The 72,089-nt window shown below is 45.6% G+C and overlaps 1 pseudogene; it reads left to right on the top strand.

Annotated features, from left to right (window-relative positions):
• The first annotated feature begins 18,379 nt into the window (after positions 1-18,379).
• Positions 18,380-45,157, top strand: LOC143786282 (formimidoyltransferase-cyclodeaminase-like; annotated as a pseudogene).
• The last annotated feature ends 26,932 nt before the right edge of the window (positions 45,158-72,089 follow it).

Raw genomic sequence — 72,089 nt, 5'->3', positions numbered from 1 at the left:
ACACAAATCAATTCGTGGAATGAATACCACATTTCCTGCTGCTGACCCACTAATTACTTTAGCCAGTATGATATTGGCATGTAAGGCAGTGACAATGAGCCGCGTACCATTGCAGAGACCTTTGTTCGTGTTCAGATTACGTAATAACATGACAATGGTGCCAATTTTAAGTTTCAGCCGATGTGAAGGCATTCCAGTTGGTGTTAGTGAATTCAAAAACTCAAGTGGGTATTGATCGAGGTCATCAGCTTCATCAGGATCGATGGAATCATCACTGATATATTCAGTATAGTCACCTATCAATAAATCCATGACTTGGGAATTGACTTTCTCAACGTCCTCATTTTTTGGACATAAAATTGCATGAGATGCAGCTGTATTTATGCTTTCGGTGTCATTCACATCAATACAAAGATTATCTCCAAAAATTTCAATTATTAAAGAGCCAGTGCATACCATGTCTGGAGGAATTTCAATTACATCATCTCCAAGGTTATGTTCATTAGATAGTTCACCATTTCCCAGTTGAAGCAACCAACTGCTGTAGTGAGGATCAATGGAGCGCATGTTGTTAATAAGTGGCAGGCGAGTAAAATGTTGCCAGTGTTGTGAATATTTTATACAGCTCTCTACAACATCAGTTCTTGTCCCATGAGGGATGACAGGAAGACATTGTCTAAAGTCGCCTCCAAAAACAATCACTTTACCTCCAAACGGTGTTTTTTCTTTGTGAGCTACATTTGTTGTCATGACATCACGTAAAACTCTATTAATGACATGCAATGCATATTTGGATAGCATTGTGCACTCATCAATAATAAAAAGTTTAGTGCTGTGCAAATCTTTTGCTGCATCGGTATCATTCTTAATCCTGGAAACAGATGTTTCATTCACAGGAATTGGAATCCCATAAAGAGAATGAATGGTTCGTCCACCTTGTAGCAAGTTGGCGGCAATTCCAGTAGTGGCAGCAGGTGACACAATGTCTCCTTGTCCTCTTAGCTGATGTAGGAGTAGATGATATAGGTACGTTTTTCCGCTGCCACCAGGACCATCAAGGAAAAAACACTTTGCTGTAGAATTAGTGTCTTCTAAAGCTTGAGTGATAGCATCAAAAGCAAAAAGTTGGTCCTCATTTAGAGTAGCTTTCATTTCAGCAGCTGCTGATAACTCATAATCTTTATCATACTGTGGGAGGAGATGTTGTTTCTTGACTGGACGTGGCAAATTAAAATCAGTATAAGTTTTGCCATGAGCTTTAAGAACATGTTGGACATCTGTCATAGCATAGCCTTCACAATTGACACACTCCAGAGTGTCGGAGTGGTATGCATGGCAGTAGTCTTCTACAAAGTGTTCCTTAAATTCATCCCATAAGTCCCGAGGTTTAGCTGGAGGACCAAAAATACAAATGTAGGCAAACATGTCATGTAGCTGTGCTGGCATGTTGAGAATACTGGCATCAAGTAATGTATTTCTCCACAGACTATCATCAAATAGTAAGCCAAGAGCTAATGCCGCATCTTTGAAGGTTTCATGTGTGACTCCGTGTACAGTTTTTATGCTGTCAAAACTGGTTGCACCTTTGACATGTAACAATAACAATCTTAAATAGTAGCGTTCTTGGTCTTTCACACTGACAGTATACATTCGTCCAATCACAGAACCACCTGCTCGCTTTCTAACTTCCCAAGAACCTTCTTTCCAAACATAGTTTTCAGGAATTTCACGGTATAAATAAATATGAGCATGATGGTCATTCTGATTAAGCTTGAAGTAGGCCATAAGTGTAGAATTTTGATGGAGCTTTTGTTTGATGTTTCCAATAGAGTCATCCTCATGAAAATAGAGTGGCTGAGAATGCGGTAGATGTACAGCAAGGCGAATGATGCTATGAGATTGTTTATGCATTGGATATGACAATATTCGCCAAGCTGCCTCTGGTGCACTGACATATCTTGAATCCATGAATTGGTGTGTTTCATCATGTTGGATGTTAGTCTGGCAGATTTCAAGATTGGCTTTATCATGTCCTTTGTAGACGTATTTAAATAAATATTTCACAGCCTGAATGGAACCACAAACTTCGACATTTATATGGCACTTGTATTTTAATAGCAGGAACGGATTATATGGAACCACCCACGAATTGTCAATCATGTTAGAATGGTGTTGAAAAGATGGGCCAAAGTGTCTGCGATAAGTAGGATAGGCGTCCTTAGCTATGATGGTTCTTGGTTGCAAATCTTTAGGGAAACCTTTTGTACACTTCCCCAGATCCATACAGGGAGAATTTGGGTTGTGTTCTCCACACGGACCATGAATCATATGTTGGAGAACAATTTTATGTAGCTGAGGGTAGTGGGTAGGATTGGGAATTTCAGCCCACACTATATTGTCTATGTCCTCCTCAGTCCTTAATTTGGAGTTGCTGTCCAGAATAATCAAAATGTGAGCGTGTGGAAGGCCACGTTTTTGAAATTCAATTACATGAACCATAGCGCAAACTTTCCCAAATAACACAAAAGAAAAAAAGCACCACTCTATATGAATCGCACACCACTGATAAATAATGTAAAAGGGAAAACTTATTGATACAAATGTTAAAAACAATTAAAATGGCATAATGCCGTGAATCCCCCACTGGCCCGCCACAGAGATACAATCGGTAAGCAGACACATATGACACACAATTAACCTGGTAAAGCAGGTAAAAAATACAATATAATGCTAGGTGTCCGCACTCTCGTTGATACATAAGATGGCGCAAGCAATGTATAAAGATCCCCTCAGAGAGACAAGAGATAAACAATAGCACCTGGTAGGGAAATACATATGCCCCTAGTGCCCAAAAAGGTATAGGGTCCAAAGTGTTCTATGCCCCCGATCCAGCGGCAGATATGCTACAGGGATATAAATAACCAAAATATAGTGATAGTAAAGCATAAATAGACCCTGAAACAAATGGTATAGTTACCACAACAGAAGGCACTACCAGAACATGTGTCCAGCCAGATAAAAAGTGCTACAGGCAGAGTACCCAAAGGTGCCAGGAAATCAATGAGAGGGACCAAGCGCCACAGGCAGGGCACAGCATGGGGAGCAAACCCAACGCGTGTCGCCGTCACTAAGGACGGCTTCGTCAGGGGAAGGTGCAAAAAAGAACGATCAATTAGAGTTTAAATACCTTATCGTGTGGCCAGGCCGTGAGCGGAAATGACGCGGGCAGGAAGAGAGACGCCCGTACTGGCAGACGTCTCTGCCAGTACTGCACAATGCGCATGCGTCGGAGACATCCAACGCTGCGCATCGTGTAAAGGAAAAGCCCCAGTTGCTGTTTAACAGGGACATGAGAAAAAGGTGTCTGGCGCTGCACATGAAAACAGGGGAAGTGACCCAATGTACTCATATAGCACAATGCGTAATTTGAAAAATAAAAAAGATAAGGACAAAACAAAGAAAAAGAAAAAGTGACACTGACTAACTAGCTAAATAAGTGCATGGGTAAATAAAAAGACTTAAACAGGTATAATGAAAAAGGATAAAACAAAGACAAACAAACCAAAAATGACACATGAAAGAAAACATATCGGGGAACCAAAAAAAAAAAAAAGGAGAGAAAATACAAAAGGAGGAGTGTATATAATGATTTGATGGTTATGACCCCTCATGAAAAGAACTAATGAGAGCGAGATAACCAAGGTGAATAAATGTACATGACTTACAACCACCAAGGAGCCCCTTGATGAAGCCTATAGATGGAATACCGAAGCAGTATATGCACCGTTGCAAGAAAAAAGTGTCTAGAAAGTACAGTAGTAAGCAGGCTGCTCAGCCGAGCAACTGAAACAAAAAAAAAAAAAGGCCGTGAACATGAATCCAGCAGTTATAATACAAGACTCTGATGGAAAGACATATAGGACTTGATCAGAAAACAAAAAAGGTAAGTATACGTGCACAAGATTTAGTACAAACAAACAGTTTGCTTTGATCCGTAATCGGCCGGTTCATGACGTATTTCTGATTCTTCAAAGATTCACTTAGTTCACAAGCGTAGACGTGACATATGACAGAAACGAAGAGCATCTCCAATGAGGTACGAGCCATAGATGTATACACCAATCCATAAGTATCAAGAAGGATAGAGGCTCGGTCCAATAACATCTAGTAAAGGAATCTGAAACAAAAGGATCATTAGTTAGCTTTAGCCCAAAAAGCCTGTATAAAGAAGATCCTCATTAATGCCAGAAGGGACCGTGGATCGCAATGAAAAAATCCAACGTGCCTCTTCTTGCAGGAGCCTATTTTCAAGAGACCCCCCTCTGCCCGAACCACAGACCCTCTCTAAGCCCACAACTCTAGCACCTGAATATTTACCCGCATGGCACAATAGGAAGTGAGCTGCCACTGTGGTGAGTATTTTGCCCTTGCAGGAGTCAGCTGCTGCAGTACTAATTGTAGAAAAATGTTTTTGCATACGCCGGCGCAGCTCCTGGGATGTTTGCCCCGCATACACAAGTGGACAGGGGCAGATCAGGGCATAGATCACATTTGATGTCTTACAATTGACATAGTTCTTCAAAATGTGTTTACTCTGGTCCAAGGGATTACAAAAGCTATCCTTCACAGGATGCATATGTTGGCAAACGTTACAGTCACCGCAAGGAAAGGATCCTTTCAGCGAGATACCCCTGTTAAGTTTGACCGTTGGCCTCGTATAGTGGGTGGTGCTCGCTCGGGCCCATGGACTGGGAGACACGCGAGGCAGCATGGAGAGCTACTTCCTCCAGTGTATTCTTGGAGGCCAATCAGGTCTCAGGGGATGCAGACTTCTCCAATCTCACTACGGAGCTGATTGCTTCGCAGAAACATGGGATTAGGTTACTTTGGAATATTAAATGTTTAGAGGAGTATTTAAAGCTAAACATAGTCCCCAGGGGACTGAGAGTGTCTATCTTTCCCGCATGGGAACCCTCTTCCACTTTCCGTGCAGTGTGGGAACAGGGTTTGATCCATTGTTCAAATATTCTGATCAATTTGCTGATTACTCATGACAGGGAACTTCTGACTACTGTTAAAACTGACATCAAGAACTTGGAGGCTAAACTGAGTAACTTTGATGAGGCGTCTCAGGTCCAGCCCTTTAAAGCCAGATTGAAAGATATACTTGATAAATATGATAAAGAAATATTACTAAAAAATGTTCCAAATTCGTGAGAGATAAGACTGACTTTGACGAGAAGGTTGCATTTTCCTGGACACATCAAGGTAACAGACGTCGAGGCACCAATCGTAGACAAAGGGGCCAAAACACAGGCAGACAGTCTCCACCTACTGATGGGCACACTTCAAGTGATTTTTTGTCATCGGCCGAAAGCGAAGTCGACCCAGGACCAGGCGAGGACGCAATAGGCGACGCCATACGGACAACCAGGGAGTTCAATTACAAGCCACCGCGTCGCAACCCACGGAGATACCAGCGGAAATGACTCCCTCTAACATGGCGACCATAGGTGAGTGTGACCAAGGAGATGCCTTACAAATTATTAATTTATCTAACCATATTTTGTCAGCACACGAGAGTTCGGTCCTTTCCAAAGGCCTAACATTTTCACCGGTTCCACAGGTGGATAAATTTACCTTAATTAAAGATCTTTTTTTGTTTTGTAGGAAAATTGTGTTACAGGTTCTTCATAATAAATCTTACACTACTCCATTTTCTGATCAGACCGAACAGAGGGTCTTTCAGGACCTTATGGATCTGCTGCACGAAGGAGAGGAGGATACGGGTAGGTCTAAATTTCCTTATAGGAATAAGTCCCGTATTTCTCCACCTTTCTCGATCGTACCAGCTGTAAGAATTTTTTTCGAAATGGCCAAAAAAGATATTATGGAGCTGCCTAGTAAGATACCCTATGTTGACAATCTAACTGCACAGGAAAAGCGTGCATTATTCCATCTAAAGGCCAATAAGGATTTTATCATACGTGAAGCCGATAAAGGCGGTAATATTGTGCTCTGGCCTCATGATTCATATATCAAAGAAGCACATAGGCAACTGGATAATCCAAGGTCATACCGCAGACTTCCATCTGACCCCACAGGTGTTTTTTCGGCTAAGCTCAGAACTCTCATTGATAAGGCTCTTGATCTAGGCATCATTAATACAGGTGAACGGGACTTTATTTGGGTTAAACATCCTATTACATCTACGTTCTAACTGCTACCCAAAGTGCACGAGAACATACACTGCCCCCCCGGACGTCCCATTGTTTCCAGCATTGGGAGTCTATGTGAGAAAGCCTGTACTTATGTTGACTTTTTTTTGCAGCCACTTGTACTGGAACTTCCGTCATTTATCAAAGATTCATCTCATTTTATTTCATCTTTACAAGACATCACCCTGGCCCAAGGTGAGATCATGGTGACCTGTGATGTCGAATCTCTGTATTCGAACATCGACCATGAACATGGCTTGCAGGCAGTGTTGTTCTTTCTTGATTTACAACAGAACTCCAACAGGCTACATGACTCCTTTATTATTGATCTTCTTGATTTTATTCTTAGACACAACTTTTTTCTTTTTGACAGGAATTTTTATTTACAAGTCTCCGGCGTCGCGATGGGGGCACGCTGTGCCCCAGCCCTGGCAAACTTATTCTTGGGGTGGTGGGAATCCACTGTCGTCTATAAGTCCACATGGTTTCATTCCAAGGTACAATGTTGGCTAAGATACATCGACGACGTGTTCTTCATTTGGATGGGCTCCTTGATGAATTGGACAGTTTTATTAACTCTCTTAATGATAATTCACTTAACATCTTCCTTACCTCCTCATGCTCTTCCTCCTCAGTGAGCTTTCTGGACCTCAATGTGATGTACCAGGAAGGTGCTCTGTCCACTTGTCTGTACCGGAAGCCCACAGCTACAAACAGCCTCCTGGAATTTCAGAGTTTTCATCCATCTCATTTGAAAAGGGGTATTCCTGTTGGGCAATTCCTTAGGACAAGGAGGAACTGCACACACGATGAGGATTTCTACCGTGAAGCACAAGATCTAACTAGGAGGTTTAAGAAACGGACGTACCCCAACAAATACATTTCCCAAGCATATCAAAGAGCGAAGAGGCAGTCCCAGGTCTCCCTTTTGGATTCAAGAAAGAGGCTACCGGACAAATCTGTCCGTTTCATCACCGAGTACACGACGCATTGGTCCAAGGTAAGGCAGATATTACAGGCGCATTGGGGTATCCTCACGACTGATTTGGCCACAGCACAGGTAGTTAGAGAGCGTCCCTTGATAACCGCGAGGAGAGCCCCTAGTCTACGTGACATCCTCACAAGAAGTCACTATACGAGGCCAACGGTCAAACTTAACAGGGGTATCTCGCTGAAAGGATCCTTTCCTTGCGGTGACTGTAACGTTTGCCAACATATGCATCCTGTGAAGGATAGCTTTTGTAATCCCTTGGACCAGAGTAAACACATTTTGAAGAACTATGTCAATTGTAAGACATCAAATGTGATCTATGCCCTGATCTGCCCCTGTCCACTTGTGTATGTGGGGCAAACATCCCAGGAGCTGCGCCGGCGTATGCAAAAACATTTTTCTACAATTAGTACTGCAGCAGCTGACTCCTGCAAGGGCAAAATACTCACCACAGTGGCAGCTCACTTCCTATTGTGCCATGCGGGTAAATATTCAGGTGCTAGAGTTGTGGGCTTAGAGAGGGTCTGTGGTTCGGGCAGAGGGGGGTCTCTTGAAAATAGGCTCCTGCAAGCAGAGGCACGTTGGATTTTTTCATTGCGATCCACGGTCCCTTCTGGCATTAATGAGGATCTTCTTTATACAGGCTTTTTGGGCTAAAGCTAACTAATGATCCTTTTGTTTCAGATTCCTTTACTAGATGTTATTGGACCGAGCCTCTATCCTTCTTGATACTTATGGATTGGTGTATACATCTATGGCTCGTACCTCATTGGAGATGCTCTTCGTTTCTGTCATATGTCACGTCTACGCTTGTGAACTAAGTGAATCTTTGAAGAATCAGAAATACGTCATGAACCGGCCGATTACAGATCAAAGCAAACTGTTTGTTTGTACTAAATCTTGTGCACGTATACTTACCTTTTTTGTTTTCTGATCAAGTCCTATATGTCTTTCCATCAGAGTCTTGTATTATAACTGCTGGATTCATGTTCGCTTTCTTTATTTTTATTTTTATTTTTTTTTTGTTTCAGTTGCTCGGCTGAGCAGCCTGCTTACTACTGTACTTTCTAGACACTTTTTTCTTGCAACGGTGCATATACTGCTTCGGTATTCCATCTATAGGCTTCATCAAGGGGCTCCTTGGTGGTTGTAAGTCATGTACATTTATTCACCTTGGTTATCTCGCTCTCATTAGTTCTTTTCATGAGGGGTCATAACCATCAAATCATTATATACACTCCTCCTTTTGTATTTTCTCTCCTTTTTTTTTTTTGGTTCCCCGATATGTTTTCTTTCATGTGTCATTTTTGGTTTGTTTGTCTTTGTTTTATCCTTTTTCATTATACCTGTTTAAGTCTTTTTATTTACCCATGCACTTATTTAGCTAGTCAGTGTCACTTTTTCTTTTTCTTTGTTTTGTCCTTATCTTTTTTATTTTTCAAATTACGCATTGTGCTATATGAGTACATTGGGTCACTTCCCCTGTTTTCATGCGCAGCGCCAGACACCTTTTTCTCATGTCCCTGTTAAACAGCAACTGGGGCTTTTCCTTTACACGATGCGCAGCGTTGGATGTCTCCGACGCATGCGCATTGTGCAGTACTGGCAGACGTCTGCCAGTACGGGCGTCTCTCTTCCTGCCCGCGTCATTTCCGCTCACGGCCTGGCCACACGATAAGGTATTTAAACTCTAATTGATCGTTCTTTTTTGCACCTTCCCCTGACGAAGCCGTCCTTAGTGACGGCGACACGCGTTGGGTTTGCTCCCCATGCTGTGCCCTGCCTGCGGCGCTTGGTCCCTCTCATTGATTTCCTGGCACCTTTGGGTACTCTGCCTGTAGCACTTTTTATCTGGCTGGACACATGTTCTGGTAGTGCCTTCTGTTGTGGTAACTATACCATTTGTTTCAGGGTCTATTTATGCTTTACTATCACTATATTTTGGTTATTTATATCCCCGTAGCATATCTGCCGCTGGATCGGGGGCATAGAACACTTTGGACCCTATACCTTTTTGGGCACTAGGGGCATATGTATTTCCCTACCAGGTGCTATTGTTTATCTCTTGTCTCTCTGAGGGGATCTTTATACATTGCTTGCGCCATCTTATGTATCAACGAGAGTGCGGACACCTAGCATTATATTGTATTTTTTACCTGCTTTACCAGGTTAATTGTGTGTCATATGTGTCTGCTTACCGATTGTATCTCTGTGGCGGGCCAGTGGGGGATTCACGGCATTATGCCATTTTAATTGTTTTTAACATTTGTATCAATAAAAGTTTTCCCTTTTACATTATTTATCAGTGGTGTGCGATTCATATAGAGTGGTGCTTTTTTTCTTTTGTGTTGTTATGGTCATACACCATCTCTTTCGCACCCCGTTCATTATTGACATTATTGGTAGTGCGCTGGTTTTTCCCTTTTTCTCTTAACTTTCCCAAATAATCCGTTGTTAATGTCTTTTAACAGTGCTTCCAGTTTTATTTTGAAAACACGTGCCACCAAATCAGGTCTATGTTCCACACGCTGCCAAGGTTCCAAATTCTCAGTAATCTCATTCCATTTCGGATTACAGGTCATGGTGATGAATAGATCAGGACAACCATATTTAGTCACAATAGCCATGGCATCCTGGTACCGCTGCTGCATATTCCTGGGACTGCCTTCAAACGAAGATGGTAAAATGACCGTTTTTCCAATGGGGATGCCCTTCTCAATGGATTTTTTCTGGAGATGTTCCTGGAGTACACAATAATCCTCTACTTTCAAATCCTTTTGGTGTTGACGGATATAATTTAGACGATTTGCCTCGATTTTCACATAAGCATCCACTAAGTACTGCTGAGTGAGTTTGCCACCATTCAGGAGTGGATTAAACTGATTACGGACAGACAGCACATAGCAGTAATATTGCAGTTGTGTAACTCTGCGTGGACTTTGCCCTTGTTGCTTGAGGCCATCATGCCAGCCCTGGTCTCCGTAAGGGAAAAATAAAGGATAGAGTAAAGCATCTAAATTACTGTGTAGAATGCTGACCTGTTGTGTTCTTGGCGCCAAAGGATTTTTGGGGTCCGGTTGTAAATGTATTAAAATATCACGATTAAATGGTGGCTCTCCATTGTCATTTTCAAATACGACAGCAACTTCATTGACAGTTGGATTATTATATCGGCGAGGGTCTTGATTCCGATCTTGTTTAAGGGCCATGATGATATTTGGCATGAGAGTGCCATTAGCTTCAGCTTTAAGATGTTCGTCATGTTCCACATCTCGTAACATTTTGTAGGCAGCAACAAAGGGATTCACATTGTCTAACTGAAGAGCAATTATACTCATCAAAGTGGGATGACATTTTTGATTTTGTTCACAGTTTAAACGTTGTTCATTCGCGGTAGCGGTATCCAAAATATACAGTTGGGCATAAGCTGGAACTTGATCATCACTGGGATGTAGGGTTCCAGTACGATGATATATTTGTCCATGTATACGGAAACAGTAAGGGCCATGTCCAGGTGGAGGGGATATATTGGCACCCATGGAGGCGAAAGCAAATGAGCTGTTAATACTACGAATATTTTCCATGAGATTCTTACTGAACTCACTCTCCCCTGTCAGCAATCGTTTAAAGACCTCGGGATATTGGGGTATAGGTATATGCACTTTACTCTTGTGACAACACAGAGTAAAATTTTTATCTGCTGGTATCTCAGCATTAAAATGTAATGCTTGACAATGTTCACATAAATAGTTCATAGGACCACAGGAGTGTTCTACTATGGTACTGTCATCATTAGTAAAACCTGTAGGATGTTGAGGTACAGGTTGTGGTAACGGAGCATTGGAATGTTTCTTTAAGCCAACATATATAAAGCGTGGACCTGGTAGAGGATCTTCACTGTCCACAGATTCAATCACTGAGGAGTTGGAAGGTGTATCGTGGTCAGGGTTTATTAATATGGAGGTGCAAGCGGTTTTTTTGTGCCGTTCACGGCGTGCACCAGCTGCATTTGGTAATGGTTTGTTTGTTGCCTTAGAAGAGTCAGGTGTGAAGCATGTCTTATAAGCAGACTTAACGGTGTACAGGCGACGGCATTTATCATTTGGAGTGTAAGTAGGACAGTGTTTGCGCTTACGTGCAGATTTACCAACGGTTAAAGGAGCTTCAGGCTGCACACATTCTATGAATGGAGACAAAGAAGCTGTATTGTGGGCAGAATCTATGACTGAGGACGTGGAAATATTATGTTTGCAACGTTGAGAGCGTGCAGCAGCAGCTTTATTACTTAATCGATTAGTTTTGTCCTCAAAAGACTCATTAGTAATGCGTTTATTGCAAGCAGCATTAACAGTGTCCAGGCGCTTCTGTCTGTCCTCTGTAGTCTCGTTAGCACGCTGTTTGCGCTTACGTGCGGCATCGGCGGCTTTTCGCTCTGCGTCATTGGTATACTTATTGTCAGACCTGATGTTACGTGCGCCATCAGCAGCTTTGGGCTCTGTGTCATTAGTATACTTAACAGTGTCCAGGCGCTTGCATCTATCCTCTGTACTCTTGTTAGCACGCTGTTTGCGCTTACGTGCAGCATCGGTGTCTTTTCGCTGTGCGTCATTGGTATACTTATTATCAGACCTGATGTTACGTGCGCCATCAGCAGCTTTGGGCTCTGTGTCATTAGTATACTTAACAGTGTCCAGGCGCTTGCATCTATCCTCTGTACTCTTGTTAGCACGCTGTTTACGCTTACGTGCAGCATCGGCGGCTTTTCGCTCTGCGTCATTGGTATACTTATTATCAGACCTGATGTTACATGCGCCATCAGCAGCTTTGGACTCTGTGTCATTAGTATACTTAACAGTATCCAGGCGCTTGCATCTATCCTCTGTACTCTTGTTAACACGCTGTTTGCGCTTACGTGTGGCATCGGCGGCTTTTCGCTCTGCATCATTATCATACTTTATATCAGACCTGATCTTACGTGCGCCATCAGCAGCTTTACACTCTGTGTCATTAGTATACTTAACAGTATCCAGGCGCTTGCATCTATCCTCTGTACTCTTGTTAACACGCTGTTTGCGCTTACGTGCGGCATCGGCGGCTTTTCGCTCTGCATCATTACCATACTTTATATCAGACCTGATCTTACGTGCGCCATCAGCAGCTTTGGACTCTGTGTCATTACTATACTTAACAGTGTCCAGGCGCTTGCATCTATCCTCTGTACTCTTGTTAGCACGCTGTTTACGCTTACGTGCGGCATCGGCGTCTTTTTGCTCTGCATTATTAGTATACTTTATATCAGACCTAATCTTACGTGCGCCATCAGCAGCTTTGGGCTCTGTGTCATTAGTATCCTTACTATTAGAGCTCATGTTGGCTAAGCTAAACAGCTTTAAGCGTGGTGGTGGCAAACAACAGGTTAATAAGAGGCAGTGTCAGGTAGTAGGAAAATAGCCAGTTAATAATAGGCAATAGTTCTTTGCAGGAATACAGATATTAATAAATAGGCAGTTTATATTGCAGAGAAATTGCTGGGCAATAATGGACAATGTCCTTATGTGGCAAATAATAGAACAATATACCCAGTGTGGCAAAGAAGAGGTTAATAAACGGCAGTCTCTCAGTATAACAGTCAGTGAATAATAGGCAGTATATGGAGAAAACACCAAACAAAAGTTCAAAATTGGTGTGAAAATGTCACTGAACCACTTCACAACTAAATATATATAGTTTTGGTAAATGGTATTATCATTTTTTTGACGAAATTCGGCAGGAGCTTGAAGAGCGACGTCACTGGGACCGCCTCCACGCAGTAGAAACTTGCTGTGAGGTAAAAATTCAAAAATCACACCAAAATGGCGGGCGGAGTGTGTCACAGTACGGCACATTTCTGATTGGTCGCTCGCGGCAGGCGGCAACCAATCAGAAAAGTGCCGCGCACCACGAAGGCATATATCTTTGTCCACCCTGAGCGGGTGTAGGACGCTGGTGACGTCACTTATCTCCGGACATTATCTCCGGACAAAGCCACGGAAGTTGGCACAAATTGCCGGAAGTAGTATTCTAGGCAATTATATATTAGATTTTAATGTTATCAGTGTTTACCTTTGAACGTTTATATTGTATTGTCCTGTCACCAGTCATGTGTACGATTATCGGCCGAAAGCCTCTCTGGAACCAATAATCACCCCATGTAAAGGTATCTTTATAAGTTAAAGATTCAGAATACTATGACTTTTATCATATCCTGAACAGTCAAGTTTTTTATGAACCGTTAAGGTTTTGTGGTTGAAGTAAAAAACACTCTGAGTGTTTACAGTTTGAAACCATAAAATGTTGAAAAATTATGTCATTCTTGAGTATATCACTCAATGGTGCTCATAAACATGTCAAATTTGATCTATAATATACTTTAATAAACGTTACTTTAATCTTTAATATACTTAAGAACAGGGCCCCAGACATCACACAGGGGGTCTGAAACACCGCACAGTGGTCCAAAATATCGCTGTGCTCTGCCTGGGGCCCCATATGCTGCCTGGGGCCCCTGTGCTCTGCCTGGGGCCCCATATGCTGCCTGGGGCCCCTGTGCTCTGCCTGGAGCCCCTGTGCTCTGCCTGGGGCCCCATGTTCTGCCTGGGGCCCCTGTGCTCTGCCTGGGGCCACTGTGCTCTGCCTGGGGCCCCATATGCTGCCTGGGGCCCCTGTGCTCTGCCTGGGGCCCCATATGCTGCCTGGGGCCCTTGTGCTCTGCCTGGGGCCCCATAGGCTGCCTGGGGCCCCTGTGCTCTACCTGGGACCACTGTGCTCTGCCTGGGGCCCCATATGCTGCCTGGGGCCCCTGTGCTCTGCCTGGGGCCCCTGTGCTCTGCCTGGGGCCCCATGTTCTGCCTGGGGCCACTGTGCTCTGCCTGGGGCCCCATAGGCTGCCTGGGGCCCCTGTGCTCTGCCTGGGACCACTGTGCTCTGCCTGGGGCCCCATATGCTGCCTGGGGCCCCTGTGCTCTGCCTGGGGCCACTGTGCTCTGCCTGGGGCCCCATATGCTGCCTGGGGCCCCTGTGCTCTGCCTGGGGCCCCATATGCTGCCTGGGGCCCCTGTGCTCTGCCTGGGGCCCCTGTGCTCTGCCTGGGGCCACTGTGCTCTGCCTGGGGCCCCATATGCTGCCTGGGGCTTCTGTGCTCTGCCTGGGGCCCCATATGCTGCCTGGTGCTCCTGTGCTCTGCCTGGGGCCCCTCTGCTCTGCCTGGGGCCCCATGTTCTGCCTGGGGCCACTGTGCTCTGCCTGGGGCCCCATAGGCTGCCTGGGGCCCCTGTGCTCTGCCTGGGGCCCCATATGCTGCCTGGGGCCCCTGTGCTCTGCCTGGGGCCACTGTGCTCTGCCTGGGGCCCCATTTGCTGCCTGGGGCCCCATATGCTGCCTGGGGCCCCTGTGCTCTGCCTGGGGCCACTGTGCTCTGCCTGGGGCCCCATATGCTGCCTGGGGCCCCTGTGCTCTGCCTGGGACCACTGTGCTCTGCCTGGGGCCCCATATGCTGCCTGGGGCCCCTGTGCTCTGCCTGGGGCCACTGTGCTCTGCCTGGGGCCCCATATGCTGCCTGGGGCCCCTGTGCTCTGCCTGGGGCCCCATATGCTGCCTGGGGCCCCTGTGCTCTGCCTGGGGCCCCTGTGCTCTGCCTGGGGCCCCTGTGCTCTGCCTGGGGCCCCATGTTCTGCCTGGGGCCACTGTGCTCTGCCTGGGGCCCCATAGGCTGCCTGGGGCCCCTGTGCTCTGCCTGGGACCACTGTGCTCTGCCTGGGGCCCCATAGGCTGCCTGGGGCCCCTGTGCTCTGCCTGGGGCCACTGTGCTCTGCCTGGGGCCCCATGTGCTGCCTGGGGCCCATGTGCTCTGCCTGGGGCCCCATATGCTGCCTGGGGCCCCTGTGCTCTGCCTGGGGCCCCTGTGCTCTGCCTGGGGCCCCATGTTCTGCCTGGGGCCCCTGTGCTCTGCCTGGGGCCACGTGCTCTGCCTGGGGCCCCATATGCTGCCTGGGGCCCCTGTGCTCTGCCTGGGGCCCCATATGCTGCCTGGGGCTCCTGTGCTCTGCCTGGGGCCCCTGTGCTCTGCCTGGGGCCCCATGTTCTGCCTGGGGCCACTGTGCTCTGCCTGGGGCCCCATAAGCTGCCTGGGGCCCCTGTGCTCTGCCTGGGACCACTGTGCTCTGCCTGGGGCCCTATATGCTGCCTGGGGCCCCTGTGCTCTGCCTGGGGCCACTGTGCTCTGCCTGGGGCCCCATATGCTGCCTGGGGCCCCTGTGCTCTGCCTGGGGCCCCATATGCTGCCTGGGGCCCCTGTGCTCTGCCTGGGGCCCCATGTTCTGCCTGGGGCCACTGTGCTCTGCCTGGGGCCCCATAAGCTGCCTGGGGCCCCTGTGCTCTGCCTGGGACCACTGTGCTCTGCCTGGGGCCCCATATGCTGCCTGGGGCCCCTGTGCTCTGCCTGGGCCACTGTGCTCTGCCTGGGGCCCCATATGCTGCCTGGGGCCCCTGTGCTCTGCCTGGGGCCCCATATGCTGCCTGGGGCCCCTGTGCTCTGCCTGGGGCCCCTGTGCTCTGCCTGGGGCCCCATGTTCTGCCTGGGGCCCCTGTGCTCTGCCTGGGGCCACTGTGCTCTGCCTGGGGCCCCATAGGCTGCCTGGGGCCCCTGTGCTCTGCCTGGGGCCCCATATGCTGCCTGGGGCCCCTGTGCTCTGCCTGGGGCCCCTGTGCTCTGCCTGGGGCCCCATGTTCTGCCTGGGGCCACTGTGCTCTGCCTGGGGCCCCATAGGCTGCCTGGGGCCCCTGTGCTCTGCCTGGGACCACTGTGCTCTGCCTGGGGCCCCATATGCTGCCTGGGGCCCCTGTGCTCTGCCTGGGGCCACTGTGCTCTGCCTGGGGCCCCATATGCTGCCTGGGGCCCCTGTGCTCTGCCTGGGACCCCATATGCTGCCTGCGGCCCCTGTGCTCTGCCTGGGGCCCCTGTGCTCTGCCTGGGGCCCCATTTTCTGCCTGGGGCCCCTGTGCTCTGCCTGGGGCCACTGTGCTCTGCCTGGGGCCCCATATGCTGCCTGGGGCCCCTGTGCTCTGCCTGGGGCCCCATATGCTGCCTGGGGCCCCTGTGCTCTGCCTGGGGCCCCATAGGCTGCCTGGGGCCCCTGTGCTCTACCTGGGACCACTGTGCTCTGCCTGGGGCCCCATATGCTGCCTGGGGCCCCTGTGCTCTGCCTGGGGCCACTGTGCTCTGCCTGGGGCCCCATATGCTGCCTGGGGCCCCTGTGCTCTGCCCGGGGCCCCATATGCTGCCTGGGGCCCCTGTGCTCTGCCTGGGGCCCCTGTGCTCTGCCTGGGGCCCCATGTTCTGCCTGGGGCCCCTGTGCTCTGCCTGGGGCCACTGTGCTCTGCCTGGGGCCCCATATACTGCCTGGGGCCCCTGTGCTCTGCCTGGGGCCCCATATGCTGCCTGGGGCCCCTGTGCTCTGCCTGGGGCCCCTGTGCTCTGCCTGGGGCCCCATGTTCTGCCTGGGGCCACTGTGCTCTTCCTGGGGCTCCATAGGCTGCCTGGGGCCCCTGTGCTCTGCCTGGGACCACTGTGCTCTGCCTGGGGCCCCATATGCTGCCTGGGGCCACTGTGCTCTGCCTGGGGCCACTGTGCTCTGCCTGGGGCCTCATATGCTGCCTGGGGCCCCTGTTCTCTGCCTGGGGCCCCATATGCTGCCTGGGGCCCCTGTGCTCTGCCTGGGACCACTGTGCTCTGCCTGGGGCCCCATATGCCTCCTGGGGCCCCTGTGCTCTGCCTGGGGCCACTGTGCTCTGCCTGGGGCCCCATATGCTGCCTGGGGCCCCTGTGCTCTGCCTGTGGCCCCATATGCTGCCTGGGGCCCCTGTGCTCTGCCTGGGGCCCCTGTGCTCTGCCTGGGGCCCCATGTTCTGCCTGGGGCCCCTGTGCTCTGCCTGGGGCCACTGTGCTCTGCCTGGGGCCCCATATGCTGCCTGGGGCCCCTGTGCTCTGCCTGGGGCATTATATGCTGCCTGGGGCCCCTGTGCTCTGCCTGGGGCCCCTGTGCTCTGCCTGGGGCCCCATATTCTGCCTGGGGCCACTGTGCTCTGCCTGGGGCCCCATAGGCTGCCTGGGGCCCCTGTGCTCTGCCTGGGACCACTGTGCTCTGCCTGGGGCCCCATATGCTGCCTGGGGCCCCTGTGCTCTGCCTGGGGCCACTGTGCTCTGCCTGGGGCCCCATATGCTGCCTGGGGCCCCTGTGCTCTGCCTGGGGCCCCATATGCTGCCTGGGGCCCCTGTGCTCTGCCTGGGGCCCCATAGGCTGCCTGGGGCCCCTGTGCTCTACCTGGGACCACTGTGCTCTGCCTGGGGCCCCATATGCTGCCTGGGGCCCCTGTGCTCTGCCTGGGGCCACTGTGCTCTGCCTGGGGCCCCTGTGCTCTGCCTGGGGCCCCATATGCTGCCTGGGGCCCCTGTGCTCTGCCTGGGTGTAGGACACTGGTGACGTCACTTATCTCCGGACATTAGCTCCGGACATTAGCTCCGGACATTAGCTCCGGACATTAGCTCCGGACATTAGCTCCGGACAAAGCCACGGAAGTTGGCACAAATTGCAGGAAGTAGTATTCTAGGCAATTATATATTAGATTTTTACAGACTGAATGATACATGTGAAATTGTGGAGACTTGTTCAATGTTGATTTGTTAGACTTCCATTGATGATTTTGATCTATGGAAAAAAAAAAAAAAAAAAAGGACTACACTTGGATGCCATCCAAGTGCAGACTGTTTTTTCATGGGTTGCTAGTTACCTTGTGTGGTGTTTTTTTTTTTCTTCTTTTTTTCTATCTAAGAAAGGCACCCCTATCTGAGACCAGTTTTCTCGTGTGTGTTGGGGGAAAAAAAACTGATGTGCGAATAAGCCTTAGCTTTCGTTCCATGGGGAAAGGGTATCCAGATTATTAAGCTTGTTCCTGCTGACTGTTATACGTACAAAAACTTCAAAGGAAATCCTGACTGATTTTGAATAAATCAAATCCAAATTTGTTGGTATCTGTTTGCACCTGTATCCAAGATAAGTTTTCTAATCCGCCCTTACAATCTTCCTGTTATCCAGACCGTTGATGCGCTGGCAGCAGCTATTTTTGCGACTGAAGGATGCCGGTTGTTGGATGTGGACCCCGGAGCATCCACCAACAGAACGGTGTACACCTTCGTGGGTTCCCAGTTGTTGAAGGGGAGCTGAATGCAGCACGCATTGCTTTTAAGATGATCGATATGAGCAAACACAAAGGTAAGTGTCTGCTCCTCTCATATTAACCTGTCATCTCTGGAAATGCTGCACAGTCTGAAATATAGCAGGAGAGCATTATAGACTTCTTCTGTTTTTGAGGCTTGACCACTGATTCTCAATTGAATTGAGATCTGGGGAGTTTCCTGCCCATAGACTTTTTTTTTTTTTTTTATAAAGATAGATATATCTATCTTTGCTCACTGAGCCACTCTGTCATCTTTGCCTTGTAACATGATGCTTCATCATGCTGGAAGAAAACATTGCTCTTCACCAAGTTGCTCCTGGATTATTGAGAGAAGTTTCTCTTGGAGGATGTTTAGACACATTTTCCATCCCTGATTCATTATGGTATTTGTTAGTGATGTGCTAATAAACCGGTAATCCTTGCATGTGCTGTGTCTGTCGAACAGCCGTGAGACGTGCAGCCACGGGGACAAGAACCCCCTTTTTTTTTTTTTAGACCACGGAAAACCAAATTATCCTCTGGGTGAAGAAATGTAACTTCCCAAAGCACTATAAAAGATTTTTAGACCACACCGAAGTCGTTCTGTTGGCCCACGAGCATGCTCAGATAACGCCTTATCTCAGCATGTTCGCTCAACTACCATCCTACAAATCTGCTAATTAATGTATACATAACTGCATATTCCACACTTATGTCATTGCTCTCCAGGGGAGCATCCTCGTATGGGCGCTCTGGATGTGTGTCCATTTATTCCTGTCCGAAATGTGACCATGGCTGAATGTGTTTCCTGCGCAACCACTTTGCTGAAAGACTAGCGAATGAGCTGCATGTCCCAGGTAAGAAATGTGCGTTTATAGCCCTTATTTCGGTGCAAACTTTTGATTCCTATAAATAAATCATACAAAGTTTAGTGAAGTGGATGGAGTGGGGCAAATTCTTCCACGATGTGGAGTTTTATAAACAAAATCTCTAATAGATTCAGGTGACCTTTTAAGGCGCCATCCTCATTTGCTTCTCGTCAGTCTTTCAACCAATACCAATACCTTCTCCTCCAACTTAACATCGCAAAATTGGTCAACCAAAATTTTGATCTTTTTAAAAAGGAGAAAAATTACTCTCGGACCCATGTATTACCATGATTATTTGCCAGGTATAACCCAGATTTTACCAGCAGAAATATGTTCTCAACAAAGAAAATGTGTGGTGCCCCTGAAGGTCCAGTCACCACAGAGGTACTGCACCTCAGCCAGAGGTGTGGTACTCTGCTCTCGGGTAAGGAGGGGGCACTACCCGAGACCCACACTAGCATCCAACACCACTCCCGGCCAGGGGATAGGTGTGGACCCTATTGAGGGAGGGCCCCATCTCAGGCTGGAGGGTGAACTAGGTAGAGGGTGTGGGTGGAGAGAGAGTTAGAAGGTGGAGTGTGTCAGTAATGAGTGGAGGAGAGCAGACGTGGAGCGAGAAGCTACTGAGAGAAGGAAGGAAGGGGTCCTAGTGGACAGGGAAGTGAGGAATCTACCCTGGGTGCCCGAATCCATGCTGACCGTAGTCGGGTGGAAGGACCAGATCGCAGTGGGGGGACCAGCCCCCAGACTAGTGGAGGAACTACAAGACTCGGCTAGCAAGCCAGAGGCTGTGGTATCTGTATGTGCCAGCCACATCCACACACATTCACTGAAAAGGCAGCCATATAGGATCAAGGGGACCAGGAGAATGTCGCCGACAAGATCCGAAGCTGGCTTGGAACACTGTATGAGGCGCAGGGCAGGAGGGCGAAGACAGCTCAAAGAGACAGCCAGGGAAGGAGCATAAGAAAGGGAGTCTCAGGGAAAGTGAACCCCAAATTACCTGAGAGCTGGCTGGATCACGGACTCGGAGGACACAGCACCCTCCTGGGGACTATACCTAAGAACTGTGAAGACTCCACCCTGCTGTGTCCTCAGAATTATTTACTACGTCACCTGCCCTGCATTACAACATTCACTATCATTGACTTTAACTGCCCTGGGGCCTAGCTCTACCCGTGGAGAGCTGGAACATCTCTGAGGCGTCACCAACTGCCCCCAGTGGACCTGAACTGCAGCATCGGCCATTTCTTTATTGCTGAACACCACGGGTGGCGTCACAAACTAATATCCTATAAACTTTATTCCCCCTTCATTCCCATTTTATTGGACGCCCAGGGCCATGGACCGGGTCACTGCTACTGTGACAACAACCCCCGACGAACTGTCCAACCCGGCCCGAGTACCCCACGGCCCTGGTGGGCACTCCAAATGTAGATAGGAAATGGATAATTGAATTTCAGCCAAGAGTGGCAAGCCCAGCAGTTGAGGCGACCATTGAGCCATAGTAGAATCCTGTTGGGAGACGGGAGCTGATGACTATTAGAGGGGTAAGAATGGCAAATCGTATAATTCAAAGAAGGGGAAACTGGAGACGTTCCGGATAAGAGCATGTGTGGGTTACATGTGACGGCATCTAGGGACTAGTGAAGACATTTTAGTAGGAAATGGTTACCGTATTTTTTCAGACTATAAGATGCACAGGACCATAAGACGCACCCCAAATTTTCAGAAGGAAAATGGGGGAGGGGGGGGGAAATGTGTCAAATGGGGGTCCGTCTTACAGTCTGAATGTAGCTTACCAGTGAGGGGATGGGCACAGGTGGGGGAATGGGGGGAGTGTTCACAGGGGTCATTCGGTGGTCCAGGCTGGTGCGGTGGCCTCCGGGAAATCCCAGGCTGGTTCTGTGCGTCAGGGGTGGTGGCTGTGTGCTCAGGGGCTGTGGCTCTCTGTGCTCCGCCGGCATTTTGTCAAAGCCCGGAGGCCCCCGCTCATCCATTAATGTCATGTTGTAGTGGCCTCCGGGAACATGGCCGGCGCACGCTCAGATTCAGATCTCGGGACGAGATCTCGTTGCCAAAATTTGAATCTGAGTGTGCTCCGGCTTGGCGGCCATCTTCCGGGGGCCTCTGGGCTTTGACGAAATGCCAGCGGAGCCCCCCAAGGAGCAGAGAGCCGCTGCCACTGCCCTGGAGCACTGCACAGCCCACCACACCACAGACCCCAGCCGCACCAGCCTTGGAAGGGAGGCTGCATCGGGACCGCTGCCACCGCCACAGGATTTGTAAGTATATTGTGATCATACGACGCACCCCCATTTTCCCCAAAAAAATTTTGGGGAAAAAAAGTGCGTCTTATAATTAAACAAAAAAAAATAAAAATACTGTAACTTGCAAGAGAATGTTAATGGAATATTTGGTTTCAGCAATAAATTCTAATATACTGATCTTAGCTCAGCTTCATAAATTCCATCTCCCTTTACATTTGCAGACATTATCCCTGTCCCCATTGGGGCCCACAATCCCGATCAGTATGTGTTTTATATGTTCTCCCCAGTTTTTTTCCAAACTTCTCTCAGATGTTTTTGTATTTCTTCCCCCATGTCTACAGCCTGTTGCTACAGTATATTAATGAGTAATTTCAGTGCACTTGTCTACTAAACTATCAAACTTTTTTTTTTTTCTCCTTTTTATTTTAGTGTATCTTTATGCAGAGGCTGCACGCACTAAGAATCGAAGGACTCTCCCCGCTGTGAGAGCTGGAGAGTATGAAGCTCTTCCCACCAAGGTATATTATATGGCTACAAATCTTTAATTTTCTTTCTCTTTACCATGTAGCATATTTATCATTTGTGTAGGTAGCTGTATATGTACAATAGGAAGTTATTTTAGATATGTTCACTACAATAAGTCATGACCAAAGTTTTATCAGTCTTGTTGTATCTTCAATTGCGGGTCAATTTTAATGGGGGCCTTTACGATAATAGGTGATTTGCCATCAGATTTTTGTCACCTCTGATTCCAGTGATGTCACTTACTGGGCTGCTTGCTGTAGATTTGATAATCTCCTGCTGATAAAATAGTGATTTTATCACAAGAGGACTAGTAAACCTGCTGCCAGGTAGTCCTCCATATTCGTGAGCTCTGTATAACCTCATTTACACCACTGATTGGCAGCTTCCTTTCTGTGTACACTTTGCATAGTGGTGGGGTTATACAGAGCTCATGAACATGGAGGACTACCTGGCAGCAGGTTTACAAGTCCTCTTGTGATAATCTCCTGCTGATAAAATAGCGTTTTGTTTTTTTTTCAAAACTACAGCTATCAGCTCAGTAAGTGATATAGCGCTAGAATATGGGTCTCACTGTACATTATGTTGATTTACAGGTTGTGTGAATAACAAAATCTTGTCTTTGGCATTTTTAAAAAGCAACAGTGACCAACCTCAATTCAGATGCGCACAGAACGCTCACTAATGGATGATTGTGTGCACAGGCTGCCAATATTTTAGGGAACGCAGGTCCTGTTTACACAGAACAATGTGCTGCCATTGGTGATCTTTTATGTAATCCAGACTGATCTCGAGTTTACTTTACTTTAACTTCTTTTTTCTTTTTTTTTTTTCTCCTCTAGTTGCAAAATACAGAATGGAAACCAGATTATGGGGAGCCAGTTTTTGTTCCAAGTTGGGGGGCAACTGTGACAGGAGCCCGGAAATTTCTCATAGCGTACAATATAAACCTACTAACGACAAAGGAGCTTGCTCATCGTATAGCGCTTAACATCAGAGAAGGTGGTCGCGGGAAAGGTCAGGTGAGCAGAAATGTTCTATACGCGGTAAAGTATGACTAAATCCAATGGAATTGTTTGCATTCTGAATAGAGGGCCCAGCTTTGGTAATGAGATGCAACATGTTAATTATATGACCATTTTGTGATCTCTGATGGTGATATCGGGACCAGCCGTGGATTTCCTGACCACTCGTATATGAGGCTGTTGACTCTAGCTCAGGAGACCACTCTGCCCATATTCTGACCCCAGATGTTGGTCTTGCATGTACTTCTGCATACTTATTCACATTGACTTCAATTTTGGAGACTCTGTAGTCAGGTTTGCACTACAGGTTAACCTATAGTGCGAGAAACCCTGATGGTCTCTCACCTAGTAGGATGTCTTTGTAGTACTCTTCTTCTGTAGCTGCTGCAGTATGTTCTTGATTACAGGTGACAGAATGCTAACGTCGGAGTCTCTCAAATCGGGCTGCCTAAATCTAGTGCCAGATTTCCTGAGACCTGCAGCTAAAATGTTCTTCATTGACACTGCCACTTGATTGTTATTACTGGTGGTTACTTGAATACTTGTCATGATCAGAGCACTTTCAAAAAAAGCTCTTCTTCTTGACTTGCACATTGCAAAGCTTTTCCAATGCCTTTTTTTTTCCCCCTTTTATTTCAGCCTGGACGTCTCAAAAAAGTGCAGGCGATTGGCTGGTACCTGCAAGAGGAGAATCTGGCTCAAGTGTCTGTAAACATATTAGATTATGAAATGACTCCTCTTCACGAGGTGTATGAAGAAACGCACAAAGATGCCAAGGTGCCTGAGTTTCATTTTTGTGCCTGTTAGCCGTGTAGGTTACTTTTTTGGTTTAGCTAAACTACTTTGTCTTGTTTTAGGAGTTGAGTCTTCCGATTCTCGGCTCGCAGTTGGTGGGTTTAGTGCCTCTTTAAGCCTTGATAACTTCTGCAGAATATTATATCAAAGAAGAAAACTTGTTTATATTGGAAGAACACAAAATTCGACTGGTAATCTTCGCCTTCCTTCAATGTAAGACCAGTTATTCATAAGCTCCTGTTCCGACAGATTACCATTCCCATATTGTGGCTTTTCTAGGGCAGATTATACAATGTGCTACTCACAAATTTTGTTCAACAAAATCTTGATTTATGCATAATTTTAGATCTGTCAGCAGGAAGGGGCTGAGACACTGATTTCAGTGTGTGGCTTACTAAGATGTGTTGTAGTTTCGATATGCTGTACATACATACAGCTGCTAATCAGTGGAGGTACGTATAAAATTTATATCACAACGGCTGCACTCCGTAAAGTGACTGCTGGAATCAGGGTCTCTTTCCCTACATCATGCTCTCAGATGGGGTAGTGAATACCTGTTGACAGATTCCCTTTAAACTATATTGAATATTATTTAGGATGAGAACCCAACAGATTTGTATTATATACTGAACTGTTTTATACTTTTCCTTCTTGTCAAGGTTATTAACAGACTTGGACTTGATTCATTGGCTCCTTTTGAACCTCAGAAAAGAATTATAGAGTAAGTTGAACCTTCCCTCCTACCGACCGGTATTCTGCCGATTCTACCCCAAAGTTCTTAGCTGTAATTGATAATGAATGCACATTATGTATCGCAGGTATCTTATTCAAGACGACGTGTCTGGATCACTTATCACACAGACGTTGAAAGGGTTTGTGCAGAGTGTGGGGGCGCGGACGGCCACCCCCGGAGGTGGCTCTGTGTCTGCTGCCGTGTCGGCTATGGTAAGAGCAGGGAGCAGGGGTAGGAACATTTTAGATGACACAATGTGTTTCTATGCAATTATTGTGTAGGACTAAAGCGACGCACAATCAGGTGACCAAAATAAATTTTTTTGCTTCATTTTGTGTATGTTTGGCACTTAACAAACTTTTTTCTTTAATTAGATTACATTTGTATTCAATCTTTCAAAATACAACAAACATAAATTCCAATTTTACAAAACTTTTTTTAAAAGGTTACTCCACCACTTTTTATATTGATGACCTATCCTAAGGCCATGTTCAGTATCTGGTCAATGGGTGATAAATACAGAAGAGGTGACTTGTTTATATTCTACTTTTCTCTGATTGTTCCACTCCTGATTTTGGTTTACAAATCCGGATGTAAAATGGTGAACGTGGCCCTCCTGGATAAGTCATCAATATCAGATCGGTGATGGGCTGCACCCCCACTGTTCAGCTTTTCTAGGTCCCAGTGACAGCCGGATGTTGGCAGTAGTGTGGCTGAATAGCTCGGTTCCATCAATGGTGTAGTGGCCGTCGCTGTGCACTGCATGACCCCATTCTTAATCCAGGGGGAGATGTGCAGTAGCCACTATACAGTTGATGGAGCTATGCTGACATGCTCCACTACTGCTAACCAGTGTAGATGGCATGTAAAGCATCAACTGGGAAACCGCCTTCCTTAAAAATTTTTTTTTTTTTAGTGAATCTGTCTAGTATTAATTCCTTAAAGAGCACAAAATACAAAGATGGGTTATCTATCTGGATTCACCATGGTACTTTGTTCCCTGTACCACTCAATGAACCAATATTCCAAGGCAAAATCCATTGATGCGTGTCGCTTCACAACATTCTGAATTGTAATTAATCTGTTGTGTGTGTTTTTATTATTTCGAACACTGATAATCTTACTCTCCATGATTACTTAACACTTCATTTTGCTTATACCCTTACTTCTAGCATACTATAGACTTGGCACATAGATGGACCTATACCACTGTCATCTTTGTGGGTTAGAAATACACCTATATTTTAGCTGTATGTGGTAGTGAAGGTATAAACCAAGTTGGTGTCCATCTAAGGGCAAGTTCACACAAGTGTATTAAATAAATAAATCTACAACATTGGATGAATCTTGGCGATTTGGTCTTAATTAAGAGCTTGCTGTAGTACAATGCGCCAAATTCTTTAAGTGGCATACGTCACATAATGAATCTGACACGTCTTCTCAGTGGTTTGCACCTCTGTGGCAATTACTTTTACACAATAGAGGCATTTAACTAGCAGGTAAGTTGCATAATAATTTTGAAAGGAGACCACTTCTTTTTTTTCTTTTTTTTTTAAATGAAATTGGATTCTTGTTTGCTGGATAATTGTAATATTGCAGTTTGGGTCACATTCTCATTTTAGGGAGCAGTACTAGGATGTATGGTGGGGCAGATGACTTACGGAAAACGTCAATTTGAATCTTTGGATGGAGCGATGAGGGAGTTGATTCCCTCTTTTCATCATGCAGTCGGTCAGTTGCTGGCTCTCGTAGACTCGGACTCCAATGCATTTGGAAGCTATATGGTAATTTTATTTTTAACTAGATTTTGACTTTAGCTCTGTTTTACCCTCCAATACCCAACTCCATTACGTCTTTTATTTTCTTCTCGTCTATTACTACCTAATTTCCACTTTCCCCCTTGGTGTCCCCCTCTGCAGGCTGCACTAAAGCTTCCCAAAGACACTGAAGAACAACAACAGAAGTGAGTATAAATGATTACTACTGTAGCACAAAACCGGTCTGTGTACTGACCGCACAGTATAGTAAAGGGTTAATAACTGGGGGTGCATAAAGTGTGTATATAATTTTTTTTTTTTAACACTTTTGAGACCCAATACCTCCTGTATTGGGTCCATTCTTAGGGGGTTATGCGTTTGTATTAGATTATTTTCATATTTTGGACCTAACTGCATCTAGGGTGCATTTTTGGATATTTACTTGCAGAAATTTCAGTTTTCATGGCCTGTTCTTCAAGGCTGGGAAATAAAAGGTTAATCCATGATCCAAAATTCAATTGGCAATAGCACTTCAATTGTACATAATTATATAAGTTTACCTATTAAGGTATGAAATGACGCAAGAAGTAGTGAATGCAAACTTTTTTCCTCTATTAGCATAATACTTAAAACAAAATATTTTATAGTAAAAAGACAGGGAGGTGAGGAAAAAATGGGACCTCCAAAAGAGTCAGGGTGTGACCCGAGAAAATAAGTTTATGATATGTCTGCCTATGGAAGGTGTCCTCCTGGAGGGGTTATATGGACATGCTTAGGAGGGGGCGGACGTCACAGTGTCTCCTAGTTTCCCCTTTTTAATCCATTATCCAAGAGTGAACACAGACCAAGAAAATCACCAATAATCACCTTACAACAGGCATCGATTCAATTGAAGTTACTAACAATCAGCTCAAGGGAATAAAATAGAATAGAAGGAATCCCAACTGTAATAGGACTTAGAAATCTTACCCAAGATGTAATTTGTAAAAAGAGCCACTAGATGGCAGGCAAGTATAATGTAAATGGGATAAGTGCTAAATGAATCCATTGTATTTATCACTTATCCCATTTACATTATACTTGTTTAGCCCCAGATTGAACAACCGTGTATATACACTCACCGGCCACTTTATTAGGTACACCTGTCCAACTTCTTGTTAACACTTAATTTCTAATCAGCCAATCACATGGCGGCAACTCAGTGCATTTAGGCATGTAGACATGGTCAAGACAATCTCCTGCAGTTCAAACCGAGCATCAGTATGGGGAAGAAAGGTGATTTGAGTGCCTTTGAACGTGGCATGGTTGTTGGTGCCAGAAGGGCTGGTCTGAGTATTTCAGAAACTGCTGATCTACTGGGATTTTCACGCACAACCATCTCTAGGGTTTACAGAGAATGGTCCGAAAAAGAAAAAAAATCCAGTGAGCGGCAGTTCTGTGGGCGGAAATGCCTTGTTGATGCCAGAGGTCAGAGGAGAATGGGCAGACTGGTTCGAGCTGATAGAAAGGCAACAGTGACTCAAATCGCCACCCGTTACAACCAAGGTAGGCCTAAGAGCATCTCTGAACGCACAGTGCGTCGAACTTTGAGGCAGATGGGCTACAGCAGCAGAAGACCACACCGGGTACCACTCCTTTCAGCTAAGAACAGGAAACTGAGGCTACAATTTGTACAAGCTCATCGAAATTGGACAGTAGAAGATTGGAAAAACGTTGCTTGGTCTGATGAGTCTCGATTTCTGCTGCGACATTCGGATGGTAGGGTCAGAATTTGGCGTAAACAACATGAAAGCATGGATCCATCCTGCCTTGTATGGAGCATCTTTGGGATGTGCAGCCGACAAATCTGCGGCAACTGTGTGATGCCATCATGTCAATATGGACCAAAATCTCTGAGGAATGCTTCCAGCACCTTGTTGAATCTATGCCAGAGGTCCCCAACCTTTTTTGCACCAGGGACCGGCTTTAAGCAAGACCAGTTTTCCATGGCCCGGTGGGGGTGGGGCAGGGGCGGGGCTTTGGTCATATGGGGGTGGGGTTATGGAGGGATGGAGCTTAGTGCATACTTATCATATAATTATGACATTTATAATGAGAATGTGATTCAACTTACCATAGGTTCAGAATGAGTGGGAGCACCATGCTTGTTTCCCTGGTGCTCTGCACCATTATTGCCCCATAGCTGTGCCATACAGTGCTCTGCACCGTTCATAATTGCCCCATAGCTGTGCCATATAGTGCTCTGCACCGTTCATAATTGCCCCATAGCTGTGCCATATAGTGCTCTGCACCATTATTGCCCCATAGCTGTGCCATATAGTGCTCTGCACCATTATTGCCCCATAGCTGTGCCATATAGTGCTCTGCACCGTTTATTATTGCCCCATAGCTGTGCCATACAGTGCTCTGCACCATTATTGCCCCATAGCTGTGCCATATAGTGCTCTGCACCGTTCATAATTGCCCCATAGCTGTGCCATATAGTGCTCTGCACCATTATTGCCCCATAGCTGTGCCATATAGTGCTCTGCACCATTATTGCCCCATAGCTGTGCCATATAGTGCTCTGCACCATTATTGCCCCATAGCTGTGCCATACAGTGCTCTGCACCATTATTGCCCCATAGCTGTGCCATATAGTGCTCTGCACCATTATTGCCCCATAGCTGTGCCATATAGTGCTCTGCACCATTGCCCCATAGCTGTACCATACAGTGCTCTGCACCATTATTGCCCCATAGCTGTGCCATATAGTGCTCTGCACCGTCCATTATTGCCCCATAGCTGTGCCATACAGTGCTCTGCACCGTCCATGATTGCCCCATAGCTGTGCTGCTGCTGCTGCAATAAAAATAATAAAACACATACTCACCTGTCTTGCTTGCAGCTCCTCGGCGCCATCTTCCCGGCGTCTCTCTGCACTGACTGATCAGGCAGAGGGCAGCGCGCACACTATATGCGTCATCGCGCCCTCTGCCTGAACAGTCAGAGCGGAGAGACGCCGGGAAGATGGAGACAGCGCCCGGCGTGTGGAACGAGGACAGGTGACTATGTAATACTTACCTGCTCCCGGCGTCCCGCTCCTTCCCCCGGACAGCTGGTCTTCGGTGCCGCAGCCTCTTCCTCTGTCAGCGGTCACCGGCACCGCTCATTAGAGAAATGAATTATGCGGCTCCGCCCCTATGGGAGGTGGAGCAGCCTATTCATTTCTCTAATGAGCGGTCCCACGTGACCCCTGAACAGGGGCGCCGCGGACCGGCTGAAAAACCCCAACGGCCCGGTCCTGGTCCGCGGACCGGCGGTTGGGGACCTCTGATCTATGCCACGAAGAATTGAGGCAGTTCTGAAGGCAAAAGGGGGTCCAACCCGTTACTAGCATGGTGTACCTAATAAAGTGGCCGGTGAGTGTATATATATATATATATATATATATATATATATATATATACGTATATATATATATATATATATATATATATATATATATGTCCTAATCGGCAGCTCTTTGTTACTTGATTTTCATTTTGGATAGTGGTAAACCTTAAACTAAATAAAGAAGCCATTTGGAGGATAAGACTAGTGCAGGAGAGACCTTTTCTAGCCAACATTTTATATGGGCTTCAAGTATTCATATCCGGCTTCTGTGCCTCTGACTCATAATCTGGATATTTAACAACAAGGACCTCAATCTTATCTGTGGTGTGTGGTGTGGGTTTTTTTTTTGTGTGCTTTTTATTTTATTGCACTTTCATCTTATTTTGGTAGATGTGACTGGATTTATTCTTTTTTAATTAGGTGGCAGCTAAAGCTTTAGAGACCGGAGTCTTTGGAGCTTATTTCAATGTTCTCATAAACCTCCGTGAAATCAAGGATGATGAATTTAATAGTCAGGTAATACATTAAAGGATTATTCACTTTCTTTCACCAGATGTGTTTGGGCATAATTTTGTGGTACTCCTGTGTATTACTGGATCTCATTATTACTTTTTTGTGAAGTATTGCCCGTTAGTGTAATATTTAGTTTACAAAATTGAAAGATGCGATAATGTATGGATTCATAGAAAATGGCTTGGTGGAATAGTTCAGATGACTCAAAAGCTAATGAAAAATGCGTGCAGTATACAAGACAACCAAAAGCTACATACAGTATACCAATGTAAGGGGTGTGGACTGGACTGTCGGGTTCATAACCCTGAAGACGCCAATCGCGGTGTCTGTATAGTGTATGGCTGTGAGCAGTGCTGCTGTTGGGTGAACTACTGTCATGATTCTCAATGGCAAGAGAACATAGCCCAGCATATATAAAGAGCTAGCTCTTGGAAGATGGAATCTAAAACTGACCATGAACTAAACCTGCCGCACAACTAACAGTAGCCGGGTGGCGTGCCTACGTTTTATCCCTAGACGCCCAGCGCCAGCCGGAGGACTAACTAATCCTAGCAGAGGAAAATGCAGTCCTGGCTCACCTCTAGAGAAATTTCCCCAAAAGGCAGACAGAGGCCCCCACATATATTGGCGGTGATATTAGATGAAGATGACAAACGTAGTATGAAAATAGGTTTAGCAAAATCGAGGTCCGCTTACTAAATAGCAGGAAGACAGAAAAGGAACTTTCATGGTCAGCTGAAAACCCTATCAAAACACCATCCTGAAATTACTTTAAGACTCTAGTATTAACTCATAACACCAGAGTGGCAATTTCAGTTCACAAGAGCTTTCCAGACACAGAAACGAAACAACAGCTGTGAACTGGAACAAAATGCAAAAACAAACAAGGACTAAAGTCCAACTTAGCTGGGAGTTGTCTAGAAGCAGGAACATGCACAGAAAGGCTTCTGATTACATTGTTGACCGGCATGGAACTAACAGAGGAGCAAGGTTAAATAGCGACTCCCACATCCTGATAGGAACAGGTGAACAGAGGGGATGATGCACACTAGTTCAATTCCACCAGTGGCCACCGGGGGAGCCCAGAATCCAATTTCACAACAGTACCCCCCCCTCAAGGAGGGGGCACCGAACCCTCACCAGAACCACCAGGGAGATCAGGATGAGCCCTATGAAAGGCACGGACCAGATCGGAGGCATGAACATCAGAGGCAGTCACCCAAGAATTATCCTCCTGACCGTATCCCTTCCATTTGACCAGATACTGGAGTTTCCGTCTGGAAACACGGGAGTCCAAGATCTTTTCCACAACGTACTCCAACTCGCCCTCAACCAACACCGGAGCAGGAGGCTCAACGGAAGGCACAACGGGTACCTCATACCTGCGCAATAATGACCGATGAAAAACATTATGAATAGAAAAAGATGCAGGGAGGTCCAAACGGAAGGACACAGGGTTAAGAATCTCCAATATCTTGTACGGGCCGATGAACCGAGGCTTAAACTTGGGAGAAGAAACCCTCATAGGGACAAAACGAGAAGACAACCACACCAAGTCCCCAACACAAAGCCGAGGACCAACACGACGACGGCGGTTGGCAAAAAGCTGAGTCTTCTCCTGGGACAGCTTCAAATTATCCACTACCTGCCCCCAGATCTGATGCAACCTATCCACCACAGCATCCACTCCAGGACAATCCGAAGATTCCACCTGACCGCAAGAAAATCGAGGATGAAACCCCGAATTACAGAAAAACGGAGACACCAAGGTGGCAGAGCTGGCCCGATTATTGAGGGCGAACTCCGCTAATGGAAAAAAGCAACCCAATCATCCTGATCTGCGGACACAAAACACCTCAAATATGTCTCCAAGGTCTGATTAGTCCGCTCGGTCTGGCCATTAGTCTGAGGATGGAAAGCAGACGAAAAAGACAAATCTGTTGTGAATTTGGATTCTGGGCTCCCCCGGTGGCCACTGGTGGAATTGAACTTGTGTCATCATCTTCTCTGTTCACCTGTTCCCATCAAGATGTGGGAGTCGCTATATAACCTTGCTTCTCTGTTAGTTGCTTGCCGGTCAACAATGTTATCAGAAGCATCTCTGTGCATGTTCCTGCTCCTAGACAACAACTAGATAAGTTGGACTTTTGTCCATGTTTGTTTTTGCATTTTTGTTCCAGTTCACAGCTGTTGTTTCGTTACTGTGTCTGGAAAGCTCTTGTGATCAGGAATTGCCACTCTGGTATTATGAGTTAATGCCAGAGTCTTAAAGTAATTTCTGGATGGTGTTTTGATAGGGTTTTCAGCTGACCATGAAAGTGTCCTTTCTGTCTTCTGCTATCTAGTAAGTGGACCTCAAATTTGCTAAACCTATTTTCATGCTGCGTTTGTTATTTCATCTTAAATCACCGCCAATACATGTGGGGGGCCTCTGTCTCCTTTCGGGGTATTTCTCTAGAGGTGAGCTAGGACTAATATTTTCCTCTGCTAGCATTATTTAGTCCTCCGGCTGGCGCTGGGCATCTAGGGATAAAAAGTAGGAATGCTACCCGGCCACTGCTAGTTGTGCGGTAGGTTTAGTTCATGGTCAGTTCAGTTTCCATCTTCCAAGAGCTAGTTCCTATATATGCTATGTTCTCTTGCCATTGAGAACATGACAGTTTGACCGGCCCACTAAAGGGTTAAAATCCTTGGCTGAGAAAGGAGAGAAATAAGAAGTCTGCTGAGAATTTTTTTTTTTTTTTTTTTCCCTCTAGTTTTGAGTGTGCTCTTAATTGGACCACTTGCCAGTCTGTCTATGCTGCAGCCTTTTTTTTTTCTTTCTCTCCTTCTAATCTTTGAATGGCTCTGTGTTCACCTGTTTATAATGGATCTTCAGAGTGTAACTGCAGGTTTGAATAATCTTGCCACGAAGGTACAAAATTTGCAAGATTTTGTTGTTCATGCACCTATATCTGAACCGAGAGTTCCTTTGCCGGAATTTTTCTCGGGGAATAGATCTGGTTTTCAGAATTTTAGAAATAATTGCAAATTATTTTTGTCCCTGAAGTCTCGCTCTGCCGGAGATCCTGCACAGCAGGTCAGGATTGTGATTTCCTTGCTCCGGGGCGACCCTCAAGAGTGGGCTTTTTCATTGACACCAGGGGATCCTGCGTTGCTCAATGTGGAAGTGTTTTTTCTGGCCTTGGGGTTGATTTATGAGGAACCTCATTTGGAGCTTCAGGCAGAAAAAACCTTGATGTCCCTATGTCAGGGGCAAGATGAAGCTGAAATTTACTGCCAAAGATTCCGTAAATGGTCTGTGCTTACTCAGTGGAATGAGTGCGCCCTGGCGGCGACTTTCAGAGAGGGTCTCTCTGATGCCATTAAGGATGTTATGGTGGGGTTCCCTGTGCCTACGGGTCTGAATGAGTCCATGACAATGGCTATTCAGATCGATAGGCGTCTGCGGGAGCGCAAACCAGTGCACCATTTGGCGGTGTCCACTGAGAAGACGCCAGAAAGTATGCAGTGTGATAGAATTCTGTCCAGAAGCGAGCGGCAGAATTTTAGACGGAAAAATGGGTTGTGTTTCTATTGTGGTGATTCTACTCATGTTATATCAGCATGCTCTAAGCGCACTAAGAAGCTTGATAAGTCTGTTTCCATTGGCACTTTACAGTCTAAGTTCATTCTATCTGTGACCCTGATTTGCTCTTTGTCATCCATTACCACGGACGCCTATATCGACTCTGGCGCCGCTTTGAGTCTTATGGATTGGTCCTTTGCCAAACGCTGTGGGTATGATTTAGAGCCTTTGGAGACTCCTATTCCTCTGAAGGGGATTGACTCCACCCCATTGGCTAGTAATAAACCACAATACTGGACACAAGTAACTATGCGTATTAATCCGGATCACCAGGAGACTATTCGCTTTCTGGTGCTGTATAATCTACATGATGTTTTGGTGCTAGGATTGCCATGGCTGCAATCTCACAACCCAGTCCTCGACTGGAGAGCTATGTCTGTGTTGAGCTGGGGATGTAAGGGGACTCATGGGGATGTACCTTTGGTTTCCATTTCATCATCTATTCCCTCTGAGATTCCTGAATTCTTGTCTGAATTTCGTGATGTCTTTGAAGAACCCAAGCTTGGTTCGCTACCTCCGCACCGAGAGTGCGATTGTGCCATAGATTTAATCCCGGGTAGTAAATACCCAAAGGGTCGTTTATTTAATCTGTCTGTGCCTGAGCATGCTGCTATGCGAGAATATATAAAGGAGTCCTTGGAAAAGGGACATATTCGGCCATCGTCATCTCCCTTAGGAGCCGGTTTTTTCTTTGTGTCAAAAAAAGACGGCTCTTTGAGACCATGTATTGATTATCGGCTTTTGAATAAAATCACGGTTAAATATCAATACCCATTGCCGTTGCTGACTGATTTGTTTGCTCGCATAAAGGGGGCCAAGTGGTTCTCTAAGATTGATCTCCGTGGGGCGTATAATTTGGTGCGAATCAGGCAGGGGGATGAGTGGAAAACCGCATTTAATACGCCCGAGGGCCACTTTGAGTATTTGGTGATGCCTTTTGGTCTTTCAAATGCCCCTTCAGTCTTCCAGTCCTTTATGCATGACATTTTCCGCGATTATTTGGATAAATTTATGATTGTGTATCTGGATGATATTCTGATTTTTTCGGATGACTGGGACTCTCATGTCCAGCAAGTCAGGAGGGTTTTTCAGGTTTTGCGGTCTAATTCTTTGTGTGTGAAGGGTTCTAAGTGCGTTTTTGGGGTACAGAGGATTTCCTTTTTGGGATATATTTTTTCTCCCTCTTCCATTGAAATGGATCCTGTCAAGGTTCAAGCTATTTGTGATTGGACGCAGCCCTCTTCTCTTAAGAGTCTTCAGAAATTTTTGGGCTTTGCTAACTTTTATCGTCGATTTATTGCTGGTTTTTCGGATGTTGTTAAGCCATTGACCGATTTGACTAAGAAGGGTGCTGATGTTGCTGATTGGTCCCCTGATGCTGTGGAGGCCTTTCGGGAGCTTAAGCGCCGTTTTTCTTCTGCCCCTGTGTTGCGTCAGCCTGATGTTGCTCTTCCTTTTCAGGTTGAGGTCGACGCTTCTGAGATCGGAGCTGGGGCAGTGTTGTCGCAGAAAAGTTCCGACTGCTCCGTGATGAGGCCTTGTGCCTTCTTTTCCCGTAAATTTTCGCCCGCTGAGCGGAATTATGATGTTGGGAATCGGGAGCTTTTGGCCATGAAGTGGGCTTTTGAGGAGTGGCGCCACTGGCTTGAGGGGGCCAGACATCAGGTGGTGGTATTGACTGACCACAAAAATTTGATTTATCTTGAGACCGCCAGGCGCCTGAATCCTAGACAGGCGCGCTGGTCATTGTTTTTCTCCCGGTTTAATTTTGTGGTGTCATACCTACCGGGTTCTAAGAATATTAAGGCGGATGCCCTTTCTAGGAGTTTTGAGCCTGACTCGCCTGGTAACTCTGAGCCCACAGGTATCCTTAAGGATGGAGTGATATTGTCAGCCGTTTCTCCAGACCTGCGGCGGGCCTTGCAGGAGTTTCAGGCGGATAGACCGGATCGTTGCCCACCTGATAGACTGTTTGTTCCTGATGATTGGACCAGTAAAGTCATCTCTGAGGTTCATTCTTCTGCGTTGGCAGGTCATCCTGGAATTTTTGGTACCAGGGATTTGGTGGCAAGGTCCTTCTGGTGGCCTTCCCTGTCACGAAATGTGCGAGGCTTTGTGCAGTCTTGTGACGTTTGTGCTCGGGCCAAGCCTTGTTGTTCTCGGGCTAGTGGATTATTGTTGCCCTTGCCTATTCCTAAGAGGCCTTGGACGCACATCTCGATGGATTTTATTTCGGATCTGCCTGTTTCTCAGAAGATGTCTGTCATCTGAGTGGTGTGTGACCGTTTTTCTAAGATGGTCCATTTGGTTCCCCTGCCCAAGTTGCCTTCTTCTTCCGAGTTGGTTCCTCTGTTTTTTCAAAATGTTGTTCGTTTGCATGGTATTCCTGAGAATATCGTTTCTGACAGAGGAACCCAATTTGTGTCTAGATTTTGGCGAGCATTCTGTGCTAGGATGGGCATAGATTTATCTTTTTCGTCTGCTTTCCATCCTCAGACTAATGGCCAGACCGAGCGGACTAATCAGACCCTGGAGACATATCTGAGGTGTTTTGTGTCTGCTGACCAGGATGATTGGGTTGCTTTTTTGCCATTGGCTGAGTTCGCCCTCAATAATCGGGCCAGCTCTGCCACCTTGGTGTCCCCGTTTTTCTGTAATTCGGGGTTTCATCCTCGATTTTCCTCCGGTCAGGTGGAATCTTCGGATTGTCCTGGAGTAGATGCTGTGGTGGAGAGATTGCATCAGATTTGGGGGCAGGTGGTGGACAATTTGAAGTTGTCCCAGGAGAAGACTCAGCTTTTTGCCAACCGCCGCCGTCGTGTTGGTCCTCGGCTTTGTGTTGGGGATTTGGTGTGGTTGTCTTCTCGTTTTGTCCCTATGAGGGTCTCTTCTCCTAAGTTTAAGCCTCGGTTCATCGGCCCGTACAAGATATTGGAGATTCTTAACCCTGTTTCCTTCCGTTTGGACCTCCCTGCATCCTTTTCTATTCATAACGTTTTTCATCGGTCATTATTGCGCAGGTATGAGGTACCGGTTGTGCCTTCCGTTGAGCCTCCTGCTCCGGTGTTGGTTGAGGGTGAGTTGGAGTACGTTGTGGAGAAAATCTTGGACTCCCGTGTTTCCAGACGGAGACTCCAGTATCTGGTCAAGTGGAAGGGATACGGCCAGGAGGATAATTCTTGGGTGACTGCCTCTGATGTTCATGCCTCCGATCTGGTTCGTGCCTTTCATAGGGCCCATCCTGATCGCCCTGGTAGTTCTGGTGAGGGTTCGGTGCCCCCTCCTTGAGGGGGGGGTACTGTTGTGAATTTGGATTCTGGGCTCCCCCGGTGGCCACTGGTGGAATTGAACTTGTGTCATCATCTTCTCTGTTCACCTGTTCCCATCAAGATGTGGGAGTCGCTATATAACCTTGCTTCTCTGTTAGTTGCTTGCCGGTCAACAATGTTATCAGAAGCATCTCTGTGCATGTTCCTGCTCCTAGACAACAACTAGATAAGTTGGACTTTTGTCCATGTTTGTTTTTGCATTTTTGTTCCAGTTCACAGCTGTTGTTTCGTTACTGTGTCTGGAAAGCTCTTGTGATCAGGAATTGCCACTCTGGTATTATGAGTTAATGCCAGAGTCTTAAAGTAATTTCTGGATGGTGTTTTGATAGGGTTTTCAGCTGACCATGAAAGTGTCCTTTCTATCTTCTGCTATCTAGTAAGTGGACCTCAAATTTGCTAAACCTATTTTCATGCTGCGTTTGTTATTTCATCTTAAATCACCGCCAATACATGTGGGGGGCCTCTGTCTCCTTTCGGGGTATTTCTCTAGAGGTGAGCTAGGACTAATATTTTCCTCTGCTAGCATTATTTAGTCCTCCGGCTGGCGCTGGGCATCTAGGGATAAAAAGTAGGAATGCTACCCGGCCACTGCTAGTTGTGCGGTAGGTTTAGTTCATGGTCAGTTCAGTTTCCATCTTCCAAGAGCTAGTTCCTATATATGCTATGTTCTCTTGCCATTGAGAACATGACACAAATCTATGCCCATCCTAGCACAGAAAGCCCGCCAAAATCTAGACACGAATTGGGTTCCTCTGTCAGAAACGATATTTTCCGGAATACCATGCAAACGAACCACATTTTGAAAAAATAGAGGAACCAACTCGGAAGAGGAAGGCAACTTAGGCAAGGGAACCAAATGGACCATCTTAGAGAAACGGTCACACACCACCCAGATGACAGACATCTTCTGAGAAACAGGAAGATCCGAAATAAAATCCATCGAGATGTGCGTCCAAGGCCTCTTCGGGATAGGCAAGGGCAACAACAATCCACTAGCCCGAGAACAACAAGGCTTGGCCCGAGCACAAACGTCACAAGACTGCACAAAGCCTCGCACATCTCGTGACAGGGAAGGCCACCAGAAGGACCTTGCCACCAAATCCCTGGTACCAAAGATTCCAGGATGACCTGCCAACGCAGAAGAATGAACCTCAGAGATGACTTTACTGGTCCAATCATCAGGAACAAACAGTCTACCAGGTGGGCAATGATCAGGTCTATCCGCCTGAAACTCCTGCAAGGCCCGCCGCAGGTCTGGAGAAACGGCAGACAATATCACTCCATCCTTAAGGATACCTGTAGGTTCAGAATTACCAGGGGAGTCAGGCTCAAAACTCCTAGAAAGGGCATCCGCCTTAACATTCTTAGAACCCGGTAGGTATGACACCACAAAATCAAACCGAGAGAAAAACAACGACCAGCGCGCCTGTCTAGGATTCAGGCGCCTGGCGGACTCAAGATAAATTAAATTTTTGTGGTCGGTCAATACCACCACCTGATGTCTAGCCCCCTCAAGCCAATGACGCCACTCCTCAAAAGCCCACTTCATGGCCAAAAGCTCCCGATTCCCAATATCATAATTCCGCTCGGCGGGCGAAAATTTACGAGAAAAAAAGGCACAAGGTCTCATCACGGAGCAGTCGGCACTTCTCTGCGACAACACCGCCCCATCTCCGATTTCAGAAGCGTCGACCTCAACCTGAAAAGGAAGAGCAACATCAGGCTGACGCAACACAGGGGCGGAAGAAAAGCGGCGCTTAAGCTCCTGAAAGGCTTCCACAGCAGCAGGGGACCAATCAGCAACATCAGCACCCTTCTTAGTCAAATCAGTCAATGGTTTAACCACATCAGAAAAACCAGCAATAAATCGACGATAAAAGTTAGCAAAGCCCAAAAATTTTTGAAGACTCTTAAGAGAAGAAGGTTGCGTCCAATCACAAATAGCCTGAACCTTGACAGGATCCATCTCGATGGAAGAGGGGGAAAAAATGTATCCCAAGAAGGAAATCTTCTGAACCCCAAAAACGCACTTAGAACCCTTCACACACAAGGAATTAGACCGCAAAACCTGAAAAACCCTCCTGACCTGCTGGACATGAGAGTCCCAGTCATCCGAAAAAATCAGAATATCATCCAGATACACAATCATAAATTTATCCAAATAATCGCGGAAAATGTCATGCATAAAGGACTGAAAGACTGAAGGGGCATTTGAAAGACCAAAAGGCATCACCAAATACTCAAAGTGGCCCTCGGGCGTATTAAATGCGGTTTTCCACTCATCCCCCTGCTTAATTCGCACCAAATTATACGCCCCACGGAGATCAATCTTAGAGAACCACTTGGCCCCCTTTATACGAGCAAACAAATCAGTCAGCAGTGGCAACGGATATTGATATTTAACCGTGATTTTATTCAAAAGCCGATAATCAATACACGGCCTCAAAGAGCCATCTTTCTTAGACACAAAGAAAAAACCGGCTCCTAAGGGAGATGACGAAGGACGAATATGTCCCTTTTCCAAGGACTCCTTTATATATTCTCGCATAGCAGCATGTTCAGGCACAGATAGATTAAATAAACGACCCTTCGGGTATTTACTACCCGGAATCAAATCTATGGCACAATCGCACTCCCGGTGCGGAGGTAGTGAACCAAGCTTGGGTTCTTCAAAAACGTCACGATAGTCAGACAAGAATTCAGGAATCTCAGAGGGAATAGATGATGAAATGGAAACCAAAGGTACGTCCCCATGAGTCCCCTTACATCCCCAGCTTAACACAGACATAGCTTTCCAGTCGAGGACTGGGTTATGAGATTGCAGCCATGGCAATCCGAGCACCAAAACATCATGTAGATTATACAGCACAAGAAAGCGAATAATCTCTTGGTGATCCGGATTAATACGCATAGTTACTTGTGTCCAGTATTGTGGCTTATTACTAGCCAATGGGGTGGAGTCTATCCCCTTCAGAGGTATAGGAGCTTCCAGAGGCTCTAAATCATACCCACAGCGTTTGGCAAAGGACCAATCCATAAGACTCAAAGCGGCGCCAGAGTCGACATAGGCGTCCGCAGTAATAGATGACAAAGAACAAATCAGGGTCACAGATAGAATAAACTTAGACTGCAAAGTGCTAATTGAAACAGACTTGTCAAGCTTCTTAGTACGCTTAGAGCATGCTGATATAACATGAGTTGAATCACCACAATAGAAGCACAACCCATTTTTTCGTCTAAAATTCTGCCGTTCGCTTCTGGACAGAATTCTATCACATTGCATATTCTCTGGCGTCTTCTCAGTAGACACCGCCAAATGGTGCACAGGTTTGCGCTCCCGCAAACGCCTATCGATCTGAATAGCCATTGTCATGGACTCATTCAGACCCGCAGGCACAGGGAACCCCACCATAACATCCTTAATGGCATCAGAGAGACCCTCTCTGAAATTCGCCGCCAGGGCGCACTCATTCCACTGAGTAAGCACAGACCATTTACGGAATTTTTGGCAGTATATTTCAGCTTCATCTTGCCCCTGAGATAGGGACATCAAGGCTTTTTCCGCCTGAAGCTCTAAATGAGGTTCCTCATAAAGCAACCCCAAAGCCAGAAAAAACGCATCCACATTGAGCAACGCAGGATCCCCTGGAGCCAATGCAAAAGCCCAATCCTGAGGGTCGCCCCGGAGCAAGGAAATTACAATCCTGACCTGCTGTGCAGGATCTCCAGCAGAGCGAGATTTCAGGGACAAAAACAATTTGCAATTATTTTTGAAATTTTGGAAGCACAATCTATTCCCCGAGAAAAATTCAGGCAAAGGAATTCTAGGTTCAGACATAGGAACATGAACAACAAAATCTTGTAAATTTTGAACCTTCGTGGCGAGGTTATTCAAGCCTGTAGCTAAACTCTGCGGATCCATTTCAAACAGGTGAACACAGAGCCATTCAAGGATTAGAAGGAGAGAGAGAGAGAAAGGCTGCAATATAGGCAGACTAGCAAGTGATTCAATTATGAGCACACTCTGAACTGGAGAAAAAGAGAAAAAAAAAAAATTTCAGCAGACTTCTTCTTTCTCTCCTTTCTCTGCCAATTAATTTAACCCTTTTTGGGCCGGTCAAACTGTCATGATTCTCAATGGCAAGAGAACATAGCCCAGCATATATAAAGAGCTAGCTCTTGGAAGATGGAATCTAAAACTGACCATGAACTAAACCTGCCGCACAACTAACAGTAGCCGGGTGGCGTGCCTACGTTTTATCCCTAGACGCCCAGCGCCAGCCGGAGGACTAACTAATCCTAGCAGAGGAAAATACAGTCCTGGCTCACCACTAGAGAAATTTCCCCAAAAGGCAGACAGAGGCCCCCACATATATTGGCGGTGATATTAGATGAAGATGACAAACGTAGTATGAAAATAGGTTTAGCAAAATCGAGGTCCGCTTACTAAATAGCAGGAAGACAGAAAAGGAACTTTCATGGTCAGCTGAAAACCCTATCAAAACACCATCCTGAAATTACTTTAAGACTCTAGTATTAACTCATAACACCAGAGTGGCAATTTCAGTTCACAAGAGCTTTCCAGACACAGAAACGAAACAACAGCTGTGAACTGGAACAAAATGCAAAAACAAACAAGGACTAAAGTCCAACTTAGCTGGGAGTTGTCTAGAAGCAGGAACATGCACAGAAAGGCTTCTGATTACATTGTTGACCGGCATGGAACTAACAGAGGAGCAAGGTTAAATAGCGACTCCCACATCCTGATAGGAACAGGTGAACAGAGGGGATGATGCACACTAGTTCAATTCCACCAGTGGCCACCGGGGGAGCCCAGAATCCAATTTCACAACAAACTACCAAAAGGAGACTAAGGAACTAGGGAGTAGTGCAGCCTACAGCTGACCGAAGATGAGACCATGGCCTCCCACCTTTAAGAGGTCTCTGGACAGAACGACTTGTCACAAGAAACCCGGAGCTTGCTAAACGCTGAAAGTAACTGACCTAAACAGGGCTAAGTTTGTGGGACTAGTGGGTGGTTCCGAGCCATAGATCTTGGGTGCCAGTAGAGGAAGAATTAGGACGTGGGACCTTTTGAGCAGAGAAAGACCTGCTGAATAAGGCTGATGGGCCGGTGTGGTTGCATGTTCCTCCATTAATTGCCATTTTCAGAATCGTAGCTTTATGCAGTCTCAATGAAGTGCTGTCTGCTTGTTAATATAGCTTTTCCATAAGAGAGGAGATCGGAGCCACATAAACTGGACAACAGAGTAACTTGTCCAAACATCAAAGGAACATGTTTAAAAGCTGCAGGAGGCAATAACCACGGTTGGTGGTGTGATTAGTTCCTATAGGGCACAGCTTGATAGATAAGGGATAGTATGGCCCCTCCAGGTCTCCGTACACGAGCAACACCGTGACGTCGCACGCCGACTGCTCTCATAAACAGCTCTTCACCACATCGGGTGGGTCACTGGCAGGGACTCCTGAATTTACACTCACTGGCCACTTTATTAGGTACACCATGCTAGTAACGGGTTGGACCCCCTTTTGCCTTCAGAACTTCAATTCTTCGTGGCATAGATTCAACAAGGTGCTGGAAGCATTCCTCAGAGATTTTGGTCCATATTGACATGATGGCATCACACAGTTGCCGCAGATTTGTCGGCTGCACATCCCTGATGCGAATCTCCCGTTCCACCACATCCCAAAGATTTCATGTTGTTTACGCCAAATTCTGACCCTACCATCCGAATGTCGCAGCAGAAATCGAGACTCATCAGACCAAGCAACGTTTTTCCAATCTTCTACTGTCCAATTTCGATGAGCTTGTGCAAATTGTAGCCTCAGTTTCCTGTTCTTAGCTGAAAGGAGTGGTACCCGGTGTGGTCTTCTGCTGCTGTAGCCCATCTGCCTCAAAGTTCGACGCACTGTGCGTTCAGAGATGCTCTTAGGCCTACCTTGGTTGTAACGGGTGGCGATTTGAGTCACTGTTGCCTTTCTATCAGCTCGAACCAGTCTGCCCATTCTCCTCTGACCTCTGGCATCAACAAGGCATTTCCGCCCACAGAACTGCCGCTCACTGGATTTTTTTTCTTTTTCGGACCATTCTCTGTAAACCCTAGAGATGGTTGTGCGTGAAAATCCCAGTAGATCAGCAGTTTCTGAAATACTCAGACCAGCCCTTCTGGCACCAACAACCATGCCACATTCAAAGGCACTCAAATCACCTTTCTTCCCCATACTGATGCTCGGTTTGAACTGCAGGAGATTGTCTTGACCATGTCTACATGCCTAAATGCACTGAGTTGCCGCCATGTGATTGGCTGATTAGAAATTAAGTGTTAACAAGAAGTTGGACAGGTGTACCTAATAAAGTGGCCAGTGAGTGTAGTTTTCTGCGACTGATTCCTGGACTTTCCGGCCTACTGAGGATATGCAGCACTGACCACTATTTTGCACCTTGAGGTAGTAATCGGACCTATATATTGGTTCTAGTTACACTCGGTGACAACATAAATAAGGACTGGTTACAGCAGGCTTGCTTACATGTTTGGCTCATGAGTGGCAGAAGTCCAAATCTAGTTACTTGGACACCATTTATGCATGATCTATGTTGCCAAACAGGTTATAACATATTTATACACAGAGAATATACCATTGCCTCTTAAGCGGTGCTTATAAATCCTTTTAGTTTTATGTAAATCGGAATTACACCCTTTTTGGCTCTATAGACATTGAGTGAATTGTCTTGCACTACTATAGATGGATGGATGTGTGTACATAACCTGGCTGTAGCTGACTATTATATGTACTGTATGACCCGGTGTGGGTCTGTTTTTACCGGTTTGGTTTTGGTATAATACATTTTCAGTTGGTGACAAAACACGCATTACACTAGTACACATCATTTGTGCAGATTAGTTGCTACTAGTTTCTTTCAGCTTTTTGCTGGCAATTCACAGCAGCTGTGACAGTCACTAATGCCTTGGTGTAAGGGCAATCATCACAGGTATATATCTAATTAGAGCAGAGGACTTAGTGTACTAACTTGTGCTCCTATATAGACTGGACAACCCCCTTAATGGTGTAAAATGTTGCAAAGATATCTTACTATGTAAAATAATTGGCAGTAAACCTTTGAAATTGATCAGCAAAGAGTTTTGAACCTCAATATGGAATAACAGTAACGTCTCAAGAATGTTCCCTCAGGTGCATACGATGTAGGGAACACATCAAGGTAATTACATTCGTTTCCTGGCATAAAAGTTGCAGATAATTGCACAACCCTGAACAATTCCTTATAATTTATTTCAGAAATTGGCAGAAATCTATTTTAGCTTGTGCTTGGTGACAATTTCAGTTTGTGGCGCCCAAAGATGCTCTAAAGTTACTAACGCAGGCATACAAAACCGGACTCTTGATGAATTCCCACCTAAGTGGTATTTTTGTATGCACTTGTCTACAGAAACTGATACCCAGATATATATTTTTTTTGTTTATTTCCCTTAGACTCAGAAGAAGATTTTCCAGCTGTTGGATGAGGCAAAGAAGTCTACTGAATCTGTGCTGCTGCTTTGTGAGGGGCGAGAGTGAAATTTAACTAAATAAACATTTATTTGCTGTCACTCTTGACTGTTCTGAGTTTTTGTACTTTTTAGTGCAACAGAAATTCAATTCATAGAAATATTCTTGTGGGGTTTTTTTATTTTTTATTTTTTATTTTTTTTTACGGACTGCATGTGGTGGTTTATACTGGTCTTAATCTTTCGAGAGATTCAGATTTTGAGAAGTTTGGAAATATTACACTGGAATTAAGTAAACATAAGATATTAAATTATAAACATGGGTTGTAATTGGCCTTAAGAATATTAAAAAAATTCATAAGCTTTAAAGTATGTGCACATATTCAGAATTTGCAGCCGGGTAAGGTCAAAGAACCCCCCCGCTGCATGCGCACTTCAGTACTTTACTCAGCCCTTGTCAGGGCAGAGAAGTACGACTGCACAGGAGCTAGACGAAGACCAGTGACACCGGACTGCCCCGCAGTTGAGCATAATACAGTGTGTCCGTAAAGTCATGGTGCACTTTTAACCAGTGACAGGATCTATCTATAGTTTACATTTTGGTGCCCTTTCTCTGGCCCAATCATATCAGACCTGTTCATGAGGAGAGATAACAACAACCAATCAAACACAAACTCATTTAAGCGGTTGCTGAGCCCCCAGTCAGATTAACCCCCTGATAAACTGAACTCTAATAAATACACTGCCAGGTCTGTGATATTATGCAACCACAAGCTTATGCCAGCTGTGTGGTTTTCCATGCCAGTCAAGATGTGGATGTACAGAGGACAGTTCAATGTGTTCTGTGGCTCGCTAAATTTGAATCAGTGCCCAATGTGCTACGTGAATATCAGTGCATTTATAACGAAGCGACAAGACATGGGAATAGGGATAAGCAGTTGAAGGAAACCGGCAGTTTGGTGGAGAAACCCCGTTCTGGTAGGCCATCAGTCAGTGATGAGTTTGTAGAGGCTATATAATAGATAAGTAACTTGGCACTCAACTTAGTAAATGGTGATGATTTTTAGGCCGGCCTCACACTCAGCGTATCAAAATACGGTCCGTATTTTACGGCCGTAATACGCAGAAAAGTCCCCAAAATAGTGATCCGTAGGCAGGGTGTGTCAGCGTATTTTGCGCATGGCATCCTCCGTATGTAATCCGTATGGCATCCGTACTGCGACATTTTCTCCCAGGCTTGCAAAACCGACATCTAATGGATTTATGTGCTCAAATGTTCGGTAAAACATATATATACAGTGTGTATGTGTATATATATATATATTTAATTCAGCACGATGTATGTGAAAAGCCGGTAATTCAATTGCCGGCTCTTCATTTCTCCTTCCCAAACCCGACATGATATGAGACATGGTTTACATACAGTAAACCATCTCATATCCCTTTTTTTTTTTTTTTTGCATATTCCACACTACTAATGTTAGTAGTGTGTATGTGCAAAATTTGGCCGCTGTAGCTGCTAAAATAAAGGGTTAAATGGCGGAAAAAATTGGCGTGGGCTCCCGCGCAATTTTCTCCGCCAGAGTGGTAACACCAGTGACTGAGGGCAGATATTAATAGCCTAGAGAGGGTCCATGGTTATTGGCCCCCCTGGCTACAAACATCTGCCCCCAGCCACCCCAGAGAAGGCACATCTGGAAGATGCGCCTATTCTGGCACTTGGCCTCTCTCTTCCCATTCCTGTGTAGCAGTGGGATATGGGGTAATGAAGGTCTTCAGGTGGATTAAGAGTCTAATAAAATATTACAACACCCTGTGTCTTTATTTCATTAAAATACTTTGTAATGTGTGTGTGTCTGTGTGTTTTATTAACCATTCAGTACTATTGGATTAATAATGGAAAGGTGTCATAATTGACGCCTCTCCATTATTAATCTGGCTTAATGTCACCTTACAATAGCAAGGTGACATTAACCCTTCATTACCCCATATCCCACCGCTACAAGGGAGTGGGAAGAGAGTGGCCAAGTGCCAGAATAGGCGCATCTTCCAGATGTGCCTTTTCTGGGGTGGCTGGGGGCAGATGTTTGTAGCAAGGGGGGCAAATAACCATGGACCCTCTCTAGGCTATTAATATCTGCCCTCAATCACTGGCTTTACCACTCTGGAGGAGAAAATTGCGCGGGAGCCCACGCCAATTTTTTCCTCGATTTAACCCTTTATTTTACAAGCTACAGCGCCCAAATTTTGCACATACACACTACTAACATTAGTAGTGTGGAATATGCAAAAAAAAAAAAAGGGATAGGAGATGGTTTACTGTATGTAAACCATGTCTCATATCATGTCGGGTTTGTGAAGGAGAAATGAAAAGCCGGCAATTGAATTACCGGCTTTTCACTAACAGCGCTGCGTATTTCTCGCAAGTCACACTGCTGGTCTGTGTGTAATCCGTATTTTTCTCGCCCCCATAGACTTGCATTGGCTTTTTTTTTTTATTTTTTTTGCGCAATACGGTGACAAACGCAGCATGCTGCGATTTTCTACGGCCGTACAAACCGTATAACATGGATCGGTAAAATACGGCTGATAGGAGCTGGGACATAGGGAATCATTGGGCCGTGTGTTATGCGCATTTTACGGGTGTATTTTCTGCGCTCATACGTCCGTAAAACTCACTAGTGTGTGGCCGGCCTTATTCAGATGGCAGTCCAAATTAAACGTTTCGGTCAAACATTAGACCTTCTTCAGTAAACTGCATTGCAAATGCATAACAGAATACAAACAATTGTAAATATACAAAAAGACAATAAGTCAAAAATAAAACATAAGGATAAACCTCATAATTAATGTGCAATATGTGATGGATAAGAGGGTAGGAGAGGTGAGGAATAGGTAAGTAACATCTTTTTACATACCGACTGCTTATGTAACAGGGATGGATCATGTCTCTAATTATGGAGTAGGTCCCAGATTATGGTTTCGAGTGGACCTGTCTGGGTATGGTAATAGCCCTATAATGGTAACAGAGACTGTATAGTACGGTGTACAGTTCAACGAATAAAGGAAAAAGAAGGAGCACAAACCATGGTGTACTGACCGAGTAAGATACCAAAGAAGAGTATCGTATATGGGCCTGGTGTTCCAGGTTTGGAAAAACACTGCAACTGTGATAAAATATAGATATAGCTATTAAGGAATGGCTAAGGGTACCGTCTCACAGTGGCACTTTTGTCGATACGACGGCACGATCCGTGACGTTCCAGCGATATCCATACGATATCGCTGTGTCTGACACGCAGCAGCGAGCAGGGACCCCGCTGAGAATCGTACGTCGTAGCAGATCGTTTGGAACTTTCTTTCGTCGCTGGATCTCCCGCTGTCATCGCTGGATCGGTGTGTGTGACACCGAACCAACGATGCGTTCGCTTGTAACCAGGGTAAACATATGGTTACTAAGCGCAGGGCCGCGCTTAGTAACCCAAAGTTTACCCTGGTTACCATCGTAAATGTAAAAAAAAAAAAAACAGTACATACTCACATTCCGGTGTCCGTCAGGTCCCTTGCCGTCTGGTTCCCGCACTGACTGACTGCCGGCCGTAAAGTGAAAGCAGAGCACAGCGGCCCTGCGCTTAGTAACCCGATGTTTACCCTGGTTACCCGGGGATCTCGGCATCGTTGGTCGCTGGAGAGCTGTCTGTGTGACAGCTCCCCAGCGACCACACAAGACTTACCAACGATCATGGTCAGGTCGTATCGCTGGTCGTGATCATTGGTAAATCGTTTTGTGAGACGGTACCCTAAGGAAAGAGGGGATCAGTGTTGTGAATTTGGATTCTGGGCTCCCCCGGTGGCTACTGGTGGAATTGAACTTGTGTCATCATCTTCTCTGTTCACCTGTTCCCATCAAGATGTGGGAGTCGCTATATAACCTTGCTTCTCTGTTAGTTGCTTGCCGGTCAACAATGTTATCAGAAGCCTCTCTGTGCTTGTTCCTGCTCCTAGACAACAACTAGATAAGTTGGACTTTTGTCCATGTTTGTTTTTGCATTTTTGTTCCAGTTCACAGCTGTGTTTCGTTACTGTGTCTGGAAAGCTCTTGTGATCAGGAATTGCCACTCTGGTATTATGAGTTAATGCCAGAGTCTTAAAGTAATTTCTGGATGGTGTTTTGATAGGGTTTTCAGCTGACCATGAAAGTGTTCTTTCTGTCTTCTGCTATCTAGTAAGTGGACCTCAAATTTGCTAAACCTATTTTCATGCTGCATTTGTTATTTCATCTTAAATCACCGCCAATACATGTGGGGGGCCTCTGTCTCCTTTCGGGGTATTTCTCTAGAGGTGAGCTAGGACTAATATTTCCCTCTGCTAGCATTATTTAGTCCTCCGGCTGGCGCTGGGCATCTAGGGATAAAAAGTAGGAATGCTACCTGGCCACTTCTAGTTGTGCGGTAGGTTTAGTTCATGGTCAGTTCAGTTCCCATCTTCCAAGAGCTTGTTCCTATATATGCTGATGCTATGTTCTCTTGCCATTGAGAACATGACAGTTTGACCGGCCCACTAAAGGGTTAAAATCCTTGGCTGAGAAAGGAGAGAAATAAGAAGTCTGCTGAGATTTTTTTTTTTTTTTCCCTCTAGTTTTGAGTGTGCTCTTAATTGGACCTCTTGCCAGTCTGTCTATGCTGCAGCTTTTTTTTTTTTCTTTCTCTCCTTCTAATCTTTGAATGGCTCTGTGTTCACCTGTTTGTAATGGATCTTCAGAGTGTAACTGCAGGTTTGAATAATCTCGCCACGAAGGTACAAAATTTGCAAGATTTTGTTGTTCATGCACCTGTGTCTGAGCCGAGAATTCCTTTGCCGGAATTTTTCTCGGGGAATAGATCTGGTTTTCAGAATTTTAGAAATAATTGCAAATTATTTTTGTCCCTGAAGTCTCGCTCTGCCGGAGACCCTGCACAGCAGGTCAGGATTGTGATTTCCTTGCTCCGGGGCGACCCTCAAGACTGGGCTTTTTCATTGACACCAGGGGATCCTGCGTTGCTCAATGTGGATGCGTTTTTTCTGGCCTTGGGGTTGCTTTATGAGGAACCTCATTTGGAGCTTCAGGCAGAAAAAACTTTGATGTCCCTATCTCAGGGGCAAGATGAAGCTGAAATTTACTGCCAAAGATTCCGTAAATGGTCTGTGCTTACTCAGTGGAATGAGTGCGCCCTGGCGGCGACTTTCAGAGAGGGTCTCTCTGATGCCATTAAGGATGTTATGGTGGGGTTCCCTGTGCCTGCGGGTCTGAATGAGTCCATGACAATGGCTATTCAGATCGATAGGCGTCTGCGGGAGCGCAAACCAGTGCACCATCTGGCGGTGTCCACTGAGAAGACGCCAGAAAGTATGCAGTGTGATAGAATTCTGTCCAGAAGCGAGCGGCAGAATTTTAGACGGAAAAATGGGTTGTGTTTCTATTGTGGTGATTCTACTCATGTTATATCAGCATGCTCTAAGCGCACTAAAAAGCTTGATAAATCTGTTTCCATTGGCACTTTACAGTCTAAGTTTATTCTGTCTGTGACCCTGATTTGCTCTTTGTCATCCATTACCACGGACGCCTATATTGACTCTGGCGCCGCTTTGAGTCTTATGGATTGGTCCTTTGCCAAACGCTGTGGGTATGATTTAGAGCCTTTGGAGACTCCTATTCCTCTGAAGGGGATTGACTCCACCCCATTGGCTAATAATAAACCACAATACTGGACACAAGTAACTATGCGTATTAATCCGGATCACCAGGAGATTATTCGCTTTCTGGTGCTGTATAATCTACATGATGTTTTGGTGCTAGGATTGCCATGGCTGCAATCTCACAACCCAGTCCTCGACTGGAGAGCTATGTCTGTGTTGAGCTGGGGATGTAAGGGGACTCATGGGGACGTACCTTTGGTTTCCATTTCATCATCTATTCCCTCTGAAATTCCTGAGTTCCTGTCTGACTATCGTGACGTCTTTGAAGAACCCAAGCTTGGTTCGCTACCTCCGCACCGAGAGTGCGATTGTGCCATAGATTTAATCCCGGGTAGTAAATACCCAAAGGGTCGTTTATTTAATCTGTCTGTGCCTGAACATGCTGCTATGCGAGAATATATAAAGGAGTCCTTGGAAAAGGGACATATTCGTCCATCGTCATCTCCCTTAGGAGCCGGTTTTTTCTTTGTGTCAAAAAAAGACGGCTCTTTGAGACCATGTATTGATTATCGGCTTTTGAATAAAATCACGGTTAAATATCAATACCCATTGCCGTTGCTGACTGATTTGTTTGCTCGCATAAAGGGGGCCAAGTGGTTCTCTAAGATTGATCTCCGTGGGGCGTATAATTTGGTGCGAATCAGGCAGGGGGATGAGTGGAAAACCGCATTTAATACGCCCGAGGGCCACTTTGAGTATTTGGTGATGCCTTTTGGTCTTTCAAATGCCCCTTCAGTCTTCCAGTCCTTTATGCATGACATTTTCCGCGATTATTTGGATAAATTTATGATTGTGTATCTGGATGATATTCTGATTTTTTCGGATGACTGGGACTCTCATGTCCAGCAAGTCAGGAGGGTTTTTCAGGTTTTGCGGTCTAATTCTTTGTGTGTGAAGGGTTCTAAGTGCGTTTTTGGGGTTCAGAGGATTTCCTTTTTGGGATATATTTTTTCTCCCTCTTCCATTGAGATGGATCCTGTCAAGGTTCAAGCTATTTGTGATTGGACGCAGCCCTCTTCTCTTAAGAGTCTTCAGAAATTTTTGGGCTTTGCTAACTTTTATCGTCGATTTATTGCTGGTTTTTCGGATGTTGTTAAGCCATTGACCGATTTGACTAAGCAGGGTGCTGATGTTGCTGATTGGTCCCCTGATGCTGTGGAGGCCTTTCGGGAGCTTAAGCGCCGTTTTTCTTCTGCCCCTGTGTTGCGTCAGCCTGATATTGCTCTTCCTTTTCAGGTTGAGGTCGACGCTTCTGAGATCGGAGCTGGGGCAGTGTTGTCGCAGAAAAGTTCCGACTGCTCCGTGATGAGGCCTTGTGCCTTCTTTTCCCGTAAATTTTCGCCCGCTGAGCGGAATTATGATGTTGGGAATCGGGAGCTTTTGGCCATGAAGTGGGCTTTTGAGGAGTGGCGCCACTAGCTTGAGGGGGCCAGACATCAGGTGGTGGTATTGACTGACCACAAAAATTTGATTTATCTTGAGACCGCCAGGCGCCTGAATCCTAGACAGGCGCGCTGGTCATTATTTTTCTCTCGGTTTAATTTTGTGGTGTCATACCTACCGGGTTCTAAGAATATTAAGGCGGATGCCCTTTCTAGGAGTTTTGAGCCTGACTCGGCTGGTAACTCTGAGCCCACAGGTATCCTTAAGGATGGAGTGATATTGTCAGCCGTTTCTCCAGACCTGCGGCGGGCCTTGCAGGAGTTTCAGGCAGATAGACCGGATCGTTGCCCACCTGATAGACTGTTTGTTCCTGATGATTGGACCAGTAGAGTCATCTCTGAGGTTCATTCTTCTGCGTTGGCAGGTCATCCTGGAATTTTTGGTACCAGGGATTTGGTGGCAAGGTCCTTCTGGTGGCCTTCCCTGTCACGAGATGTGCGAGGCTTTGTGCAGTCTTGTGACGTTTGTGCTCGGGCCAAGCCTTGTTGTTCTCGGGCAAGTGGATTATTGTTGCCCTTGCCTATTCCTAAGAGGCCTTGGACGCACATCTCGATGGATTTTATTTCAGATCTGCCTGTTTCTCAGAAGATGTCTGTCATCTGGGTGGTGTGTGACCGTTTCTCTAAGATGGTCCATTTGGTTCCCCTGCCCAAGTTGCCTTCTTCTTCCGAGTTGGTTCCTCTGTTTTTTCAAAATGTTGTTCGTTTGCATGGTATTCCTGAGAATATCGTTTCTGACAGAGGAACCCAATTTGTGTCTAGATTTTGGCGGGCATTCTGTGCTAGGATGGGCATAGATTTATCTTTTTCGTCTGCTTTCCATCCTCAGACTAATGGCCAGACCGAGCGGACTAATCAGACCCTGGAGACATATCTGAGGTGTTTTGTGTCTGCTGACCAGGATGATTGGGTTGCTTTTTTGCCATTGGCGGAGTTCGCCCTCAATAATCGGGCCAGCTCTGCCACCTTGGTGTCCCCGTTTTTCTGTAATTCGGGGTTTCATCCTCGATTTTCCTCCGGTCAGGTGGAATCTTCGGATTGTCCTGGAGTAGATGCTGTGGTGGAGAGATTGCATCAGATCTGGGGGCAGGTGGTGGACAATTTGAAGTTGTCCCAGGAGAAGACTCAGCTTTTTGCCAACCGCCGCCGTCGTGTTGGTCCTCGGCTTTGTGTTGGGGATTTGGTGTGGTTGTCTTCTCGTTTTGTCCCTATGAGGGTCTCTTCTCCTAAGTTTAAGCCTCGGTTCATCGGCCCGTATAAGATATTGGAGATTCTTAACCCTGTTTCCTTCCGTTTGGACCTCCCTGCATCCTTTTCTATTCATAACGTTTTTCATCGGTCATTATTGCGCAGGTATGAGGTACCGGTTGTGCCTTCCGTTGAGCCTCCTGCTCCGGTGTTGGTTGAGGGTGAGTTGGAGTACGTTGTGGAGAAGATCTTAGACTCCCGTGTTTCCAGACGGAGACTCCAGTATCTGGTCAAGTGGAAGGGATACGGCCAGGAGGATAATTCTTGGGTGACTGCATCTGATGTTCATGCCTCCGATCTGGTTCGTGCCTTTCATAGGGCCCATCCTGATCGCCCTGGTAGTTCTGGTGAGGGTTCGGTGCCCCCTCCTTGAGGGGGGGGTACTGTTGTGAATTTGGATTCTGGGCTCCCCCGGTGGCTACTGGTGGAATTGAACTTGTGTCATCATCTTCTCTGTTCACCTGTTCCCATCAAGATGTGGGAGTCGCTATATAACCTTGCTTCTCTGTTAGTTGCTTGCCGGTCAACAATGTTATCAGAAGCCTCTCTGTGCTTGTTCCTGCTCCTAGACAACAACTAGATAAGTTGGACTTTTGTCCATGTTTGTTTTTGCATTTTTGTTCCAGTTCACAGCTGTGTTTCGTTACTGTGTCTGGAAAGCTCTTGTGATCAGGAATTGCCACTCTGGTATTATGAGTTAATGCCAGAGTCTTAAAGTAATTTCTGGATGGTGTTTTGATAGGGTTTTCAGCTGACCATGAAAGTGTTCTTTCTGTCTTCTGCTATCTAGTAAGTGGACCTCAAATTTGCTAAACCTATTTTCATGCTGCGTTTGTTATTTCATCTTAAATCACCGCCAATACATGTGGGGGGCCTCTGTCTCCTTTCGGGGTATTTCTCTAGAGGTGAGCTAGGACTAATATTTCCCTCTGCTAGCATTATTTAGTCCTCCGGCTGGCGCTGGGCATCTAGGGATAAAAAGTAGGAATGCTACCTGGCCACTTCTAGTTGTGCGGTAGGTTTAGTTCATGGTCAGTTCAGTTCCCATCTTCCAAGAGCTTGTTCCTATATATGCTGATGCTATGTTCTCTTGCCATTGAGAACATGACAGATCAGCATGAGATAAATGGGAGTTGTATAGGAAAACATACCTAGTGTAGGTAGCTTGCTGATAACTAGGTATATGGTTTTATGTCCACTGTGGTATCATAGGAAATATTGATAATAACAAACTGAAAGACAAGTATGGCTAATATAAATATGGTACAATGTTGGTGTATGTCCTTAACCCCTTCACCCCCAAGGGTGGTTTGCACGTTATGGACCGGGCCAATTTTTACAATTCTGACCACTGTCCCTTTATGAGGTTATAACTCTGGAACGCTTCAACGGATCCCGGTGATTCTGACATTGTTTTCTCATGACATATTGTACTTCATGATAGTGGTAAAATTTCTTTGATATTACCTGCGTTTATTTGTGAAAAAAACGGAAATTTGGCGAAAATTTTGAAAATTTTGCAATTTTCCAACTTTTAATTTTTATGCAATTAAATCACAGTGATATGTCACACAAAATACTTAATAAGTAACATTTACCACATGTCTACTTTACATCAGCACAATTTTGGAACCAAAATTTGTTTTGTTAGGGAGTTATAAGGGTTAAAATTTGACCAGCAATTTCTCATTTTCACAACACCATTTTTTTTTTAGTTTTTTTAGGGACCACATCTCATTTGAAGTCAATTTGAGGGGTCTATATGATAGAAAATACCCAAGTGTGACACCATTCTAAACTGCACCCCTCAAGGTGCTCAAAACCACATTCAAGAAGTTGAAGATGTTTCACAGGAATTTTTGGAATGTTTAAATAAAAATGAGCATTTAACTTTTTTTTCACAGAAAATTTAGTTCAGCTCCAATTTGTTTTATTTTACCAAGGGTAACAGGAGAAAATGGACCCCAAAAGATGTTGTACAATTTGTCCTGAGTACGCCGATACCCCATATGTGGGGGTAAACCACTGTTTGGGCGCATGACAGAGCTCGGAAGTGAAGGAGCGCCATTTGACTTTTCAATGCAAAATTGACTGGAATTGAGATGAGACGCCATGTTGCGTTTGGAGAGCCCCTGATATGCCTAAACATTGAAACCCCCCACAAGTGACACCATTTTGGAAAGTAGACCCCCTAAGGAGCTTATCTAGAAGTGTGGTGAGCACTTTGACTCACCAAGTGCTTCACAGAAGTTTATAATGCAGAACCGTAAAAATAAAAAATCATATTTTTTCACAAAAATGATCTTTTCGCCCTCAATTTTTTATTTTCCCAAGGGTAAGAAGAAATTGGACCCCAAATGTTGTTGTACAATTTGTTCTGAGTACACTGATACCCCATATGTGGGGGTAAACCACTGTTTGGGCGCATAGGAGAGCTCGGAAGGGAAGGAGCGCCGTTTGACTTTTCAATGCAAAATTGACAGGAATTGAGGTGGGACGCCATGTTGCGTTTGGAGAGCCACTGATGTGCCTAAACATTGAACCCCCTCACAAGTGACACCATTTTGGAAAGTAGACCCCCTAAGGAACTTATCTAGATGTATTGTGAGAACTTTGAACCCCCAAGTATTTCACTACAGTTTATAACGCAGAGCCATGCAAATAAAAAATATTTTTTTTCCACAAAAATTATTTTTAGCCCCCAGTTTTGTATTTTCCCAAGGGTAACAGGAGAAATTGGACCCCAAAAGTTGTTCTCCAATGTGTTCCGAGTACGCTGATACCCCATATGTTGGGGTAAACCCCTGTTTGGGCGCACGGGAGAGCTCGGAAGGGAAGGAGCACTGTTTTACTTTTTCAACGCAGAATTGGCTGAAATTGAGAACGGACGCCATGTCGCGTTTGGAGAGCCCCTGATGTGCCTAAACAGTGGAAACCCCCCAATTATAACTGAAACCCTAATCCAAACACACCCCTAACCCTAATCCCAGCGGTAACCCTAACCACACCTCTAACCCAGACACACCCCTAACCCTAACCCTATTCCCAACCGTAGATGTAATCCACACCCTAACCCTAACTTTAGCCCCAACCCTAACCCTAACTTTAGGCCCAACCCTAACTGTAGCCCTAACCCTCAACCCTAGCCCTAACCCTAATGGTAAAATGGAAATAAATACATTTTTTTTTTTCCCTAACTAAGGGGGTGATGAAGGGGGGTTTGATTTACTTTTATAGAGGGTTTTTTAGCGGATTTTTATGATTGGCAGCTGTCACCCACTGAAAGAAGCTTTTTATTGCAAAAAATATTTTTGGCATTACCACATTTTGAGAGCTATAATTTTTCCATATTTGAGTCCACAGAGTCATGTGAGGTCTTGTTTTTTGCGGAACGAGTTGACGTTTTTATTGGTAACATGCTTGGGCACAGGAGATTTTTTGATCGCTATTTATTCCGATTTTTGTGAGGCAGAATGACCAAAAACCAGCTATTCATGAATTTCTTTTGGGGGAGGCGTTTATACCGTTCCGCGTTTGGTAAAATTGATAAAGCAGTTTTATTCTTCGGGTCTGTACGATTACAGCGATATCTCATTTATATCATTTTTTTATGTTTTGGCGCTTTTATACGATAAAAACAATTTTATAGAAAAAAATAATTATTTTGGCATCGCTTTATTCTGAGGACTATAACTTTTTTATTTTTTCGCTGATGGTGCTATATGGCAGCTCGCTTTTTGCGAGACAAGATGACGTTTGCATAGGTACCATGATTATTTATATCCGTCTTTTTGATCGCGTGTTATTCTACTTTTTGTTTGGTGGTATGAGAATAAAGCGTTGTTTTTTAGCCTCCTTTTTTTTTTTTTTTTTACGGTGTTCACTGAAGGGGTTAACTAGTGATATAGTTTTATAGGTGGGGTCGTTACGGACGCGGCGATACTAAATATGTGTACTTTTATTGTTTGATTTTTTTATTTAGATAAAGGAATGTATTTATGGGAATAATATATATATATTTTTTTTATTTAGGAATTTTTTATTTTTATTTTTTTTTTAACACATGTGGGAATTTTTTTTTTTTTACTTTGTCCCAGGGGGGGACATTACAGATCGGTGATCTGACAGTGTGCACAGCACTTTGTCAGATCACCGATCTCACTTACAGCCGTGCAGGCTTACAAGCACCTGCACGGCACCCGGAAGTAATCCCTGCAGGACCCGGATGCAGCCCCGCGGCCATTTTGGATCCGGGGCCTGCAGGGATAGGAGGTAGGAGACCCTCGCAGCAACGCGATCACATCGCGTTGCTCCGGGGGTCTCAGGGAAGCCCGCAGGGAGCCCTCTCCCTGCGCGATGCTTCCCTGTACCGCCGGCACACCGCGATCATGTTTGATCGCGGTGTGCCGGGGGTTAATGTGCCGGGGGCGGTCCGTGACCGCTCCTGGCACATAGTGCCGGATGTCAGCTTCGATAGGCAGCTGACACTCGGCCGCGCTCCCCCCGTGAGCGCGGCCGATCGTGCTGGCCGTACTATTCCGTCCTTGGGAATTAGGGCCCACCCCACATGGACGGAATAGTACGTCCAATGGCAGAAAGGGGTTAAATACTGTAAAAAAAGGGGTCTCACCATAAAGGAGAACTGTGAACCATGTATTATGGCCTCAGGTGCCAGGTAATTAAGTTAAATGGTATTGGTATCTAAAAAAAGCAAAAGACCGGATGGGTATAATAACATAGACAAGGGAGGAGGGGAGGAAAATCCCAAATAGACTTAACATATTGAAAGCAGAAGCTCCCCTACTATTTGAGGTATAAAGTGGTCTGGTGAAATGGGCGCTTGGAATAAACCGCTGCCTGTGATGTGACAATGCAGAAGTCAATAGCATATCGTAAAAGGTATGTATAGGTTATGTACCTAGGTGGAGGAAGGACTTACCCCGTGTGCGGTGTAGAGCTGGTATGCCTCAACGCGGTATCCGCCGCTAGTTGAATGGCATATGTTTTGTGAAAGGGGTTTAAATGGCTGTGGGGCGGGACAAAATGTGTGTCCGATACAGGAAGCGCGTCACCAATTGTGGCGTGCACTTCCGGTAATCCCAAGCACTGGCTGTAGTCATAGATACAGACAACAAGCACAGTGTTAGCTATGCATACCTAGTCTGGAGCCGGAAGTGCGTCACAGATTGTGACGCGGACTTCCGGTAATCCGTGAATGGAATGTTGTCGTGGTAACAGACAACAAGCGCGTTATAAGTAGAGCCTTATGCACCTAGTAAAAAGGCATATGGAGGGCATAGCTAGTGTCGCTGTAATAGACTAGGGGAACCTAGCTGACTGTAACGCTAGCTTCCATTATTTTAAGAACAGCATAAGTACCCTAATAATGCCTAACCTCAGTGCATGTGTTAGGTATGGCTGGTGTTGCTGCCCAAGATAAAAGGTGCGGTGCTGGCCATACACCATAAATTAAGCATGAAGGTCTTGGTAACCATTGGGCAATGTAATAAACAAAACTGTGTGATGCTTCTTAAAGGGAAAGATAACAACATTTTATCGAACCCTAACATGTGAACTGTATACCTTGTGGGGGTATATAAACAGAGAGCAGTCAGGTAGGGGACACAGGATGGGGGAGTCCAAAGGAGGGAAGGGGTCAGGAGGTGACTTGCGTGAAGTGGTCAATAAAGGCGACTCTGTAAAGAGAGATAAATAAATTAGCATACATCCTAAATAATAACTGTCATAACTTAGTGAAAGGATGATATTATATATATTTACATTTATCAAATAACAATGGCATGAGTCACATTGATAAAGGCTAGGGGGTCATATTCCCTATTCAGGCCTTTCGGTGCTAAAGTCTGTAACTCATGGATCCAGTAGGCCTCCTGTTGTGAATTTGGATTCTGGGCTCCCCCGGTGGCCACTGGTGGAATTTAATTTGTATGCATCATCCCCTCTGTTCACCTGTTCCTATCAGGATGTGGGAGTCTCTATTTAACCTTGCTCCTCTGTTAGTTCCATGCCGGTCAACAATGTAATCAGAAGCCTTTCTGTGCATGTTCCTGCTTCTAGACAACTCCCAGCTAAGTGGACTATTGTCCTTGCTTGTTTTTGCATTTTGTTCCAGTTCACAGCTGTTGTTTCGTTTCTGTGTCTGGAAAGCTCTTGTGTACTGAAATTGCCACTCTGGTGTTATGAGTTAATACTAGAGTCTTAAAGTAATTTCAGGATGGTGTTTTGATAGGGTTTTCAGCTGACCATGAAAGTTCCCTTTCTGTCTTCCTGCTATCTAGTAAGTGGACCTCGATTTTGCTAAACCTATTTTCATACTGCGTTTGTCATTTTCATCTAAAATCACCGCCAATATATGTGGGGGCCTCTGTCTGCCTTTCGGGGAAATTTCTCTAGAGGTGAGCCAGGACTGTATTTTCCTCTGCTAAGGATTAGTTAGTCCTCCGGCTGGCGCTGGGCGTCTAGGGATAAAAACGTAGGCACGCCACCCGGCTACTGTTAGTTGTGCGGCAGGTTTAGTTCATGGTCAGTTTTAGTTTCCATCTTCCAAGAGCTAGTTCTTATATACGCCGGGCTATGTTCTCTTGCCATTGAGAATCATGACTGTTTGACCGGCCTCAAAGGGTTAAATTAATTGCAGAGAAAGGAGAGAAAAAAGAAGTCTGCTGAAGATTTTTTTTTTTTTTTTTTTTTTGCAAGTCTGCCTATATTGCAGCCTTCCTCTCTTTCTCTCCTTCTAATCCTTGAATGGCTCTGTGTTCACCTGTTTGAAATGGATCTTCAGAGTTTAGCTACAGGTTTGAATAACCTCGCCACGAAGGTTCAAAATTTACAAGATTTTGTTATTCATGCTCCTATATCTGAACCTAGAATTCCTTTGCCTGAATGTTTCTCGGGGAATAGATCTTGCTTTCAAAACTTCAAAAATAATTGCAAATTGTTTTTGTCCCTAAAATTTCGCTCTGCTGGAGATCCTGCACAGCAGGTCAGGATTGTAATTTCCTTGCTCCGGGGCGACCCTCAGGATTGGGCTTTTGCATTGGCTCCAGGGGATCCTGCGTTGCTTAATGTGGATGCGTTTTTTCTGGCCTTGGGGTTGCTTTATGAGGAACCTCATTTAGAGCTTCAGGCGGAAAAGGCCTTGATGTCCCTATCTCAGGGGCAAGATGAAGCTGAAATATACTGCCAAAAATTCCGTAAATGGTCTGTGCTTACTCAGTGGAATGAGTGCGCCCTGGCGGCGAGTTTCAGAGAGGGTCTCTCTGATGCCATTAAGGATGTTATGGTGGGGTTCCCTGTGCCTGCGGGTCTGAATGAGTCCATGACAATGGCTATTCAGATCGATAGGCGTCTGCGGGAGCGCAAACCTGTGCACCATTTGGCGGTGTCTACTGAGAAGACGCCAGAGAATATGCAATGTGATAGTATTCTGTCCAGAAGCGAACGGCAGAATTTTAGACGAAAAAATGGGTTGTGCTTCTATTGTGGTGATTCTACTCATGTTATATCAGCATGCTCTAAGCGTACTAAGAAGCTTGACAAGTATGTTTCCATTAGCACTTTACAGTCTAAGTTTATTCTGTCTGTGACCCTGATTTGTTCTTTATCATCTATTACCGCGGATGCCTATGTCGACTCTGGCGCCGCTTTGAGTCTTATGGATTGGTCCTTTGCCAAACGCTGTGGGTATGATTTAGAGCCTCTGGAAGCTCCTATTCCTCTGAAGGGGATTGACTCCACCCCATTGGCTAGTAATAAACCACAATACTGGACACAAGTAACTATGCGTATTAATCCGGATCACCAGGAGATTATTCGCTTTCTTGTGCTGTATAATCTACATGATGTTCTGGTGCTTGGATTGCCATGGCTGCAATCTCATAACCCAGTCCTCGACTGGAGAGCTATGTCTGTGTTAAGCTGGGGATGTAAGGGGACTCATGGGGACGTACCTTTGGTTTCCATTTCATCATCTATTCCCTCTGAGATTCCTGAATTCTTGTCTGACTATCGTGACGTTTTTGAAGAACCCAAGTTTGGTTCACTACCTCCGCACCGGGAGTGCGATTGTGCCATAGATTTGATTCCAGGTAGTAAATACCCTAAGGGTCGTTTATTTAATCTATCTGTGCCTGAACATGCTGCTATGCGAGAATATATAAAGGAGTCCTTGGAAAAGGGACATATTCGTCCTTCGTCATCTCCCTTAGGAGCCGTTTTTTTCTTTGTGTCTAAGAAAGATGGCTCTTTGAGGCCGTGTATTGATTATCGGCTTTTGAATAAAATCACGGTTAAATATCAATATCCGTTGCCACTGCTGACTGATTTGTTTGCTCGTATAAAGGGGGCCAAGTGGTTCTCTAAGATTGATCTCCGTGGGGCGTATAATTTGGTGCGAATTAAGCAGGGGGATGAGTGGAAAACCGCATTTAATACGCCCGAGGGCCACTTTGAGTATTTGGTGATGCCTTTTGGTCTTTCAAATGCCCCTTCAGTCTTTCAGTCCTTTATGCATGACATTTTCCGCGATTATTTGGATAAATTTATGATTGTGTATCTGGATGATATTCTGATTTTTTCGGATGACTGGGACTCTCATATCCAGCAGGTCAAGAGGGTTTTTCAGGTTTTGCGGTCTAATTCCTTGTGTGTGAAGGGTTCTAAGTGCGTTTTTGGGGTTCAAAAGATTTCCTTCTTGGGATACATTTTTTCCCCCTCTTCCATCGAGATGGATCCTGTCAAGGTTCAGGCTATTTGTGATTGGACGCAACCCTCTTCTCTTAAGAGTCTTCAGAAATTTTTGGGCTTTGCTAACTTTTATCGTCGATTTATTGCTGGTTTTTCTGATGTAGTTAAACCATTGACTGATTTGACTAAGAAGGGTGCTGATGTTGCTGATTGGTCCCCTGCTGCTGTGGAAGCCTTTCAGGAGCTTAAGCTCCGCTTTTCTTCCGCCCCTGTGTTGCGTCAGCCTGATGTTGCTCTTCCTTTTCAGGTTGAGGTCGACGCTTCTGAAATCGGAGCTGGGGCGGTGTTGTCGCAGAGAAGTGCCGACTGCTCCGTGATGAGACCTTGTGCTTTTTTTTCTCGTAAATTTTCGCCCGCCGAGCGGAATTATGATATTGGGAATCGGGAGCTTTTGGCCATGAAGTGGGCTTTTGAGGAGTGGCGTCATTGGCTTGAGGGGGCTAGACATCAGGTGGTGGTATTGACTGACCACAAAAATTTAATTTATCTTGAGTCCGCCAGGCGCCTGAATCCTAGACAGGCGCGCTGGTCGTTGTTTTTCTCTCGGTTTAATTTTGTGGTGTCATACCTACCGGGTTCTAAGAATGTTAAGGCGGATGCCCTTTCTAGGAGTTTTGAGCCTGACTCCCCTGGTAATTCTGAACCTACAGGTATCCTTAAGGATGGAGTGATATTGTCTGCCGTTTCTCCAGACCTGCGGCGGGCCTTGCAGGAGTTTCAGGCGGATAGACCTGATCGTTGCCCACCTGGTAGACTGTTTGTTCCTGATGATTGGACCAGTAAAGTCATCTCTGAGGTTCATTCTTCTGCGTTGGCAGGTCATCCTGGAATCTTTGGTACCAGGGATTTGGTGGCAAGGTCCTTCTGGTGGCCTTCCCTGTCACGAGACGTGCGAGGCTTTGTGCAGTCTTGTGACGTTTGTGCTCGGGCCAAGCCTTGTTGTTCTCGGGCTAGTGGATTGTTGTTGCCCTTGCCTATCCCGAAGAGGCCTTGGACGCACATCTCGATGGATTTTATTTCGGATCTTCCTGTTTCTCAGAAGATGTCTGTCATCTGGGTGGTGTGTGACCGTTTCTCTAAGATGGTCCATTTGGTTCCCTTGCCTAAGTTGCCTTCCTCTTCCGAGTTGGTTCCTCTGTTTTTTCAAAATGTGGTTCGTTTGCATGGTATTCCAGAGAATATCGTTTCTGACAGAGGAACCCAGTTCGTGTCTAGATTTTGGCGGGCATTCTGTGCTAGGATGGGCATAGATTTGTCTTTTTCGTCCGCTTTCCATCCTCAGACTAATGGCCAGACCGAGCGGACTAATCAGACCTTGGAGACATATTTGAGGTGTTTTGTGTCTGCAGATCAGGATGATTGGGTTGCTTTTTTGCCATTAGCGGAGTTCGCCCTCAATAATCGGGCCAGCTCTGCCACCTTGGTGTCTCCGTTTTTCTGTAATTCGGGGTTTCATCCTCGATTTTCCTCCGGTCAGGTGGAATCTTCGGATTGTCCTGGAGTGGATGCTGTGGTGGAGAGGTTGCATCAGATTTGGGGGCAGGTAGTGGACAATTTGAAGCTGTCCCAGGAGAAGACTCAGCTTTTTGCCAACCGCCGTCGTCGTGTTGGTCCTCGGCTTTGTGTTGGGGACTTGGTGTGGTTGTCTTCTCGTTTTGTCCCTATGAGGGTTTCTTCTCCTAAGTTTAAGCCTCGGTTCATCGGCCCGTACAAGATATTGGAGATTCTTAACCCTGTGTCCTTCCGTTTGGACCTCCCTGCATCTTTTTCTATTCATAATGTTTTTCATCGGTCATTATTGCGCAGGTATGAGGTACCGGTTGTGCCTTCCGTTGAGCCTCCTGCTCCGGTGTTGGTTGAGGGTGAGTTGGAGTACGTTGTGGAAAAGATCTTGGACTCCCGTGTTTCCAGACGGAAACTCCAGTATCTGGTTAAATGGAAGGGATACGGTCAGGAGGATAATTCTTGGGTGACTGCCTCTGATGTTCATGCCTCCGATCTGGTCCGTGCCTTTCATAGGGCTCATCCTGATCGCCCTGGTGGTTCTGGTGAGGGTTCGGTGCCCCCTCCTTGAGGGGGGGGTACTGTTGTGAATTTGGATTCTGGGCTCCCCCGGTGGCCACTGGTGGAATTTAATTTGTATGCATCATCCCCTCTGTTCACCTGTTCCTATCAGGATGTGGGAGTCTCTATTTAACCTTGCTCCTCTGTTAGTTCCATGCCGGTCAACAATGTAATCAGAAGCCTTTCTGTGCATGTTCCTGCTTCTAGACAACTCCCAGCTAAGTGGACTTTTGTCCTTGCTTGTTTTTGCATTTTGTTCCAGTTCACAGCTGTTGTTTCGTTTCTGTGTCTGGAAAGCTCTTGTGTACTGAAATTGCCACTCTGGTGTTATGAGTTAATACTAGAGTCTTAAAGTAATTTCAGGATGGTGTTTTGATAGGGTTTTCAGCTGACCATGAAAGTTCCCTTTCTGTCTTCCTGCTATCTAGTAAGCGGACCTCGATTTTGCTAAACCTATTTTCATACTGCGTTTGTCATTTTCATCTAAAATCACCGCCAATATATGTGGGGGCCTCTGTCTGCCTTTCGGGGAAATTTCTCTAGAGGTGAGCCAGGACTGTATTTTCCTCTGCTAAGGATTAGTTAGTCCTCCGGCTGGCGCTGGGCGTCTAGGGATAAAAACGTAGGCACGCCACCCGGCTACTGTTAGTTGTGCGGCAGGTTTAGTTCATGGTCAGTTTTAGTTTCCATCTTCCAAGAGCTAGTTCTTATATACGCCGGGCTATGTTCTCTTGCCATTGAGAATCATGACTGCCTCCCTCTTTTTCAGGAGATCTACTGTTTCCTCCCCGCCTGGGGGCCGGGATATGTTCAAGGACCTGGAACTTAAGTTGTGATATGTTATGTCCCTTGGAGATGAAGTGATGTGGGAGTGGCAGTAGCATATTTTGACAACGTATAGTCGACTTGTGTTTAGAAATGCGGGATTTGACTGGTTGGGTGGTTTCCCCGATGTATAAAAGACCACAGGGGCATTTTATAGCATAAATCACAAAAGTGGTGTCACAAGTTGAGTAGCATCTAATCTTGTACCTTCTGCCAGAGTGGGGATGATAGAAATGGTCCCCCCTAATAACATTGTTGCACTGGTTGCAGTGCAGGCACGGGAAGGTGCCATGTTTGGGTCTGTGTAGAAAACGTTGTGAGGTGTCCTGTTTGCTACCACCGAAATCTGCTCTGACTAAGGAGTCACGGATATTAGTGGAGCGTTTGTAGCACGGTAGAAAATGTTCCTGAAATTCAGGGATGCCCGGGTGAGCTGTACGTAATATATTCCAGTGACGTCTAATCGTGTGATGTGGAATATTAACGTACGGGTGATAGACATGGACAAAAGGAACTCTTATATTGGCCGGTGGACGCACATTAGTGACAGGATTGATAGCCTCAGTCAATAGGATAGGGGGGTAGCCGCGTTCCCTAAATTTAGAATACATCTCATCTGTCCTGACTTTCAGGAGATCGGGTTCAGTAACGATTCTCTGTATTCTCTTGAACTGGGACAGAGGAATGGATTTTTTGGTAGCAATGGGATGTTGACTTTGAAAATGTAGGAGACTATTTCTATCAGTGGGTTTAGTGTACAAATCGGTTTTTAGAACTCCCAACTCATCCTTTATGACCAAGGTATCTAGAAAATTGACCTGTTGTATACTACTTGTAATAGTAAAGGTGAGACCTGGCCAAGCCGTGTTGAGGGTATGGAAAAAGAGGTCTAGGGTTTGTGGTGTAGCAGTCCATAGACAAAACACGTCATCGATGTACCGTTTCCAGAAAGGGCAAAAGGCCTGTTATTTGATAAATGTAAATATATAATATCATCCTTTCACTAAGTTATGACAGTTATTTTTTAGGATGTATGCTAACTTATTTATCTCTCTTTACAGAGTCGCCTTTATTGACCACTTCACGCAAGTCACCTCCTGTCCCCTTCCCTCCTTTGGACTCCCCCATCCTGTGTCCCCTACCCGACTGCTCTCTGTTTATATACCCCCACGAGGTATATAGTTCACATGTTAGGGTTCCATAAAATGTTATCTTTCCCTTTAAGAAGCATTACACAGTTTTTTTTATTACGTTGCCCAATGGTTACCAAGACCTTCATGCTTAATTTATGGTGTATGGCCAGCACCGCACCTTTTATCTTGGGCAGCAACACCAGCCATACCTAACACATGCACTGAGGTTAGGCATTATTGGGGTACTTACCGTATATACTTGAGTATAAGCCGACCCGAGTATAAGCCGACCCCCCTAATTTTGCCACAAAAAACTGGGAAAACTTATTGACTCGAGTATAAGCCTAGGGTGGAAAATGCAGCAGCTACCGGTGAATTTAAAAATTAAAAATAGATGCTCCATACCGTTCATTATGGCCCCATAGATGCTCGACATAAAGCTGTGCCACATATAATGCTCTGCACCGTTCATTATGGCCCCATAGATGCTCGACATAAAGCTGTGCCACATATAATGCTCTGCACCGTTCATTATGGCCCCATAGATGCTCCATAGATAGCTGTGCCATATACAATGCCCTGCACCTTTGATTATGGCCCCATAGATAGCTGTGCTATATATTAGCTCTGCACCTTTGATTATTGCCCCATAGATAGCTGTGCCATATATAATGCTCTGCACCTTTGATTATGGCCCCATAGATAGCTGTGCCATATATAATGATCTGCACCTTTGATTATGGCCCCATAGATAGCTGTGCCATATATAATGCTCTGCACCTTTGATTATGGCCCCATAGATAGCTGTGCCATATATAATGCTCTGCACCTTTGATTATGGCCCCATAGATAGCTGTGCCATATATAATGCTCTGCACCTTTGATTATGGCCCCATAGATAGCTGTGCCATATATAATGCTCTGCACCTTTGACCTTTGATTATGCCCCATAGATGCTCCCCATAAAGCTGTGCCTTATATATAGTGCTCTGCACCGTTGCCCCATAGATGCTCCACATAAAGCTGTGCCTTATATATAGTGCTCTGCACCGTTGCCCCATAGATGCTCCACATAAAGCTGTGCCTTATATATAGTGCTCTGCACCGTTGCCCCATAGATGCTCCACATAAAGCTGTGCCTTATATATAGTGCTCTGCACCGTTGCCCCATAGATACTCCACATAAATCTGTGCCATTGCTGCTGCTGCAATAAAAAAAAAAAAACACATACTCACCTCTCTTGCTTGCAGCTCCTCAGCGTCCCGTCCCGGTATCTCTCCGCACTGACTGATCAGGCAGAGGGCGGCGCGCACACTATATGCGTCATTGCGCCCTCTGACCTGAACAGTCAGAACAAGAGGACGCGAAGACAGAGCGGCGCCCGGCGGGTGGAACGAGGGAAGGTAAATATGTAATACTTACCTGCTCCCGGCGTCCCGCTCCTTCCCCCGGACAGCTGGTCTTCGGTGCCGCAGCCTCTTCCTCTGTCAGCGGTCACCGGCACCGCTGATTAGAGAAATGAATTATGCGGCTCCGCCCCTATGGGAGGTGGAGCAGCCTATTCATTTCTCTAATGAGCGGTCCCATGTGACCGCTGAACAGGGGAAGAGCTGCGGCACCGAAGACCGTGGGACGGGCAGGGGGAGCGCCAGGAGCCCCGGAAGCAGGTAAGTATGCCTCAGCGCCCTCTCCCCCTCACCCGCCGACCGTGACTCGAGTATAAGCCGAGGGGGCACTTTCAGCCCAAAAATTTGGGCTGAAAATCTCGGCTTATACTCGAGTATATACGGTATGCTGTTCTTAAAATAATGGAAGCTAGCGTTACATTCAGCTAGGCTCCCCTAGTCTATTACAGCGACACTACCTACGCCCTCCATATGCCTTTTTACTAGGTGCATAAGGCTCTACTTAGGCTACGTTCACATTTGCATTGTGCGCCGCAGCGTCGGCGCCGCAGCGCACAACGCAAACAAAAACGCGGCAAAACGCACGCTAAAACGCTGCGTTTTGCGCCGCATGCGTTTTTTTTGGCCGAAAGTTGGACGCAAAAAAAATGCAACTTGAAGCGTTTCTTGCGTCCAACGCTTGCGGCCATGCGGCGCAAAACGCAGCACAACGCATGTCCATGCGCCCCCATGTTAAATATAGGGGCGCATGACGCATGCGGCGACGCTGCGGCGCCCGACTCTGCGGCGCTGACCGCAAATGTGAACGTAGCCTTATAACGCGCTTGTTGTCTGTTACCATGACAACATTCCATTCATGGATTACCGGAAGTCCGCGTCACAATCTGTGACGCACTTCCGGCTCCGGACTAGGTATGCATAGCTAACACTGTGCTTGTTGTCTGTATCTATGACTACAGCCAGTGCTTGGGATTACCGGAAGTGCGCGCCACAATTGGTGACGCGCTTCCTGTATCGGACACACATATTGTCCCGCCCCACAGCCATTTAAACCCCTTTCACAACACATATGCCATTCAACTAGCGGCGGATACCGCGTTGAGGCATACCAGCTCTACACCGCACACGGGGTAAGTCCTTCCTCCACCTAAGTACATCACCTATACATATCTTTTACGATATGCTATTGACTTCTACATTGTCACATCACAGGCAGCGGTTTATTCCAAGCGCCCATTTCACCAGAATACTTTATAACTCAAATAGTAGGGGAGCTTCTGCTTTCAATATGTTAAGTCTATTTTGGATTTTTCTCCCCTCCTCCCTTGTCTATGTTATTATACCCATCCGGTCTTTTGCTTTTTTTAGATACCAATACCATTTAACTTAATTACCTGGCACCTGAGGCCATAATACATGGTTCACAGTTCTCCTTTATGGTGAGACCCCTTTTTTTACAGTATTTAAGGACATACACCAACATTGTACCATATTTATATTAGCCATACTTGTCTTTCAGTTTGTTATTATCAACATTTCCTATGATACCACAGTGGACATAAAACCATATACCTAGTTATCAGCAAGCTACCTACACTAGGTATGTTTTCCTATACAACTCCCATTTATCTCATGCTGATCCCATCTTTCCTTAGCCATTCCTTAACCCCTTCACCCCCAAGGGTGGTTTGCACGTTAATGACCAGGCCAATTTTTACAATTCTGACCACTGTCCCTTTATGAGGTTATAACTCTGGAACGCTTCAACGGATCTTGGCGATTCTGACATTGTTTTCTCGTGACATATTGTACTTCATGATAGTGGTAAAATTTCTTCGATATAACTTGCGTTTATTTGTTAAAAAAACGGATATTTGGCGAAAATTTTGAAAATTTCGCAATTTTCCAACTTTGAATTTTTATGCCCTTAAATCACAGACATATGTCACGCAAAATACTTAATAAGTAACATTTCCCACATGTCTACTTTACATCAGCACAATTTTGGAACCAAATTTTTTTTTGTTATTTGAGTTATAAGGGTTAAAAATTGACCAGCAATTTCTCATTTTTACAACACCATTTTTTTTCAGGGACCACATCTCATTTGAAGTCATTTTGAGGGGTCTATATGACAGAAAATACCCAAGTGTGACACCATTCTAAAAACTGCACCCTTCAAGGTGCTCAAAACCACATTCATGAAATGTATTAACCCTTCAGGTGTTTCACAGGAATTTTTGGAATGTTTAAATAAAAATGAACATTTAACTTTTTTTTCACACAAAATTTATTTCAGCTCCAATTTGTTTTATTTTACCAAGGGTAACAAGAGAAAATGGACCCCAAAAGTTGTTGTAAAATTTGTCCTGAGTACGCTGATACCCCATATATGGGGGTAAACCACTGTTTGGGCGCATGGCAGAGCTCGGAAGGAAAGGAGCGCCATTTGACTTTTCAATGCAAAATTGACTGGAATTGACATGGGACGCCATGTTGCGTTTGGAGAGCCCCTGATGTGCCTAAACACTGAAACCCCCCACAAGTGACACCATTTTGGAAAGTAGACCCCTTAAGGAACTTATCTAGATGTGTGTTGAGCACTTTGACCCAACAAGTGCTTCACAGAAGTTTATAATGCAGAGCCGTAAAAATAAAAAATCATATTTTTTCACAAAATGATCTTTTCGCCCCCATTTTTTTATTTTCCCAAGGGTAAGAAAAGAAATTAGACCACAAAAGTTGTTGTGCAATTTGTCCTGAGTACGACGATACCCCATATGTGGGGGTAAACCACTGTTTGGGCGCATAGCAGAGCTCGGAAGGGAAGGAGCGCTATTTTACTTTTCAATGCAAAATTGACTGGAATTAAGATGGGACGCCATGTTGCATTTGGAGAGCCCCTGATGTGCCTAAACATTAAAACCCCCCACAAGTGACACCATTTTGGAAAGTAGACCCCCTAAGGAACTTATCTAGATGTGTTTTGAGAGCTTTGAACCCCCAAGTGTTTCACTACAGTTTATAACGCAGAGCCGTGAAAATAAAAATTCCTCTTTTTTTTCATAGAAATGATTTTTTAGCCCCCAGCTTTGTATTTTTACAAGGGTAACATAATAAATTGGACCCCAAAAGTTGTTGTCCAATTTGTCCTGAGTACGCTGATACCCCATATGTGGGGGGAAACCACTGTTTGGGCGCATGACAGAGCTCGGAAGGGAAGGAGCGCCATTTGGAATGCAGACTTAAATGGATTGGTCTGCAGGCGTCACGTTGCATTTGCAGAGCCCCTGATGTACCCAAACAGTTGAAATCCCCCACAAGTGACCCCATATTGGAAATTAGACCCCCAAGGAACTTATCTAGATGTGTTGTGAAAACTTTGAACCCCCAAGTGTTTCACTACAGTTTACAACGCAGAGCCGTGAAAATAAAAAATCTTTTTTTTCCCACAAAACTTATTTTTTAGCCCCCAGTTTTGTATTTTCCCAAGGGTAACAGGAGAAATTGGACCCCAAAAGATGTTGTCCAATTTGTCCTGAGTACGCCGATACCCCATATGTTGGGGTAAACCCCTGTTTGGGTACACGGGAGAGCTCTGAAGGGAAGGAGCACTGTTTTACTTTTTCAACGCAGAATTGTCTGGAATTGAGATCGGATGCCATGTCCCGTTTGGAGAGCCCCTGATGTGCCTAAACAGTGGAAACCCCCCAATTTTAACTGAAACCCTAATCCAAACACACCCCTTACCCTAATCCCAACGGTAACCATAACCACATTCCTAACCCTGACACACCCCTAACCCTAATCCCAACCCTATTTCCAACTGTAAATGAAATCCAAACCCTAACCCTAACTTTAGCCCCAACCCTAACTGTAGCCCTAACCCTAGCCCTAACCCTAGCAATAACCCTAACCCTAGCCCTAACCCTAGCAATAACCCTAGCCCTAACCCTAACCCTAGCAATAACCCTAGCCCTAACCCTAGCCCTAACCCTAGCCCTAACACTAGCAATAACCCTAACCCTAACCCTAGCCCTAACCCTAATGGGAAAATGGAAATAAATACATTTTTTTTATTTTTTATTTTTCCCTAACTAAGGGGGTGATGAAGGGGGGTTTGATTTACTTTTATAGCGAGTTATTTAGCGGATTTTTATGATTGTCAGCCGTCACACACTGAAAGACGCTTTTTATTGCAAAAAATATTTTTTGCGTTACCACATTTTGAAAGCTATAATTTTTCCATATTTGAGTCCACAGAGTCATATGAGGTCTTGTTTTTTGCGGGACGAGTTGACGTTTTTATTGGTAACATTTTTGGGCACATGACATTTTTTGATCGCTTTTTATTCCGATTTTTGTGAGGCAGAATGATCAAAAACCAGCTATTCATGAATTTCTTTTGGGGGAGGCGTTTATACCGTTCCGCGTTTGGTAAAATTGATAAAGCAGTTTTATTCTTCGGGTCAGTACGATTACAGCGATACCTCATTTATATCATTTTTTTATGTTTTGTCGCTTTTATACGATAAAAGCTATTTTATAGAAAAAATAATTATTTTGGTATCGCTTTATTCTCAGGACTATAACTTTTTTATTTTTTTGCTGATGATGCTGTTTGGCGGCTCGTTTTTTGCGGGACAAGATGACGTTTTCAGCAGTAC

The sequence above is a fragment of the Ranitomeya variabilis genome, chromosome 7, assembly GCF_051348905.1.
Source record: "Ranitomeya variabilis isolate aRanVar5 chromosome 7, aRanVar5.hap1, whole genome shotgun sequence".
Taxonomy (NCBI): Eukaryota; Metazoa; Chordata; class Amphibia; order Anura; family Dendrobatidae; genus Ranitomeya; species Ranitomeya variabilis.
Note: the sequence above shows the minus strand (reverse complement) of the source record. Positions and strands in the feature narration are given on the sequence as shown.